Source organism: Argiope bruennichi, chromosome 8 (genome assembly GCF_947563725.1).
Source record: "Argiope bruennichi chromosome 8, qqArgBrue1.1, whole genome shotgun sequence".
Taxonomy (NCBI): domain Eukaryota; kingdom Metazoa; phylum Arthropoda; class Arachnida; order Araneae; family Araneidae; genus Argiope; species Argiope bruennichi.
The window spans coordinates 82558299-82630387 of NC_079158.1; the positions used below are offsets into that span (position 1 = coordinate 82558299).

Here is a 72089-nt window from a genome sequence, read left to right on the forward strand (position 1 = left end):
TGGTATCTAATACAGACAAATAATCAACACATTAGTTGATAGAATGAATCATCAACCAATTGAAAAACTTCAATAAAAATAATCAAATGGTTTAAAACATTATTTCAATTAAGGAAATTGATATAATGTTATTTAATTTTCGACATCTAAAGAATCATGTTAATACAATCGAAGAATCAACACATTAGTAAATATAGTGAAAATTAGATTTTTGCTTGGTACAACAGGCAACGTTTCTATACGCTTAAATTAAATGTTGCTTATTTAATTTTTTGGTATCTAATACAGACAAACAATCAACACATTAGTTGATAGAATGAATCATCAACCAATTGAAAAACTTCAATAAAAATAATCAAATGGTTTAAAACATTATTTCAATTAAGGAAATTGATATAATGTTATTTAATTTTCGACATCTAAAGAATCAAGTTAATACAATCGAAGAATCAACACATTAGTAAATATAGTGAAAATTAGATTTTTGCTTGGTACAACAGGCAACGTTTCTATACGCTTAAATTAAATGTTGCTTATTTAATTTTTTGGTATCTAATACAGACAAACAATCAACACATTAGTTGATAGAATGAATCATCAACCAATTGAAAAACTTCAATAAAAATAATCAAATGGTTTAAAACATTATTTCAATCAAGGAAATTGATATAATGTTATTTAATTTTCGACATCTAAAGAATCATGTTAATACAATTAAGCAAACAACAAAGTTAATTCACGTTGATAGAATCTATCTCCAATCAATTGGAAAACTTCAATACAAAGAATCAAATGGTTTAACTTATTATTACAATTAAGAAAATGAATTTGCGAAACATATTATAAAATTATGCTTAATTATTAGCGCAATCTAAAGTTTGGTGACATTTTGAGTAGCATAGCAATTGGCTTTTTTCGTCAAGCACACGTATTTGTGGTACATTTATATTTGTTGAAACATTTTTTGAAACCCTGTCTGGGAAGGAGTAGAGAAAGGAAATGAGAGAAATAAACTTTTGAACTTGAACGATACTCAAGCCGCTAATACCTAGTTAAAATGCGTAAAACAATTGATTCCTCACTTTAACGGAGCAAAGCAGTTAATCTGCACCTTAAGGGCTTTCGAGATATAAGGGTAATAAAATAAGGGCTACACCATTTTGAGAGCTTTCATCAATGAAATAGAAACTATTTTTTTAAAAATATACTTATTCACTGATTTTTAAATTATGTATTAAACTTAAAATAATATAATATTTCACTTGATATTTCATGTTTCGATGAAGTCAAAATGTGCTCGCGTCAATAATCAAATGATGTTTATAACATCCAACACTTTCTACATTTTTAATACAACGGCTGTTTTCATACCTTTCCAGTTTTCTATATATTTTTCCTATATCAATCCATTGAAAAGTGCATGTCTAGTTATTTTTTTTTACAAGCATTTTCATGAATAAGTGGAAATATTTATTTTTATATTTCTTTGAATGTATATGAATAATTAATTCATAATGAAAATTACCTCAATTTTTAATTTATCGAAACAATTTCGAATTCGTAAAGAAAATGCAGATAATCAAAGAGAGAAATCCAAGGAGAGAAAAAAGAAAACTGTAGAAAAATGTAATAATTTTCACTTTCAAATTTGTAATTGAAACTTAATTTCTTATAACACAAAGAAACAATTTTAAAAATGGACTTCTGGGGTAAATTTATAAACTAAAAATTTAGGGCAGTGGTTAATAACTATTATATAAGCGAAATTGGCTAGCTTTTTTTTTCTCGATATTTTGTAAAACAATAAATAGTTTTCCTTTAAGGTATATAGGGTGATTAATAAAAAACTTTTAAGCCTTTTAAAATGGCGAATACCCCTCAAAAAAGCTGCTCGTCTAGACAGGAAAATAATGTGTAACTATAGTAAAGTATCTATTCTAAATTTATTGAAACACTGTGTCTCTATTGGCAGACTAAGGAAGTTACAAAAAGTAATTCAAGAAATAAAGAAGATCAGCCAACCAAAAAAATAACGCTAAGAAAAGACTACGGTTACGATTACTAAAAAAGATAAAAAAAAGTTTACGATTTGAAAAATGTACGCTATATGCGATATATTTGAGATGAAAATTGTGAATTTCCTGTGGCTTGAAAAAGGATTCATACTAAAATTCATAGATCTACTCCTAACTTTGAAAAATGGATGTATTCGTAATTTATTAAAAATGTACTCTCAAAAATTTAATTATCTCTGAAAAACTACATGATAACAATGGAGAATACACTTTTTTAATTTTAGACGAACTATAATTTTTCAAGTCGTGAAAAGTGCATAATTGTATTTCCAAATGTCTCTTCCAATTTTACGAATAACTCCATGAAACATTTTCGAGATTTTTATTATGATATAGCATACTTCTTTATTTTATGAGCTATTTTTGTAACTTCCTTAATTTTCCAATAGGGGAATTGTAATTTGTTTTAATAAATTCCCCATAATCACTTTACTATGGGTACACATTACTTCCCTTCCTATACGCGATGATATTTTGAATTTAATGGGTTTAAAATATCTTTACCAGTACCTTGTATATCAATCGATAAATTGTTTTAATCTGGCAAGTTAAACGTATTTCTGAAGTATTTCGTTCTTAACCAACAAAAAAGTGCCAGAAAATATAAATTAAAAAAATATTTAATTATTTTCATTTATAAAATCTATGATTTTAAAATTATTTATTCCATTCAATTATCTCCAATTAAATGTTGGTGCAAAATTCTTCAACGATCTAAACAGTAAAAGCATCATGTATGAAGATTTCGTTGCATTGAAAAGACGCAAACTTCCTAGAAGACACCTACAATATTCTAAATTAAAAATTCCATTGAAAATTTATCTTCCTCGTCAGTAGCAAAATAAACTGTTTATCTATAAATTTGAGAAAAAATTGCTTATTTGTATCTATTTTATAGTTTATCTTTATATATTATGCTAGTTACTCTAGTCACTTCTCCTCATTAGCTAAATGTTTCCTGTCACAGCTAGTTGTTTAATCCTAAGCATTCACGACAACAGTAATACACTCCAGTTTAGGTATTTGCAGCTTCATGCTACAGCTCAGCAGTAAATTTCGGATAATCTGAGAGACAGACTTTAACACTAATTAGATCGGATTAACGAGACTCTTGTGTAAACACATTAGGATGGGTCTCGTAATTGCTAGTTCTTTTAGTTGTAGGATTGGAGATAGATTTTTTTTTTTGTAATTCGAAAATAAATGCGGCAGCATAATTTTTTCTGCGAAATTAATCACGGTTTGTAGTGTTTAAGCCTATATATTAATAAGATTTTCAATATCATTAATACATGATGTTGCATATTTGCATAGAAATGAAAACTTTGTTCTTTTATATAATTTGCCAACAAATTGTGGATTTCTTGTGGATACCTATGAAGGGGCTATAAAAATTATGATAAAATTTTTTGCATAAAATGCGTCTTACTTTTGATTGATTTGGAGCAGAATTTGTTATAAATCTAGGTTTTGGGCCGTAAGAGAGGTCCCAATTTCATTTATCCAGATCTCTGGTTTTGATTCTATTATATATAAACTAATCGCATTAGGTGACCCGTTTGCTCACCGGGAATATTGATTATATTGATTTTAGATAAATATAATTTCCTGTTCATCATTCCACCAAATTATCTGCCATTAAAGACATGTTGATTTAACTATCTTTCTTAATTTATTATGCACATAAACCTTTATAATGAAAATAGTCTCATAACATCGAAGACCTATTAAAAATTTAAATATCCGATTCATCAATATTCTAAATTTCGCGATATTGAAATTTCACTTTTTGTTTGTTTTTTATAAATAAAACAGATATTAAATGGAATCTTTATTCTTTAGCTTTCAACAATCATCACGCTATTAAACATTTGATGAAACAATTTTTGAGGTTTATATTTCAACTCAAAAATGCAATCTAATGTTGAAAAGTAAAAAAAAGTAATTTTAAAAATTTGCTAAATTTCAGGAACAACTTACAAGACTGTTAAATTAACATTATTAAAAAGACAATTTATTTTTTATTTTTGAAGCGATGTAAAATTATTTCTGTGCAATTATGTTTGAGGAAGGTATCGCAAAAAGGAGTCAAAGTTTCCTTAATTTTCAATTAATTAAAATATCTAATTAAAACTTCTAATATATAGTTTCACATTTTCACCGTCGTCCACATTGAGTCAATGGTGTAACACACACACACGCACACACGCACGCACACACACGCGCGCACACACACACACACACACACACACGCGCGCGCGCGCACGCACGCACACACACTTTTATTTTTATTATTAGTAAAGATTCATAGAATATTATTCATAATTCATAGAATTCATAAAACATGCTTCCCAACTCTGAATTCAAAATTTAAACAATAATCTTTAAATCAGATTTAAGGATTTCGCCGATATATTTTAGTTATGTATACTATTTATAAAATATACACATATTTCTGCTAATAAAAAAATTAAAATGTTTGTATCTGTGTATTGAATTTCTATGTTAGATCCGTTTGACCTAAAGCCACTAAATTTTGCAAAAAAAGTTTCCTTAATTTTCAACTATCTTATTTATCTAATCTTATCTTATTTATCTACCCTATTTAAATATCTTATTTTTAACTATCGAAATTTGGCTACCTTTAGGTGAGCATGTGCATCTGAGAGGGACTTTTCAGAATTTTAATTAAAATTTAAATGTTGAAATTTTTCCGCGATGACTTCCAAAAGTATTACAACACAAAAATGATTTTTATGTCATATTAAAATTTAAATCAATCATATATAATAGCATAAAAATTAAACAATAATATCATAACCATACAATTTTTATCACATCAATCATCATCAATAATACATCATATTAAAAAGCTCTGAAATGAAACAGTTTTTTTTTCATTTTTAAATAAGTATCCAGATTTTTATTGAATTATATTTAAATCAATAAGGAAAAGGAAGTTATTGGGAAATATAAGTATCCTGTATGAGTTTTTTTAAAATTATATTTATTAGATATGAATTTTCAAATTTTGAAAATAAACTAACATTAAAAAATGTTCAATAGTTGAAAAATTTTTCTGAATTCACTCAACCAAACAAGAACAAGAGCAACAACAAAAAACCCTCATTATTGAATTGTTTTGATGAACAACTGTTGACATTTAAAATAAATGAAACTGTGTTTAACGAATGAATAATTAAATTATTTCAAAAACAGATTATCATCAGTTAAATAACAATTATTTATCAACTTAACAAGTCACATATCATGGAACAAAGCATTTCCGACTTCAAAATCGGTTTCAAAAAATCCCCTAAGGTTGTTTTGAGCGGAAGTACAGTTAGAACCAATTCTTTAGTGACTACTACATTTAAGCAATGTGATTTTCTTTTAATGACTGGGAACAATTATTTTCATGTTTATTTTTTATTTTTTTCAACCTGATTCTCATTATAGTTTAAGAAAGTGAGATATTTTATTGTTCAATACAGCGATAAGATTTGAAAAAGGATACAAAGAATAATAATAATAATAATAATAAAACCCTTTTGCTTAAAGATTTGTATCAACCTTATTCTGTAAGATAAAACTGAAACTGAAATTTTTTTTATTTGAATATATGGTTTAATGTAAATATTAAACTATATGTACATTAATCTGTTATTGTGTTATATGTGTGTTTAAGGGGACAGTGGACTTTATCGGCCACTCTTGCAAATTATTTACTTAAGTTTAAGAAATTTTTTTCTCATATGTATTAATATATAAATATATCAGATATCTATTAATAATTCTTTAAAATAAAATATTTTATTTTTTAAAAAATTAAAAAATCTACAATTTATAAAAATTTTAAAATATTTCAAGCGATTTAATTTTTAATTTTTTCTATTATTTTGTTCTTTATTATGCTATAGAAATTTACTTAGAAAAAAACTGTGCATGATTTTGTAATTTCGATTAAATGTTAATTTTATAGAAATATTTTTATGAACATGCACTGGATTTTCATAAGAATTTTATGTTTTTCTGAACTGAAATTGACTTTTAAGAACTTAAAAAACCTTCAAGCATAAAATGAATACCCTGTTCCTTTTTAATGTTTAACCGAAATTTTTATTATCAATTTAATTTAATTTCCTCAAAAATTAAGAACTTGGACCGTTAAAGATATTTTAATATAATTAGAATATTAATTTGTGGAAAGTCATTAAAACGTACTTTTTTCTTTAGGCCCTTCAAATATTCATTTTATTGAATAATATATTTAATAGTACTATTTTAGTTGAATATAAATACATATTTTGGTGATGAAACAATGAAAAGAGATTTTCATATTTTTGTCCATTTTTACTTATTTTTACGTCCACTGACCCCTTAATGTGCGTATTGATATACGTTACATATCCATTGTATATATTCATACTCGTAATTATAAACAATATTAACGAGAAAGTTCACTATGGAAAATAAAAAAAAAATTTTTTTTTGATGAATATCGATTCAGCATTTATTACGTTCCGCGTTTTTGTTTATTTGGATCATTTGGAAATATTTCATGCTTATTGCACGTATTAGCGTGAGAAAGATAATAAAGACAAGAATAAAAAAAAAAATTCTAATTTAAATTTTGATACATTGAATTTTCTCACAGCTTTATGAAATCTACCGAACTGAATTTTTTGAAATCTACTAGATTTTTTTAAAATTATAATTTATTTTTTTACTGAGATGATGTCCAAAATTAATAATATATTTATAAAAGACCTGTTTTTTATTTTCTTGCTCATGAAGTAATGCACAAAGAAAGCATTGCAAACTTTAAAGAAATCCAATCGTAAAATTTCGAAGGTTAAGTTTTCAGATAAGTAACAAAATATTTTTAGAATTATATTTATTTGTTTGTTCTTTAAAGCTAAAAATTTGATGAAATGAATTATGAACACATTTATACTTTTTCTAAATCTGAACATTTCTTTACTGCACTTAATAGAGAGAGAGAAAAAAAGAAGAAGTGAAAAGAAAGAAAAAGAAACATTATTTACTTGTGCTTATTGATGTCCAAAATACATGACAATATTATATATGTGGTTGTCCATCTATGCATTATCAATCCAGTAAACTTTCCTGCAAATATTTGTGATTATAGCTTTTTTTTTTTAAAAAAAAGGAAAATCCTAGTAGGAAATACAGTATGGTAATCCTAAAAAAGAAAGTATAGAGTAGCCATATAATAACTTTCCTTATTTGAAGTCATTTGCAATCAAAAGTAATGAATAGAGCGTAAACGAATTTTATATGAAGAATGTAGAAGGTATGTATAGAGAAAAAAAATCACAAATTCCCTGATGATATATTTTGGATACAAGGAAATTCAGGACATTGGACATATCTCACTGTGTAAGATGATCCGAATGGTGATGAATAAAAAAAATATTTGTTATAACTTTTATTCTGTATACCTTTCATTTTTGTATGTGCTTTTTTATCATTCGAGTATTAATAGTATTTTTCATAATACATTTTCCATACATGCATTGTAATTACTCTTTCATTTTAGTTCCAGAAGTGTCAAAATCTCTCAAACCAGTTACTTCTTATTCCTGATTTTTTTTCGGAAATTCAACATTCCGTCTTTTCCACAGTCTATATATTAACCTTCCATTGGGCGCAACTAATCTGTGAGAAGAAGTCACATTAATTGAGTACTCATATATACTCAAATACTCATACTAAATATACTCAAATGTAAGTGAAAAGTTCTGTTTAATATGTTTTTTTAACATACATTCAAAAATTGCATTAATTGAGTACATTAATCTCTTAGATAAATTGCGCCCGATCGCGTTAGGATTTGCATTGCGTCCGACGGAAGGTTAAATTTGATTTCTTCTATTTATTAGTTTTAATTGGAAAAACTGCTTTCACATAGAAAAAGTTATTTTATGGCCATCCTGCATTTGAATTGATGTATTATATATTTTTTACTTAAAAAAAATTAAATTGTTTCAGTTTTTGCATTGAGTAAAAGTCCCTTTCTTCTCCCCTGGCTCCGTTAATGTACCTGTACCTCAAAACCTGGGGTAATTTTTTGTGCATAAAAACAGAAAGAAATCATCTTTTTCTTATAGGAGATTTGTTGCCAATTAATTTCGCCACTTAGAACTATAGATAATTATCCAGAATATTCTATAATTATTTGTTCAAATATAATTTAATATATTAAGTTAAAAATAATATGGTGTCGTTAAAATAATATGACCTTTTTGTGATAAGGTGTAGTTTTCTAAAGTTCTTTGATAATGAGTAATTACTCTTATCAATACTTATCATCTTCTGCGAATTTCAATACTATTAGCAGTATGCTATTAGTATTAAACTAACTTTGTTAAAATGTATGTTATCCAATTTTTAAATACATCTTATCCATTTCAAGCAATTTTGTTGAAATATTTCTTATCAAAATAAAAAAAAAAAAAGGTATCTTCAGTTTTGATTTTAAACATTTCGGAATTATGTATTTTTGTTTTTTAACTAAACATCTCTCATCCATACATATTTTACATATACTAGAAAATTTTAATGTTAGATATTGATATATAATTTTTAATAACTGATAAAAAAACTGTCGTTAGCAGTCATGAAATTTGAAATAATTTAAATTTTAGTAATGATTTTATTTATAATTTCTTATTATTAGCAAAACTCCATAACTATATGGAATTAATAAACATTTCAGAATTATATACTTTTGCTTTTTAACATTTACTTATATATCTCTCATACATTTATCCTACATATACCAGAACATTTTAATGTTAGAAATCGATGTTTAATTTTTAATAATTGATGAAATTTTAACGTTAGTAATTCATGAAATTTGTAATAATCTATATTTTAACAATGATTATATTTATAATTCCTTATTATTAGCAGAAATGCATAACTGTTTGGCGAGCGAGAGAGACAAATTTATTACAGCTTGATTCTCGGGGGTTGATGAGATGAGCGAGCAGAAGATGTTATCTCCTCGTAACTATACATTTTATTACACTGTTTCCGTTGAATTACACCATTAGAACTCAGATATATAAGATCTAAAAAACCCACCGTTTTGTGACCTGCATTAGTTCAAAGCATCTATGGCCCTTAGACACAAAGAATAAACATGCCATCGACAACCAAAATATATTTTCAATATCTGATTAAATATGATATTCTTTCCTGAAAGATACATAGAAAGAGACAGCAATCAATATTCACTTAAGTTTCATATGAAAAAGGAAAAAAAAAATGGTGGTCGATACACATTGGTACTAAAAAATACTACGTAATAGCCATAAAGACTTTCTCTGTGATTGTGTGGTCAGTATCTAAGTAATCAGTATTCACATCTAGGCCAAAACTTGCTTATACTTTGAGAACTCTGAAACTTTCTCCTTACTGTCATTAAAATGAAATTTTTGTCAGACTAGGTCACTCAGATCATCTTCTCAGCCTGATGGCATCGCAGAGAAAATTGGTCTACAGCACGATTACGGTTTCAAGGTCCCTGACACTGTCGCTGTCCAGCAGATGCCAGGCCCGATTATATGTGCCAGCCTGAGGCGATGGAACCAATCTTCAAGAAATGACAAGGAACAAGCGAAAGTCATCTCCCACTTTCCTGCAGAATGTTCAATAGAGCGTTAAGTGTTAACGCCCACGCTTTGGTAGTTTTGAGGGATTTTTGTTAACGGCACTTGCAGAACTAACTCAGAGCTTTCTAAGCATGAGTCGCGGTTCTCAACGCTCGCTTATGACCGGCGACCGAGGTAACGGTGGCCGAAGTGGCAGCATGAAATGTATTGTGACCGTTGGGATTATATTGCCGCTGCTGGCTGCCATAATTGGTGAGAGGAATATATTATTTTAAGAAATTATAAATCATATATTTGATGGTTTTTATTAAATGTTGCTGTTAAATAAATTTTTAAATTATTGTAATACTGAGTTATATTAAAATAATAATTATAATATTAAGTTTTAATGATTGATAATGTTTGAATTAACAATTTCATATTTCCAAATTTAACAATCCATTCACTGTATATTTCTGGATTTTTTTGGATAAAAATCATAGAAATATTTATAATTATTATTTTTATGCAATATTTAAAAATAAGTCAAAATATTGTTTGATATATACCACGTTGTCACAGGTGTCAACTATCAAACTTTAGCGAATTATTTAGATACAATTTCTAATCTATGCAAAATAATTAAAGATTTCAAAATTAATATTTGCAAACCAATAACAATAATAAATCTCTACAAATGAAAAAAAAATAGATATAAACATATGTTATTATATTTTTTAAGGATAAAACTTCAAAATAAATCAATAAATAAAATTTCTTATTATGTTCTGAAAAAATATTTTTCATCATTGTTGAAATAATAGTAATAATTTATAATAATTATAAAAAGCAAGTTAAAAACAAAAATAAGAATTAATATATGATTGAATTTAATAATTATTTAATAATTATAAAATTATTAAATACTTTTATAATCATTATATAATTTTATAATTGTTAAATAATTTTATAATTATTATATATTTTTATAATTATTAAATAATTCATTTTAATAATTAATGTTTATTAAATTTTTGTAAGCAGAGTTAAAGAAAAGGAGCTTACTTAATCGATTTTTGATTATTAAAATATTTGTTTATAATATAACAATTCATTTGAAATCTTGGAATTAATGATTTGATCTGCAATTTGCATCTCGTGATAAATTTTATTTAATATTAATTATTATTTATTATTTATTATTAATTTTATTTTTATTAATTTTATTTCTTAGATAATAAATGAGTATACTGATAAATCAATTTGTAACCAATAACCCATTGTTAAATAGAAATTAAAAAGAATAATTAAACGAATGTTTCATGCATCGTTTTTCGTTTAAATAACTGTTGTGGATATTCATGTCAGTTATTAATAATAGGATTATAAATTTAAATTTGTGAACTTAAATTATTAAAGAATAATCCTTTCATTTTCAAAAGCTTCTTTTTTTTCAATATACATACTATAAAATAAACATTATAAAAACTGGATATTAGAAAATTTTAAATTTTTTGAAGCCATAAAAATGGAGGAAGTATCATTATTTATATATAGTTAAGTGATTTTGATTATGCTTTCAATATATTGAACCGGAATCGTAGTTGATATCTATACTATAATTTGCGTAGATGGAAATTTAATTTTCTGTTAGGGACAATCATTTTCACAAATCGGTTAGTATATTTTTGTTAGTATATCGGTTTTAATATTTTTTTTTCTTTCTTTCTTGAGAAAAGAGGAAAAAAAAAAGATTTTCGCATTCTTTTTACTATTTTTTTAGATTTTTAATCAATGAAAACTGATGAAATTCGGTATCAATAATTTTTTTCTCTATAAAATCAGAAACTGTAATTTCTAACTCCACTGCAATTCCTAATGAAGTATTCAAAGCTATAAGAGCTTCTATTAATTATTTATATATGTATATATTTAAGCTTCATATTATACTGATTCATTAAAACAAAATAGATTTAATGTTTAAATAAATTTTTTTTTTGTACTTGAATTTTTGTTATGAGAGTAATTTTCAAAGAACCTATATTTGAATATAAAATAAGAAGTACTATATTAATTGTATTTTGGATATTCAGTTATAAAATTTGAAGATTAAGATAACTCAAAAAAGGATTGCATGTGATTTAAAGGATCGTCAAGATGGGTTAAATTTAGCTGTCTTCATTTAATATAAAATACAATATTGGAACGAGATTCATATTTGAAATATTGAAAGAAAAAAATTGACAGTAAATTGCTACAGTAATAAACTATGTTATTACTGTATTATACTACAGTAATAAACTGTGTTGTCTATCGAGTAAAATTACTTGATGGGTAACATCTTACCTATCAAGCGTAGTTACAAGGAACAGCCTAATTACAAGGAAATATATAATTCACTAATTGTGTTTCATTATTAATTCTTTATTTTCCACAATTGCCCAGAAGCAATGTCCTTTCAATATTTGTTATGTCAGATCTACAAATACTAGCATTTTATATGGGTATTGTAACCAAGTTTTCAAATATAAAATTTTGGGTGATAATTAAAATAAATTACTAAAAATTAATTAATTAATTAAAAAAATTAAGAAATATGCTAATATAGTATACATATCCTATTTATTTATTATGTGTACTCCAAAAAGTTTTTACTACAACTTTTCACCATTTACCGATTAATGAATTAAATTACATTCTTTAGTCTGTATTTTTAAAATTAATGGATTGATATGAAAAATTTTTAAGCTAAACATTTGGACATTTAAATTACTAATAAGTTTTTCTGGGATGTTTGTAGAGATCGCAGTGTTTGCGTGGTGCAATCTTAGATTCAAGGTCGGAAGGGCATATCCTTGGAATTTGATTCCACATAAGGCTCATACGAATGAATGAGCCTTAAGTGGAATCCTAATGTATACGAATGAACCTCATACGAATCTAGTACATGCTAAATCTGTCGAAGGAAAAGTGACCCACCTTTTGTATTGTGCGGAAGTTTAGAAAAGGGAATGCCAGTACCGTTGTCTTCTTCATTTTGGTTTAATATTATGAAGTCTTCCTAACACAACGTTCGTTCTGCTTGAGGATTTGACGTTAATGAAACTAAATTTAAAGAAAACCAAACAGAAATATTTGTAAAATGCATAGTTTAAACATGTTATTCACAACTGCACCAGCTAAATTTATAAAAGTTAGCTAAACTTTGAAGGAATTTTGGTTTCCTTGAAGCTTGGATTTTAGCAGGTTAATCCAACAAATACTGTCTTAATTCTTTTCAAATTAATCCGTTAATATTCGATGTACCCCAGTTTTATAAAACATAATTACAAGAATAATTTTTCACTTAATTGGAAGATAGTTTTTCTCCTATAATCAACCCTTAAATATTCACGGGTCAGTAAATTTGTTTAATGATTTAATGCCATTAATGAACTGTGATAAATTACATTCCATCCATTCCATAAGTTTAGTACTTATTATTTAATTTGCTGAAATTTAGAAAAATAGCCTTTACCGAAAAAAAAAATTAGTAAGTTTTTTAAATTACAAATTTTCACCTGTATTCTGATAAATGAAACTTAGTTCTAAATAAACATGAAAAGAAAAAAATCTGCTCTACTTTTTCATATATATATCGATTTATATGAGTTTTTAACTTCGATTTATCCCAGCTCGGTAGGCATAATTTATGTACAAAGAATAAACGGTAAAAAATACGTCAATCTTCATCGCGACATAAGTACAGAAAAGCAAAAGAATAAAAGAGACAGAAATTTTCCTTTCAATGTTTTTACATAGAGTTTTTGATGTGGATTTCTTTAATACGTGTGAAGATAGGGAAATTTTGGTATATTTGAAGGAATGTGATTATCATTAAGGATTTTTATCTCTCCATCACCTGCTGAATTTACAGTTTTCTAGAGCACGCGTAGCATTAATTAAAAAAAAAAGGAATTGGATCAGGAAATAAGAAAAATTTTAATATGAAGTTAATATGGGTTAAATTAAGATAATAAGAGAAAAATTTGGAAATTAATTGAAATTAAAATTAGATTAAGAGATATCATTATATACATATACATACATACATACATACAGACACAGACACACACACACACACACACACACATATATATATATATATATATATATATATATATATTGCATTTAGCACTTTCAGTATAATTTGTAAATGAATCTAACAACCAAACAAACTTTGAATTTTATCTTGTAAGTAAAAGAATGAAAATAAAATGAGTTAACGGATTCTTTTTGTTTTAAATGTTATTTTTTGTTATAAAAAACAAAAACAAAAAACAAACGCTATGTGTATAGTTATGCTTTCAAATGCTGCTTTTTCCTTTTTCTGAGACGCGATTTTTAAACCACAAAAATACATTCACTCATTATTATTTATTTCTGACTTGATCAATTTTAGACCTATCGAGGTGATCTATCAGATATCAAAAACTCAGTAAACAACGCTCTTTTAAAGTGGACGCTATAGAAATGCAATAAAACCCATCCTGACATTATCGATAATAATAAACAAGCATAATAAAAGCAAAATTTTCCTTGGCAGTCCCATTCGTAATTTATCACGGTCCGTTTCTGCCCGTAAGATGATGTGTTTTAATGATAGAAGAAATGCGAAGCGAAAGTCGATTGCTTCTTCATTCGGTTCTGCGAATTCGGTAAATGCAAGACAAGAGCAAGAGTTAATGACCGAAAAGACTGGAAGTGTCGTGTCCCACTTAAGACTTCTGCAGTGTTTCTTACGGAGGCGAGAATTGTAGAAAGCTGTATATTCTTAATGCTCGGTTAATTGTCTCACAAATAAGTACGGAGCAGATGAAAGTAGCATTGAACACCTTGTATTACTTTTTTTCCAGTTCGATCACTAGATCGCTGCATTGATCGCTACATTAATCTAAATTACTGCACCAAAAGTGATAGTTTTTCAGGCTAATATCTAAATAATTTCGAGAAAATGACTCAACATTAAGAAAGGTAATGTATAGAACAGAATTTAAAGAACAGTTTTAAAATATCAATTGTATTTTATTGATGATTTTGAGGATTAAATTAGTGTTTTAGGTAAGATTTATGATTAAACTTACATAAAGGAGAATGAAAGTTATAATATTTTTTAAAAATGAATCGATTAAATTTCAAATAATTTCACTGTCAAGCTTTGTAAGGAAGACAAAGGAAAAATAATTAATTCATTAAGATATAGAAATCCAAGTTAATTAAAATTCAAGGATATAAAATCTTGTAAAATATCGAAGTTAGCGGTTTGTGGTAATAAAATTTAGATATTATAGCCATTTTTAGCGAACGAAATATTATTTCTGGAGAAAAAAATTTAGCTTTTTGAAAAATAATATGTTGAATATCATTCAAGAATTTCGTAACGTTTTCTTTGTTATTAAATGAGATTGTTTGATTGACCCAATAACGGTAATGAATTATCTAGAGGAAAGACTCAATTTTTAAAAATCATTTATTGTATTTTAATTATTAATTTTTTGCATAAATCAAAATTATTTAATTAAGTTTGGAAAATGATTAGAATATTAATTAAGATTCATCTATATTATGCGGATCATATATGAATAACATTGTAGAGAGGAAAATGAGGTAATAAATATGATTTCTTTTCAAGGAGTGAATTTTCCTCGAATTATTTCATATTCCTGATTACTCTAAATTGGGCTAACTCGAGAGTAATGAACAATTTTTTAAAAACACTTTGCTCCTGATTACCATAATTTGGGCTAATTCAAGAATGATGGACAACTTTTTAAAAAACACATTGCTCCTGACTACCATAACTTGGACTGATTCTGGAATGATGCACAACTTTTTAAAAAAAACATATTACTTCTGATTACCATAATTTGGACTAATTCTAGAATGATGGGCAACTTTTTAAAAACACATTGCTCCTGACTACTATAACTTGGACTAATTCTGGAATGATCGGCAACTTTTTTAAAAACATATTGCTCCTGATTACCATGACTTGGGCTAATTCCAGAGTAATCGGCAACTTTCTAGGAAACACATTTTTTAAAAGTTCAGTTTGCTCTTATTAGTGTATAAACTTTGTATTTATAAGTTACGATTTGTAAAAATGTTTTAATGATTACGTATATTATGTTTATAATAAGGATGAAACAATGTCGATGTTCTACTACTGATTGTTGTGAACTTTTACTCATCAATCAGTATTAATGCTGCAAATAACAGATGAAATCTCATTTGGTGACACAGAAAGGAAAGTGGCATCTATTCGTTACTTCCCTAATGAGATTGAATAGCCATTTGCACTTTTTTCAAAGTATCTATTGCATGTAGTTCGGTAACTTTTAAACATAAACAGAACGAAATTAACGAGATAATTTGAAACATCATTTTACAACACTGTAATGAGTTTTTCCTTGTATTTGTTTTTTAATCAATTACAACCTAAAATTACATGAGGAATTGAAGCATAATCCAAATAAATTATGTAGCAGGAAAGCTGAAATCGTAAAAAAAATATTTAAAACGAATAATATTGGGACTGTATCTGAAAACCATTTTTTTTTTTTTGCATTTAGCTATTTTTAATGTTTTTTTGTAATTTTGACCATTTTTTTATCCTTTTCATTACTATAAAAAAATGAGAATCTTTTTGATTTTCTTCTCATTCCTTTCTGTCGAATGTTTGACATCGGAAAAACCTTACAAGATTTCACAGAAGTAATCCTTTGCGTTCTTTATTTATCAGTTTTAATTAAGAATGGAATTTTAAATGAATTATTAGTTGTAATCGAATATAGCATATTGAATATTCTGTATCCTCCTGCTACATTTAATCATGTAATTTATGAAGGCTATAATGTAAGTCCGTTGTATGGGATTTAGGAAAATAAAGAAAATAATATTAAAAAATTTGTGGAAAGGTATCTTTCTATTTTACATTCAAACTTAATGACATAAAAATATTTTAAATGGGTAAACAGATGTGACATAATCATGGCATAAGATTATTACATAAGAAAAGAGAATAGTTTTCTGTCTTGTCTGTATAAAATAGACAAAATTCTGAAATTGAAATGTGCGTGGAGTACATTTTTCGCAAAAATTGATTACTTTTGTTATCTGTTTTCAAAGAAACCTGCTTCCTAGACCTGTTTTTGGATTAAATTATTAATCCAAATGTATTGCATAATAGCTTAATAAAAAAGCTTAATAGCTTAAAAAGTAGCTGTAATAAGTAATAGCGTAATAAGAAAATGAGTTTAACATTCCGTCGGGCGCAATTCATCTAAGAGATTAATGTACTCAATTAATGCAATTTTTGAATGTACGTTAAAAAAAACATTTTAAAAAGAACTTTTCACTTACATTTGAGTATATGTAGGCTTTTAGATAACATTTTAATTTTTCTTTGCTGTTTTTATTGATAAATTTGAATAAATTATGAAATTGTTCCAAAACACTTTTTTCGTGACTTCATCTCACAGATTAGTTGCGCCCAATGGAAGGTTAAAAATGATGTTCTGAATCATACCTAAAAATTCTTCTAAGGAACCCCGTGCTGTACCTAAAACTAATTATTAATTCATTCTCAATTTATTAAATTTTGGAAAATTTTTAAAAAATTATTAAAAATACATGGAGTTTGAAAAAATCTTTTTTATTTTTTAAAAATAACCTTTTTTTAATAGAATTAATCTTTTCAAGATTTATTATTCTTTAATAACTTGATTATTTTAGAAAAATCACATTATACTCATACTTTTATTGAAAATATATAATCTAAATGATTAAATATTAAATGCATTTTTAGTATCAGAAGAAAATTAAGACTGCAAAATTATCTTATTTTAAAATACCATAAGTTTTAAAAAAATTGCAGTACTTATTTTGTTGGAAAAAATATCAGTTTAGTAGAAGAATGGACATTTCATTTACTTTTGATATCATACCTTCACAATTTCGTTAATGAAGCAGAAATTAATCTCCGTTTTTTTTTCTGCATAATAAAAAAATTCTTTGCTAATATTTTTCCTTTCATTCCTTCCTACAGAGAAATACAATAAATGCCAGCACAATGACGATGAGCAAAAAAATGCCGTTTTTTAAATGACAATTCCTATGTCAGGAAACAAACGTTCAATCAAAATTGGAAGAATCACAGAAGTAACAGACAATGGAATTGGAACAATTAGGTCAATGTTTGACGCTGCCATATGCATTTTAACGATGGATTTGTCTTTGCAAAGAAGGAAAATAAAATAATTAAAACAAACGCGGAAAATTGGCAAACACGGAAAATATGCAACTAGAAAGAAAAACTTGCGATAATAAAGATACCTTCCTTTCGTAAAAAACACTAATTTATACGTGTTTTTTTTCAAAAAATTTATTAAAAATGGTTTAAAATGAATTATCAATTAATATTATTATGTTATGAAGTCAATATTAAAATTCAAACTGACAAATATCTATAGTATAATTTGAATAATATTAAAAGAAATTATGGTATTAATATTTAGAATGGTCTTCATAATAGTTCTTTTCTTTCATAAGATATTTAACTCATTAACTTTTTTGGATGCTTTACATCTTTCTACTACATCTGTTATCTACATCTTTTCATTCCGGGAATATTCTTTGTTACTGATTCAGTTATGAATCTATAGAATTTTTAAGCAATTTGTTGATTGCATTAACATTTTAATTATCGGATTATAACAACTTTGAAGGATTTAATTTCAGCTCAGAAGCGTAAAAAACGATAATTCAGTGCCTTTTTGAAGCATGGGCACGATGATTAAAGGATTCATAATAATGATTAATTGATTTTTGACTCCTTATGGTAGTCAAAAATCAAGCCAAGTTCCGCCAAGCCTCTGGCCAAGTTCCGCCAGAGTTAATAATAATATATTTTGATAGAAACCATCTCTTTGTAAAACTGATTGTTTTTACCATCTGTTTTTTTTACCTCTTTATAACTTATTTTCTTCTATTTGAAATTCGTGTCAGGATTACCATGTCTGAAAGTAGTCTGAGTTTGAGGATTGTTAGATCATGGGTTCAAGTCTCCATTTCAATAGCTAAGCCTCATTTATTGATGTCACATTTGTTGTATTGGGTTAAACTAATTCAAGTTCTCGTTTTCTATTTGATGATAGATTTAATAAAATTATCCGAAATTTCCTACTTTGAGTTTTGGAATGGAACATAAACTGCATTGAATAAATAAACTAAAACTAAATGTATCACGTTTATTTTCTTTAACTAGTAGCAGTAGATAAAAACTAATTACTACGATGTGTATCATATCATTTCTTTGCAGCTTACGCATTTAATTATTTTTGAATTATGAAGTATTGTTAGTTTATTATCCAATGTGATATTCTTTAAACTACTTTTTTTAAAGAGTTTTCTACTTACATTAAAGCAAGTAGAAGTAACATAGTTTTTTTAAATTTTTTTTTGTGTATTTTATTAAGGTTTTAAAAAGTGAGAGAAACAATCTTTGTGTGTTTATCTTTAAACACAATCATAGGCAAATGTCCAGACAGACGTCATTTTGAAATTTAAAATAACTCTAAATTTATTTTTCACGGAACATGAAAAGGCATCATGAAATATCGTTTTATTTCATAGAAAGGCCTTTTTCATTTACCGCATAAGAATTCTTCCATTTATATATTCAGACTTTGATGTATAATAGAAAGGTATGTGTGTTAATTAACTATAAGTTGAAAATTCTGAAATAAGTTCAATTTACGAATGAAGATGAGTTTTATTTCCTTATTTGTGCCATATTAAAAATGTAGTTAAATTTCTACAAGTTATTCTAAAATATTTATGATCTCAAATGCATGGAATGAAATAGATTTATTAAATTTAATCTTGAAAGTTTACTTTGTTTTAAAGGTATTTGTATTCCATCTTTTGGTTTTGATTTTAAAATCTAAGAAGAAATATAAGAAAAAATATAGCTTTTTTTAATTTTAAAATTTTACTTTTACAAGTAAAACTTAACTTTAGTCGAGCTTAACTTAAAAGTTATCTTTTACTTATGCTAAGAATTGATTTACCCTACCTGAATCAAAGAACAACGTAAATCAATATAAAAGTAAGTGATTTTAAAAATTAATGTTTTAGTTTTTACAAATAGAATGAAAACATAAAAATTTAAAAGTCATATCCATTGAATGGTAGGAAACTGTTTACTACTAATATTGAGGAGAAATATACTTTACTTTTATTTAGTCATAGAAACATTTTTTATGCTATCTTAAAATAGCTTTCAACTAACTGGAATGATAAAAAAAGTTTTTTAAGCTATCTAATTGAAATGGAATGCAATTCCAGATATTGAATTTGAAACTAAAATAAGAGGTTTTACCTTTTATTTGACAGTCTGGAAGCATTTCAAGAAATATACGGAATAAATTTCTTTTGCATCTTATCACAAGATACTTTCTGCAATGAGAAACTATGCTTTTCTTAAATATTTTTTATTGTATTGAAAAATGCATTAATTTTTAATATCAGATACTGTATATGCGAAGCAGATGATTCGATTTCTTAAGTATATTAGTAATTTAGGAATTACTTCTCTTGCAAACGAAACACTTTCCTTTTATGTTGTATTACCTTAATGCCTTAAAGGATTTTCTTAGGCAAGACATCGACATTAAACTAAAGTTAAATAATTAGAAAGACATATGTACTATAATAACCAAATAAGAAAAATAGAATGTTTTAAATTTGCGGAATATATGGATGAACATTCATTTCAACGTGGGATTAGATTGATTTTATTTCAGGTGTAAATCAAAATGAACTACAATTAATATTTTGGATTAAATCTAGACAAAAAAAAATTGAAAGACTTCTTATAAAAAAATTGTTAATTTATAAATTATAAACGTATTTACAATGTCATATCAGCTGGAAGTTTTTAAAAATGATAATAGTATGCTATTGCACTTTTTCTTTTACTGATTTTTATGCCCTATTTTAAACACACATCAAAGTTTAATATTCAAGCTAATCAATTAAGAATGTAGAATCTTACTTTTTAAGTATTTTCATAAAAAAATAATAAGCTTGTCATAATATGTTTTTAAATTTAGGTTTGAAATAGAAGGGATATATCTATTCCATTTTTTTTTTTTTTTGCAAGTTTGACAGTCAAAGATTTGTAATGAACTTATTTGTTAATCAAAACATTTTCTAAGAATGAATAATATCTCTGGGATTAAAAACAATAATATGAATGGAATTTTGTAAGCTTGTACAATTTGGATGTTAGCAATTTGTATTTTAAATTTCATCAATTAAATTTTTAAAAATATTTTTAAAGATAATTCGATTTTTTATTTCATTCCGTTGCTGATGTGTTGGAGAGAGAAATTTTGTTCACTTGCGTATCCTCGATGGAAGTATATTATTTTAATATTTTCAGAGCTTACTTATTAATTAAATTAAATATTAATTCTTTGCCAGTAAATATAAATTATAGAAACGACAGATTTAAAAATTGAAAAATAGTAAATCGCTTTAAAATTCTACTTTCACATTAATAAAAAAGTGCTTAAAATTTTTTTAAAAAATTTATCTCCAATGAATCTCAAATATCCAGACGGTACATGAAAGGAAAAATAGTTTACTTTTAAAAGCAAATGAAATGATACACTATTATTAAAATAAAACACTATTTAGTAAAAATTTATAATTTACGATGTCTAAAATTACATACGTTATATTTTATTCGTTTTTTTAAGTGAATGAAAATAAATAATATATGAATAATGTAAATACTGAAGATAAAAAAAATACATGTAATTCAATTGCTTTTATTAGACAGTTTCTCATACTGTTTTTCAAGGAGTTTTAGTATTTTAGTATATTTAAGCGTTAAAAAAATTGATAAATATTTGCATTGAGTTTGCTCCTTTCTGGATCTTACTTAAAATGCCTTTCTATTTCATTTATTCTTGAAATTAATGGCTCTCTCCTTTCAAAAATTTAATGCAAATTTAAATGATTAATTTTAGAGTAAATAGAAATAAAAAAAAATAAAAAAGAAAGAAAGAAAAACTAAAATTCTGCAACTGTTTTTGTTTATCGTGAACAGGAAAAATTAAAGAGCTAAAAATTAATTCATAATATGAAATATATAAGGTTTGTATATTTTTAAAATGTTAAGTAAGTAAGTTCGTTTTTTTATGTCAACTCAATCAAAAAATTTGTTATGGGCAGATACTTTTACGATCACGATCAAGAATTTTCACAATTTCAAATAATATTATATGAATAAATAATAATTAAGTAAGTGGGATTTTTCTATCTTATATTAATTAGTAGTTATTTTTAATAAAATTTTATTTCAGAAAGCTTGAAAAAGAACTGCAAATCCCCTCACAGTTTTACTATTTATAAAAATTGTACCAAATGCATATAAATTACATTTTAAAAATGATTTCTTTCCTAAAAAATAGTCAAAATTTATCTTATAAGTTAATTGGATATTTTAAGGAAAAATTGTAGAAATAAATTTGTTATTTAGTACTGCACAGTAACTAATAATATAATATTTTAAATATTTAAAATACTCAGCAGTAGAACAGTATTTTTAACTCGTGCAATGATGTGGCTAAATTTGAAAGTAAAAAAAGGTGAAAATGTGAGTAAATCCTTTTTACAGTTGATAGAGTAGAAAAAAGGGATTTTTTTCTCTCCAGAATTAGATCGCCATAAAGAAAGAAAAACGTCTGGCTTTTATTTTCATTCTTACTTTTTTTTGTTGAAATTCTTCAGTTAATTTTCTTTCTCTTAATAGTTGCTTTTTTGTAAGAAATAAATTGGCTACTTAATGAAATATTTGGAAGGGAAAAAAAGGCAATTCTGCAGCAATAGTATATGAAATCTTCACTATTTTTCTGGAATATCCATCAATTATTTTAACCGATTTTAAATTATTTTAATTATTTAGAATGAATATAATATTTCGCTTTAAACGAGAAAGTCAAAAATAGAACAATTATTTTGTATAATATAAAAGAAATTGAAATAAACACGCAATTTATTTATTTTATGGATGAAACTGAATAAAGAAACCATGATCTGAACTTGAATTTGATATACAAATAAAATTATTTCATTTGTCTTTTACTTATGTAATGAAAATGTGATTAAAGTAGTATTCATATATTCTTTTATTAATTCATATTACTAAATCTATTTAAAAATAATTGCTAGAAATTCCAGTTTTCTGTATAATATCAAACAATTTTTCAGAATTATTGTAAGATATTTGAATATTTACCCGCAATTTACTTAATTATTTTAGGTGTAGCAGCTTGGACGCTTACTAATGAAAAACTACATTCAAGATCTCAGCCAACATCTGTACATCTTGTAAGTATATAAAACAATTAGAATGTTAAGATTCATTTAGAAATTTATTTTGTAAATACGAGTGCCCATTAATTTTTGTAAAAGGATAGCGCATGGTTAAAACATTGTGAAGAAATGATATTTGTAGAATTCTACTTCATAAAAATTACTAAATTAAATATCTTGGAATTTAAAGTTTACTGACATTAAAGTATACTTATGCCCATCGCTTTTAGAATATATCGGGAAAATTGTAAATGGTATTAAAATTGATATCAACATTTTGATAGGAAAAAAGTTTCAGTATTTCGTTATTTTAATCGCATAGTTGGATAATACAGCAAGTAAAACCACTTGCAGAATATTTATATTTTGATCTAAAATCAAGAGAAGTACCTCAAAGGAATTGGATGACTTTTAACGTAGCTAACAATATTTATGCTTTCCAAACAAAAGCATTACTGAAATAAAAAATCTTCAATATAAACTATCCCAAAAGTTTTTACGTCATTCATATTTTAAAGACCGGAAAGTCAATATATTTCCAGTTTATGCTTTTCATAGTCAGATAAATAATATATGATATTTGCGCTGCTATAAAAGGGCATAAATACACATGAGACTGTCAGTAAAAAGAGTGCTTTACAAAATTAAATAAATGTAAGTCAGAGACTTCGAAATGTCAAATATCAGGGCAATGACATTGAAATAAAGCGTTTCACTATTTTTCCAAACATTAATGGTTCGAATAGCCTATACGGAAAATGGTAAAACATTTGAAACCTCAAGCATCTCGTGTTATGCTTTCACATTTTATAGACAATTAATTTTCTTTTTTAACAATTTAGTCAAAAAAAAGTGTTATTTCATCCTAATTTCACGCACGCACTTCTTAGGGTGAAAAAAAGAAAATGCCCATTTCTCAGCGAAGCATGAAAAAGTAAAATTGGAAGACACCATCAATAGTTTTACTGTCAAACCAGAAAAACATTTTTTTTAAGTTGTGCTTTGAGTTTGCTTACAATATAGATGTTACTGTCATTTTCTGTTGACCCAGTTTCATCTAAATAAACAACACAAGAATGCATCGATTTTAATGCGAATATTTCTTACTCTTTCTTTAAAAAAATATAAGTAACGGGACACACGCAGTAACAAAATGCTGATCAAAACAATAAAGACATTTTGTTTATCATTTAAGAAATAATTTTTTTTTAAAGTGAAGAAAGTCTTGATCATTTGGGTTAACTCTGTTTATTTTCCCTTTCCGAATGTTCCCAATATCAGCAGATTGTTTTTTATTTCGATATAGCTGTTGATATCTATATCACTTTATGAAAGATCAAGAAAAACTGAAGTCAGCAGTTTTATCGATTAATTAATGGGAAACTGGTGCAAGATACTTAAAAAATAAATTTTCACAAATAGTAAAAGTTTGATAAAAATTGAAAGATAAACAATTTTTTTATTGTTAGTTAAAACGGCCTGGACCAAAAGGTAATTACTATTGGTAAATATCAGATAAATAATTATTTAAAAAGGGAAAATAATTACAATCGGAGATTTTCAAGACATTTTGCATCAGATTAGGAATCTGTATGAGGTGGGAGAAATTATTTTATACATTTTAGGACTCTTGGTATATTAAATTAAAAAAGTGATATATTAAATTTTTTTGAACTTAAATAATTATTTTCTTCTTTTTAATTTTATGTGTGTGTGAAATTTGCAATTTATATAAATTATCTTCCCAATGAGCTAACAACTTGAAATGGCATAAATAACATGATTGAATGTTATGTTGGCTGGATTTGAATTAATTCTACATTCTAATTATATCAAAAATATAGTTATAGAAGTACTTGACCACCAAATTTTCTGAAACAACATAGTTATGGAAGAATAAATCGAAAACTGGATTTCTTAATTTGTTTAAAGTATCAAAAGCAAGCGCATAGGTTATTGGAATTTAACATTTTCAATATATCATAGTTACTGTTGTGTATTGCATCTACAACTTTTTATTATAAATAAAAAGTATACAGAAATGAAATTGATATAATCAAAATGGAAATTTTTTGAGCTTTATGATAATATAAAAACCACTTTCGTTAAATAATGATTTTGGAACATATGATCATCATATGTTAAGACATAGCGATTATCGATCTGGCGAAGGTTAAATCTTTTCAGTTATTTTTCTTTAATCTTCTTCGTTCTTAGATCTTCTGAATTCAGGCACCTCGAATACTGGAGATATATGAGTTTCTCTTTCAAAGACAAGAAAACTAATTACAGCTGAGAAAAAAAAAAAAAAACCCACAGTGGAACCCCTTGTTCTTACAAAAAAAGACCCTATTTAGCTGAGAGCTATTAGAGACAATTTTAGAATGAGGATAAAAAAATAATTCATAAAATGAAGGAAGTGCGTAGAGTTACGTGTATTGCACTTAGTAACTATTTTTATTTTACATTTACAGCCAATCATTGCAATAATATGAAGTGTATATGCAGAGGTCGAAGAAAAGCAATACTATTAGGTCAATGTTAAGTTATTTCAAAATCAAAAATAGATTGCAACTATAATGTCGAGAACGCTGCGAGACAGTTTAGTGACACAATGGTGATGAGGTCTGGTAGCTTGCTTTGGTCAAATTTTTTTTTAAGGTAACTTTTTCATCAATTGTTTCAAAAATTCATGTTACCAATGTTCGCTAATCAATAATGACATTAAAAATAATTATTGAAACAAAATTGTTAAAACTAAACTAATTCAATATTTAAAAAATAAAACTAAATTTGATAAAAGACAATATTTTTTTGAGTTTAAGATCTTAAAATATTTATCATAACATATTATTACATTTTTCCGTCATTTATTCCCCGTAAATCAAATTTGGAGATATTTGAAAATCGAACTACAAAATGATATTCTCTCTTTAAAAGAGTACTTTTAATTAAAAGCATTCTTCAATAAAATCTATTTTAATTTTATGTGAGTTTCCTGTTTCTCTATACAATTCCCGAATAAATTCATTAAGCTTAAAATCGTAAAATCAGTACCCAAACGAGAGTTTGACACACATCACTTTCATTACACGAACTGGAACTTTTGAAAACACATGTCTCATATCATTTAATCCCATAATTTATTTTTGCTTTATTTCCAATGCAAAACAAATCGACTGACATTCAGATTGCTTCCTGTCTGAATTTCCGCCAAGTACCGTCGCCGAATGTCTTTCTTCTTCCTCTATTATTTCAGCCAACTTATTCGCCACCTGAGAAAATGCCTCGTTGAAACATATTAAATGAAGACTAAGCTAGCGTAAATTAATTTATTTGGCGAATTTTAATTAAAATGGCGGTGGACTTTGCATCCGAATAGATATTTCTGGCACCTCTAGCAGAGAAATGGTTCACTTGAGGTTTGCTTCACTAGGTTTAATGAATTTGTGGAGAAAAGAGCACATTTTTGTTTGTCTTCTGGAAGCCTTAATTGAGATATTTCATGCAAACAATGACGCTTTGATTTAGAAAGGGGAATTTTAAATTAATATTAGATTTAACCGTCGCTATTTGTTTGACGTTAAAACTCTACTAATTTGTAATTGAGAGGAAAATACTGTAATATAAAAACAGTAATACTTTAATTAAAATTTTATAACTGCAATTGCGAAATTGTTCAAAAGTTCTCTCATCGTCTTTTAACCATATACAGATATTTGTATCGGCTAGATAATACAAACTCTTTAAATAGATTCTTATAATAGTTTCAAGTTTTAAATTTTTAGGGGACTTATTTTAGACAATAGTAGCATAATTTAATCTTTATTAAAATGTATTTTTGCAAATTCGAACAAGATTCGAAACCTACGTAGTGAGTATTGGATACATCTGTACCTTTGTGTAATAATAACATTTGCAAAATGTATCGAATCGTGCGAGTAGCTGTCTGAAGTGATGGTACTATTCATATCATTAAACTAATTTTCTGAAAGAGGCAGCAAGGGATATAAATGACATTTGGCATACGATGTTGCTGTCAAAACTGTGAATCAGTATAAAATTTTGTGTTCAATCATTCAAAAGTAAGAGATCCAGAAACATATTCAAATCTCTTCACGCTTAACATGAAGTATACTGTAACACATACATTTAACTTTTGAGGGCAACGCGTTCCAGCTGATTACAATGTCTGGTTAAGTCTTTTGTAAAACACTACTAATTCTTCACAAAAACTATCATTTGATAATTATTAATGACAAATATGATTAAATCAAGAAGAATGAATTTTTTTTTGGGAAAATGCTAACCGAGATGTAACTAAGCTTAGTATCTCAATTTATTTGTATTTCAAGACGAGGTCAAGAAACTATCTTTTTGACAGTTGTATTACTAGGTTAATGAATTAGTGGAGCGGTGTGAATTGGAGCAATTTTTTTATTACTTTAATCAGTTAAAAATAAGATTAATCAATCAAGAAAATAAGATAAACCAGTTTGTTGATTTAAGTAAAAGAAAGTGAAATTATCAAAAAGTGGATGTTTATTTCATTTTTATTCTCTATGTTTATAAAAGATAGAAAAATATTCGTCGGAGAAAAGGAAAATATTGTAACTTTACATGCTACAATAATCAGATAGGATAACATCTTTCCATTTTCAAGATTCCTTTTATTATTTACCAAATAGTATAATAAGTGTATTTATTATAATTAATTTACAGAACATATTCAATAAAAACCTATATGATTTTACAGAAAGTACTTGGTATCAACTAGGAATGAAAAATGAATATAATTTTGCAAATAAATAACTAACCTACTTTTCCAGATACTTTTATTTTAATTCTCTTTAGTGTAATAAAAATATTATACAAAAATATGCTTACTAAATATATTAATCAAAATAATAAAATGAATAAACTTCAGTAAGTGTATGCTACAGTGAGCAAAATATTTATCGATATTCCATAACATAATCGAATTATTCTTTAAATAAAACATGTTTTGATAAAAAGCAAGTATTTCGTATTTACGTTTTTAAAAGCGATTGCTGAAAATATCACAAAAACAATTCGCAATTTTGCTAAAATAGAAGATACAGAAAAATAATCTTTAAGTAGTATATTTTGAGTGATTGGAAATATATCAGAAACACAATTTTATTGTTTTCCTAACTCTCACAATATTTCATTTTAAGTTCATTCAAAGTTTACACCAATTACCACGTGTTTTAGGAATAACGTTTCAAAAACAAAAAATTTAAGAATTACGTAAAACATTTTATGATTAGAAGTTTTTATTTTTTAGTATTGTCTCGTACCTGTCTAATGTAACTGAAGAAAAATGTCAAACATATGTCAAAAAGGACAATGACATAAATTTCGCATCGTCAATCAAATGAAACAAGAATAGTTTTTCTTGATTGATTTTTGTATAAATAGCTCTAAGTGATGCACAGAAAACAGTGAGAAATTTCCCCTTAGAATAAACTAATATTCTGAATAATATTTCTTAATCAAATGTCAAATTAACCTAGAAGGAAATCATCATGTAATTGAAGTCAATAATGACATGTGCACAAAAACTGTCAGAGAATGACATTTTAGCAAATGAAGTATATAAAAAATAATTTGCTAAATAAAATTTATCGATAGAATTAGTTTATTTAATGGTTTTACTAAAATGAAACCAAATTATTATGATATTCATCTGCTTTGCTGCGATGCACAAAATAAGTAAACATCATGGAATCGTAACTTGTTTTTCATTTCAACTGCAGGTGTGAATATAAGCGTTTAAAAACAATCCAGGCCATTTGGAGCAAAGATAAATAATATCGTTTTCTTTTCTTTTTTTTGTTAAATGTAGACCTAGTGAAAGCACGGAAAACTTAGCTTATCACTTTGCTTATTCTGAACACTTGTTGCAACTTTATGCTTTATTTAATCGTTTGTGAGCAACGAACCGTGAAGGAGCCCATAGAGAATGGCACTTGACTAGGAAACGAAACCGAGTTTTCTTTTTTATCGTTTGGTTTCATTTTTTATTGTTCTGTTCCACAGCAGATAATTTTTTTTATCAGTCCATTAAAATAAGAGGGTAACAAGTGGGCACAGATCTCTAAGGAAGTGTTAAAAAACTGTATTTAGGAAGGTATAGACAATAGACATAGTAATATGTTCTACCTGACTGATTGCGCCATCGTCACTTTCAGTTAATGAATAAATCTAAATATTATGGAAAGATGGAGAAGCCTGAAATAATTAATTTATCTTAACGCCACTAATAACGCAAATCAATACAGTTTTGTCAGTAATTTAATTCATTTGGGTTCAAGTTTGATTAATTAGATGTTCGAGCATAGAAAGTCTCAACTCATCGCCGTTCCGCTAGAATTAATTTGTTTATGTTCATTGTTATTTTCATTAGAATTATCGTCTGATCCATTCGACATATATTTTGAGTTATAGTTCAAATTCAGATCTATTGTGTTCTAAAACTCTTTGATACCTCAAAAAGACTTTTTATTTTTTATACAATTATCTGTATTTAGTTAGAGTATTACTGAAATTGTAATTAGTTTTGTTGTACGCTTTTTTCAACTTTTATACTGTAATAAATTTTATAAATAAATTGCAGTATAAATATTGTAATAAATAAAAAAAGTATTTTTTAAGCAAGTATTTCGTTTAAATTTGACTTTAGTTAAATTAATTGATTATCCTTTTTCATGAAATTATGAGCATAGTATCTGCTAATGAATGATCTGACAGCACAGTGACCAAAATGGCACTGAATTTAGATGTGAAATGCTCTGAAGCAGACCTAAGACAAAACTCCGCTTCTTTCTATATTTTTAATTTGAGATTAGCTTCAAAAACAACAAGCAAAAAAAAAGCGCGGTTTCATTTTATTAAATAATCATCTTTATTAAATAACCATCTATTAAATAATCATCCTTATTAATAATTTATTAAATAATAAATAATGTTTTCACTTTTTTAAATAATCATTGTTGGATCATATATTTAATCACTGATATAATATTTTTTCAATCAGAATAAATTTGGTAACATTTTCTGATTGAAAATTAGATACTAATTACTCATTAAATAATATTGCTTTTATCACACCTGCAATTTATTAAACATGAAGATCTTGTTATTTACCTAAAACAAGAATATTACACAATTTATAAAGCTGTTTGATTTAATTTCAATTTCAATTCTGATTTCTTTTATCGAAATCGATGTATTTTAAAACACATCATCATTACTTTTCTCTGTCTAAATGCATTTATAAAATTGAATGAGATTATCTTATTCTCCATAGTATCTTCATGTTAAACATGAATAAAAATGTATTTGAAACTTTATTCAAAGTTCCAACAAATCCTTCTTCAAATTTTTTTCATGTTGCTGAAAAAAAATGAGAAAATTAATTTAAAATGCTTTATAAATAAATTTTTTTATGAATGTAATAAAAAGGAAATTTTGAAACAAAATAGTGATAGTAAAATTTTGATAAGCATGAGGAAATAAATATAAAAATAAAAAATAGGCATCCAATTGATTTTAGTTTATCTACAAAATGAAACTTTAGAAAAAGTGTTCATTATGAAGAATATTAAAATGAAGTATTGAAAATAAAGGTAAAATTTGAATTGGAATACAATATTTAAAGATTTTATTTGAATTACGAATGTATTGAACGAATTATTATTGAGCATTTTATTTGAAATTTATTGAAACAAATATTTAAATTTTTACAGTTAAATTAAAAAAAAACTCAGATTAAAGTTTCATTTACGATCTAATGAAGTGAAGGACTCACTTCATTACTAAGCAATAAATAACCTATTTATAATGAACATTTCTCTTTGTATAAGAAGAATATATTGATTTCTACAGGTTTTCTAATAGTTAATTTTTAAACTCTTAAAGATAAGTATATTCTTCCCACGGATAGGAGAAAAAGGCTATAAGTGAAGAAAAATATTATATTTTGTGTTGTTTGCATTAATAAATGTACTGCTGAAAAAATTGTCTTCGAAATTTTTACATGTTTTGTACCATATTAAAATGTTTATCTTTACTTTATTTGATAGATTGAAAAATTATCTTTGGTATGCATGCATTTAAAGAAAATATTTTACTTTATTTGATAAAATGTGATGAGTTATGGATTAGCAATTTTTTTTAACTTTTTAATTCCTGATTTGAGGAAGTACCAGCCGTTGTTACACATACTTTCCTCGAGATTGGTCACTGAAATGGTGTAACGACGTCTAAAATATGGATATTCAAACTTTCTTAACTATTTTTTTCTTAATTTACACAATCCATTCTAATCAATTAAAATTCAACCATATTCTAGTCACCCATTGTTGGGATAACCCAGTACGATATACCAGGATCAAAGGTCGAATCTCTGCATACTAATAGAATTTTTAATTTTAATTTATCCATTACTTTCATTTTTTTCTGTCTCACTCTGAAAGATACCCTATATAAAGTTCCTCGCTCCCAACGTTTTAGTTAAACAAACAAGGATTGGTTTTTACTATTTGATCCTCTTATTTTCTTTAACATTCTTTAAAGTTTATGCAAGTGTTTTTTGCAGATTACACAAGTTGATTAAACATGACACTTGATAAAGCATTTTTTTTACATGTACGTATTTTCGCAACATAATTAAAATTTCGCAACATAAGTAATAATTAAAATATTTTATGTATATAAATATCAATATCTTAAGCTTACATTAACTGCTATATAAGATTCATATTTAGAAGATTCTCAATAATTTTTATTTGGAAAGGGGGAGCGCAGCTCAGATGTCGTCCTAGTCATCTGACCGCGGTTCAAAATTACGAGGTCCGTTCCAAAAAATAGCCCTAGTTTTGCTTTAAAATGGATGGTTAATCTAACTGAACTCAAGAATTTTTATAATTATTCAAGATAACGATCAAAGAATCAAAAATAATTGAAAGCGCTTCGATAGTCGTTTTATTTTAAGAAATAGTTAAAATGCCTCTTTATCAGAATGGAAATCAAACAATCACCCTAATATGACTTTAATTAGTAGATCATCTAATGCATCAAATAGTTTTTTTTAATGAAGTTTGAAATCTAAGATTAATGAATTCATAACAGATGGGCATATTGTTCCTTTAAAAATATTATTATTGTTTATCAGTTGTATAGTTATTAGGTTTAATTAATTATTTTTAGGCAAATCTAGACTCCCTACTCATCAAATGGAATAAATTAAGAAGCCTCATTACATCTGTCAGGTTCAGATTCCCTTTATGAACGTTCTGTGATATCTTAATCTGCCTGGTATTTCATATGATAATGCAAAGCAATATCATTTCCATTCTGTCAATAGCTTTTATGGTAGTTTAAATAATAAATCTGCGAAAATTTTCGCAACCTATAGTCTTTTAGCCAGAATCAAAGGCACTTTATTGTGAAAGCTATTGAAGTGGATTAATTCTTGGGAGATTCCGAGAATTGTTTAATTTATGTGGAAGGAAAGCGGGTTGACCGAGACATCCTCTAGAATATGGAAGTAAAGTGTTTAGGACTAAGGAAGTGAGATTTATAAGTTATGCTGGAATCATTGATACACAAAGCGAGCTTTTATCTTATCAAAGAATTCAGAAATTCAATGCTTTACAAGAAAAATAGATTATGAGTTTTTTTTTTATCGTTAAGTAAATTAAAATATTTATTTTATTCAAGCTTTTGTAAGGACGCTTGTTCGGAGTAGTAGATCAAAATAAACACCAAATAAAAGAAGTTTTAAGAAGTTGTATTTATGTTAGTCTTTGTATGGTTGGGTGCCGCAATCCAAAACTAGATTGTGTCCATTTTGTCTTTTGAAATTTTCAATTGGCCTTAAAGAATTTCAGTTTTAATTCTAACACCAAAAATAGTATTCAAGAAATCAAATTTCTTTGACCAGTAGGTGTTCAGCACATATTCACATATTTAGTCGCTATAATATAAAATCCATTTCGGCCGCTTTATTCTCTAAAATTCTCAATTAATTCTACAGAATTGTTATTTAATCCCTAAGAATATTAACTAAATAATGAAAGTAATTAATTTGAATTATATTGTCATGTTGATGACTTGATATTGTGATAGATGCGAAATTTATTAGAAGCATAACAATAATTTAAAAAATAAAATAGAAAAAATAAATGTACATCCATAACAATGTAACTAAAATAACGATAACCATATATCCTTTTAATGAATAAAATTCTTCAAAATATTCTGAACTAAGTTCCTTATTCCAATTTTAGCTAGCCTATTTTGAAGCAAATTTAGACACACAGAAATTATTGAAGTTGTCGAGGAAATATTTATCTATGACTTTTCTATTTTGGGCAACCAAAAATATAGCGCCCTTTATTATCCAAATACGTGTTCATTACCAGTGTCCAGAGTTATAAAGAAATCCTAGTTTATCATAATTTTTTATAACTAGAGTTTTACGGAGATTGTGTTATTTGCAAATAATATGATCAAAACATTTCATGCGCCTAATGTGCATTTTGATATATTTTTAATTTATATTAAAATAGTTCAACTATGAAAATCCATAAAAATATAATCTATTTTAAAAATTTGATAAATTCTTGAATAACCATTTTGACATGCAGAGAGAGAGAGAGAGAGAGAGAGAGAGAGAGAGAGAGAATGAAGAAAAAAGAAACATCAAAGAGGTTTGCGACGTTTTTGATTCTGATGTTTGTTTTCTGCAAAAGTGCGGAATAAATGTTTTAAAAATGTTTTATCCTTTTAATTTGAGCTTTACTAATACAGTACAATATATCTGTACTGGATATTTAAAGTAATTCAAGTTTTTTTTAATTGCAATCGTCAATTCCTAATGCATCAGCCAGATGGAATTCCCGTTTGAGTCGCATTATATTCATTAAATATTTGACTTTCATTTAGACATATTTAATAGTCACCAGAACTAGTTAATACGCTATAAAACTTTAGAGACTCAAATGTCCAATCGTTGATTTGACCTGGAAGCTTGTAAGGATTAACAGGGCAGACATGGTTTCGTCTGAAAATTACGATTTGAAGCTTAAGATTATGGCTTAGAGGTTAAGGTAAGATTTAGAGCTTTAAGTATATTTAAGATCCCGTAAACAGTTTCAAAATGAGATGCATATCTAAAGCTTGCATTAATCAGTCTTCCGTCAAGATTTAATCATCTCTACCTATAATTAGTTATAAATGTTTATATTCAGCAAAATTTATCAAAATACTACTTTATAATTTACGATTAATTTCATTTCGATATTAGATGTAACTGATATTATGAAAATCAATGTAATAATCTGTCGAAAATAAGTAAGGCTTTTGATAAATTCTGTTTGTCTACCAGTTGCTCTTCAGTTTACAAATTTATTTTCAAAATTGTTTTTTAAAATAAATTTAAAAATAATTTTTATTTAAACTCTTTTATAGGAAACAATACATGAACTATAACAATACTTTTATTTTATATCTGAAAGGTAATTATAATCTAAGTAAACATAATCTGTAAGTATTTTTCTGTTGATGTATACAGATATGAAATTCACTAAGCAATAAAATAATTCTTTAACTTATAGAAGAATTCAGAACCATCTAATCCATTATATAATAGTTTAAGAAACTTAACAAATACATTGAAAATTTAAATAAATTTTACACATATTTTGTGATTAACTACTTTTGACCAGAAATTGCCTAAGAATAATTATTTAAAGATAATTTTTAATTAAAATATTTTGTAGAAAACCATGTATGAACTATAATAATACTTTTATTTCATATCTGAAAGGAAATTATATTTTAAGCTACGCTAATCTGTGGGTGTTTTGCTGTTGATGTATATAAATAGGAAATAATGCTAAACAATAAAAATATTCTTTAACTTATAGAAGAATTCAGAACCCTCTAATCCATTATATAATATATTTTAAGAAACTGCTCGCATATGTAACAAATGCATTGAGATTTCTTTTAAAATTTTAAACCTACTTTGGGATTAACTTTTGACTATAAAATGCCTAAGAATAATTATTTAAAGATAATATTTAATTAAACTATTTTGCAGGAAACCATGCGTGAACTATAATAATACTTTTATTTTATATCTGAATGGTAATTATATTTTTAGCTATCATAATCTGTCAGTGTGTGCTGTTGATGTATATAAATATAAAATACACGGAACAATAAAATTATATTTTAAATTACAGAAGAATTCAGAACATCTAATCCTTTATTTAATATATTTTAAGAAACCTGTACGTATATGTAACAAATACATTGACATTTAAAAAAAAAATTAAACATACTTTGTGATTAACTACCTTTGATTATAAAATGCCTAAGAAGAATTCGAAACTCTAATTTTTCTTTAAATGAAATTTTAAAAAACCTTTTTGCTTCTTTCACAGAGAAAGTACCATTTTTTTAAATTTTGGTAACAGAAGCAAGATATAATGCAATTTCTTTCTATAAATAAGGACTGTTTTTTAAAACACATAAATAAATTATATAATATTTTAAGAAACCTGCACGTATATGTAACAATATTTTACATTGAAAACCCTTAAAAAATTTTAACATATCTTTGGCTACAAAATGCCTAAGAAGAATTCAAAACTCTAATCTTTCTGTAACTGAAATCTTAAAAGCTTTTCCCATCCTGCTCATTTACAGAGAAAGTAAACATTTTTGCTTTGGCAAAGGTTCTACTAACAGCGACAAGATTTAATGCAGTTTTTACTTTCTTTAAATAAAACCTGCCTTTTAAAAAATCGCAAGTAAATGCACCTTAAAATAAAAAATTCTTGTTACCGAAATAATTTTTAAAATATCGGTAAGTCTAGTTAATCAGAATGATGATAAGCGTAATAAAAGGTAGGAAAAAAAACATTTTTTAATGCAAACAAATCGTTCTCCTAGGTTCGATCACTCGGAAGTTAATACCCCACTTAAATCAAGCTGAAAGATATGTAATCCTTTCCAGTCCTGCTGTTACATTACAGCACATTTTTCTCCGTTGAACGGTGAAAAAATTTGTAGCCGAAAAAACCCGTCACAGCAAGTTTATATAAATCCCCATCCATCACATAACCTGTCAGAATAGTATCATGGCTATATATCAAATAGGGATTCTTACTAGTGTTCGATGGGGAAATATAAGAGGGAATTTCTTTCTTTTTTTACATTTATGAAGTGTAACTGACATCGAAGGAGATTATACTTCTGTGAATCAAATGTTTGGTGTAATGAAGTGATTGTGAAGTTCTTATGAAAAATAAAAACAGGAAGTTCTTGAGGATGATTTTGACATTTCATTTCTAAACTTCGCTGAAATGTTTCGCAGTGGATTGTTTAAGAGCAGGGAGTTTATTTACTGACATAAATGCTGTTTTCCTAAATTACATCTATCATTTTCAGAAGATAAAGATAAAATATTAATGCATCATAAAAGGATTATTGGATATAAATAAAAACATTTCTTTTTTTATTTTAAAGTAAAATTTTTAATAAATTTTCTTAATTTAATAAATTGTAACTGGGTATATTTTTGTTACAAAAAGAAAAGAAAGTCATTTTTTATAGGAAATGGCTTTCAAAATTTTTATTTATTTCAGTACTTTTTTATGTCGTATATAAATTACAACCATTAATGAGCTGCATAATTTTCAGGGTATAATAAAATCTCAATAGAATAAAATTCATACCTAAGATTTAATCGAATCTTTTGTACTCTTGCAAATTTTATCAGCAAAAGATTTAAAATTTTTGCGATCTAAGGCAAAAATTCAGTTTTTAAATTTCCCTTATTATTTAATACTTTTCTTTATTTATGATAACAATTTTTTATTTTGATAATTTATTGTTTTTACAATAGAGTTCTTCGAAATAGTTCTTACTAAGCAATCTAATTTCCTTCATTTAAATAGATCTGCTGTACTGCTAAAAGAATTCAAAATATGTTACATTTTGCAGAGAGAAAACCAAATTTTCAGTATCAAGTGACAATATATATATATATATTTCTCATATGTTTGTTCATTTTTTTTGTCATCATTGGAATTAAATTTATAAAAGTATTACTTAGAAATTGAAATTTTTTAAAAGCTTTCTTCTAAATGCATTAACTGATTATGTTTGGAATGAATTTAAAAAAAAAAAAAAACTTTCGAAAACTGATATATTTTTGAATATTTGCATAAGAAAGATTGAAAAAACATCTTTGAATTCAAAGTATACTAGTTAAGTATCAAAAGTTTAAAAAAAATCGGAACAAAGGACATTTTTTTTGGATAAAAAAGGTAGAAAGCAAAAATCTTCTAGTTTAGAGGTTTATCAAATGATTTGCTTAAAATTTTGCAGATAGCTTAAAGAATATATTATCTAGTTCCTGAACTAAAAAAACAAGCTGTATTTTTATCTATTCTTTAAATATTGGCGTTCGACTAATAAATAACGCGAAATTTCCAATTTTTTTTCACATTGTGAAACATTAAAACCACCATAAAATATTCCTAAATGAATAGATTACTTATTCTCTAGTTCAGGAACTGCAGAACATATTATACCAAATTTGAATAAAGAATATGCATTAATTTATGAAGTTTTTCATAAGAATCTATCATATTCTATATTTGAGAAAATAGAATCTTAACGATGCAAAACAGCATTCAAACATATGTAAATCAAATATAAAAATGAGTGTAACTTCCCAAACAATAGATTTAAAAACAAAATTCTAACAGTATTATAAAGATATCTGTTCAAATATTAAGAATATTAAATTTAAAAAAATCCATAGTTTTGCAAAAAATTGTTTCGACATAGTCACTTACCTTAAATTGCAAATGTGTTAGCTTGATGTAAAATGGCTTCAAAAGCATAAATTACTGATTAAACTAAATGTTTTGTTGAGCATTCATAATTCAGTTGCTTATAACACTAGTTTATTATCATTATTTTATTAGAAAACCGACATGATTAAAAGCAGATGCACAATATGATAATTGATTGTATTGCTTTGTTGCTTACTGTACAGATATGATTCAGACGTGAAGTTAGAAGACAAAATTAAGGTTTAAATATAAGCGCTCTTTTATTGAAAAAAATTCGGATATTGTATAACAAACATTTCCCGCGGAACAAAATTGAGCAATTCATGCCAATCATTCACAGTATAATTTCATGGATCAGAATAATGATTTCCTGAAATATTTGAATACGTCTGGTTGCTTGTCTGAAGAATGCTTGAAGTTTGGAAAATACCGACATGTCTCTAAAGGTATTTTTATAAATTACTATAATGAACCTCAAATAATTCCAAGAATCTTATTGAACAAAAGTTCGATAGAAAGTTAAAGCTGACTAGACTTCCCAAAATAAATAGACTGAGAAAGATTTGAATTCCATCGAAAGATACGTATCATTCGAAAAAATAAATTATAGCATTGCATAGATTCAACAAATGTGTAGAATTTCCATGAATTTTTCTTTTGGTAAAGTAATTAATTTCGTAATACTTCGAAACATAATAGTCTGATTTATATATAATAAATTCACCCCTAAAAATATGGGAAAAAGTATTACAAATTCTTTTTCAGACAATTTAAGCAAAGATCACGTTTCTCCAAATTATATTACATATATGTCTAAATTATGTTTCTTGAATATTATGAAAGAAATTAACGCAATTTCCTTTTTTCATTTCAAATGTTTTGAATTTAATTCTAATAAATTTTACGCTTTAGCTATTCTACCACTTTTTTTTTCATTCAAGATGCACAACAAATTTTGAAATTAAATTGGCGCAGCGTTTTGTTGTGAGCTACATTAGTATTTGTTGATAGCATTGAAAATTTCAATTTACATTCAGTTTTTAAAATTTGTTTTTGTTCACTGTTAGATATTTGCTAAATGCTATATTTTAAAGAAGTCTCCATGGGAATTAAAAGATTCAAAGAAGAAACAATTTACATACCGTGATAGTCATGTGAAGAAAGCAAACGTAAAAGCCTTTTTACTAAGTACTCTTGTTTTGGGACCTGACATTATATTTTTCTTTTTTGTAAAATGAACCATAAATTCCTAATTCAAATCAAATAATTGTTCTTTTTTTGTATTTGCCATAAGCACGATTTAATACCACTAAAAATTTGATTTAGTATATTAATGATGCTCGTTGACTATTAAGAATTTATAAAATTTTGTATAAAGAATGTTTTTTTTCAACTTATGGCTAATAATTTATTCAATATTTAATGCGTATATTTGGTATAAATATTCATTTTTAATTCATGATGACTAATGAAAAATCGTTTTCAAATTAACTATTAAATAAAGCTTACTTACTAATTCAATAATTATTTTAATATTTAAATATAGAAGGGTAAAAAAGAAATCCTAAACAAGCACATTGATTCACCATATCTTAAAAAACCCAGGACTGTAACCATTCTTGTAATATAAACCATAACTGACTATGATGACGTCAGTGACAGCACCTGCTTGCTCAATGACTCAGTTCAGGTCAGGCGAGGGCATGTGCTGCATTATTTCATCCATGTTTTTATATATATATATATATATATATATATATATATATATATATATATATATATATATTAAAATTTTTCTGAAATTTTATATGTAAATTGTCTGTGTATAACGTAACCTGCAAATAAGTAACTGTTACACTAATTCAGATATTTTACTAATCCCTTTAACGACCTGACAGGACCATAAAAACTTCTTCCAAAATATTAACAATATAGAAGTTGGTAATAAATCTAAACCTGAAAGAAATAAAAATAGTTTCATCAAACCAAAGAATAATTATTTTTGACTTTGGATTTATGAGACAATATTAATACGAAAAAAAAAATCTTTAGCGTATCTCAAAAAGAAATAGATCAAATTCTTTTAACTTGTAAAATCCAGTTAATTTAAAAATCAACGTTTTTTTCTCTATATAGAGGGTGTGTGATATAATAAAACACGTATGTATAATGAGGAAATTTAAGTCAAAATCTGGCCATAAATCTTGATAAGGGAACACAATTTAAATGCTTGTCGACAAGAAATATTTATAGGCATAGCATTAATTAAATGCTCCAACGACAAGAAATATTTATAGATTAATTTATTTGCAGCTGTTTCCGCTTTCGAACAGAAGACTTTGTCGATTTTACACTTTTTGCCCCATAAAATAGTTAATGAAAGATTCTTTAAAAGTGTGATGAAGAATTTTCTTTTAGAAAGTAATTTTAAATAAAATTTAATCATGTTCTTGTTTTTCGCTGTGGTTAATAATTATCTGCCGTTGTCACTTAATAAGCAAACTTTAATTTTAGCGACCTTGGAAAAATAAAAAACTACTACGATAATTTCTTTTTAATGTTATAACATTTTATCATTGTAGATTTATATATGTACTTTTTTGAATTTCTTTTTCTTGTGAAAGATTGCTGAATTATTAATATTTCTTTTCTACGCTGAAATTGTATCAAACGCTTATTAAAAAATTAAATTTCTTAAGGAACCATCTATTACCAAAACTGTTGTTTTAAAATATAATTCTCCATTATAAATATAAAGGTTATTTATTATGGAGATAGTGTTATTTTAATGTGAAGATTTACTGTTCGGCATGGTTTTTTAAATTGTTCAGTATTTTCAAAAATTAAATAATACATTTAAAAAAAATTAAAATAAATGCTTTTTTACGGTTTGAAAAAATTATATGAAGGAGAGCATGAGCAAATCAGACAGGAAATCATAATTAATGTTAGTCGTTATTAATATTAACATTTGTATATAAATGAAAACATCCTACGTTGCAAGAAGTAGATAAATGGATTATTTAAATGGACTATTTAATTTATTATTTGAATTATTCACTTGAATGGATAATTAATTTTATTGAATTGATATTTAATTAATGGAGCTGCCTTTTTAATTGACAGTGTATAGGTAGAAGGAATTTTAATTGATTAACTGATTTAACTTTTCATCATTTCTGAGATATTCAAATTACCTTCAAAATGGAATTTTTGAATACATAAATACTTAATCTGTGTTTTAGAGGTTATAATGACCAATAGAATGCAGATTACATAATCAGATCAGAGAGTTGCGAAAAATTTATTATAGCTTGGAATGTAAATTATAAATAAATAATTATGAGCAAAAAGAGTTACATTTTTATTTTATTATAATGTGCAAACTAAAAAGATAATAGTACATATTCAGAATTCCTTTGAGATCTACAGTCATAACATATTTAAAAAAATGCAAATAACATTTTCTTAGCAATTTAAAAATAAGAATTTTGTAACATATTATGAATAAAGTAAAAATGTATGATTTATATTTATTGGATTCTTTGCAAAAGAAAATTGTATGACATTTTAAAAATGTTTATCCTGTACAGAAATCTATGAATTAGAAAAATATTCTGTCTAATTGTTCCTGCGGGAATATTTTAAATATGCATTCGAAATTTATTTTTTGTTAAGAAAAAAATATGATGCTGATGCTTCACTTTCTAAAGTCATTCATAACTTGAAGCACAGAAGTAATGGATAGAAAGTTATAAAAAATAAAGCTAATTTCCAATTTTTCACTGGTTTTAATATTTTATAATTTCTGCAAATTGCAGAAATTCTTTTATTCATTTTATAATTTATATCTATGGTAGGTAAAAAGATATGAATTCAAAATGTCAAAATCATGAGTTAGATTTCTTGACGATTGCAATATTTTCTCTTTGTATTCTTCATATACGAGAGAATAAAAATTAATATATTGTCTCCTTTCATATATCTATCATCAATAATTCATGCATAATCTAGTGCTAACGCACATTATATTTTCATTGAGTTATATTCTGAGGATCACCTTCGAAATTTTTTCTTGAAACTTTGTAAACTATTGCAAAAATAATTTTGTGCGCCTTTGTCCAAAACGAATCCTTCCGTTATATCTCATCACAGCATGTTAAATTGATGAAATTTTACTAATTGAGATAAGAAAACGTAATCAAAATTTGATTTAACCCTTTAAAGGGCCATTTTTTTTCTAGTCATATTATGTTAAAATATTTTAGAATAAATTAGAAATAAATTAGAATAAGGAAAGGGATTCATTTAGCTTATTTGATAAATTTAATTTCATTTATTAATTAATTTGGTTAATTAATAATTAAGTACAAATCAAGACACATCATTTTGTGTAAGATAACGAACTGAAGCATCTAAGTTTCTGTCTTTCTAAAAAAAATTTGTCAGAACTTATGCCAATCTACATAATTTCATACAAAGATTGATAAATTTGGTGGGAAGCATACTTCCCATGGACCTAGAAATGGTTAATGAAAAAGAAATCCATAAAATGCCGGTGATTTTTCCAATTACACAACTACAAACAAAAACTTTCTTTTAATCTTGCATTTTTTAGCCCATTTTATTAAAATGAATCACATTTTTACTTTACAATAATACCTTTTAATCTTATAAGAAGGAAGGCCGTGACAAAATTCTGAATGCTTACTTTTTCCTGTGTAGCACTAAAACGCATTGAGAATGATAAATAAGGCGATATTGCTTGGAACTATCTAGAAGTGGCGAACCGGAACGACTTGTTGTATGCATTCAATGGTCAATTTTACAGTCGTTAACTTTATGATGAGGAGAGTAAAAGTGACCTCTTTTGATGTTACGAGTAACCAAGATTCTTACAAATAATTTTCTTCTTTTTGCATCTTAGAATTGTTTCTTTCTTCATTACGTATATAAATCTTTGTTAGTTCTTCCGCTTCACTTTAGCATACCATTAAACTATACAAATTTATAATTCTTCAATTCGGCAAACTTAAACTTTTAAAACACTGAATGCAGTTATTAGAATAACAAGAAATAAGAAAAATATTAAAATATAAAGTTTACTTCAGTCAAATTCTCTATAAATTTCTTTGGCGTAATCACTGAAAAAATTTAAAAAATTTAAATATCGTTTTGATTCATTAGTAATGATCATTAAGAAAAATTAATATAGTTATAAATCAGATGCAATTCTTCAACAATGAATATCAGTTTTTGAATTCTCATAAAAAATCTTTGAAAATTTTTCAAAAAAAAAAAAAGATTTTTTTTTATCATAATGATAAATAAATTTCTATCTATTATTTTTTTTTTTACTGCGCTTGGTAAAAATTGATGGTGCAATATTTTTTAAATTACAAAATTGTAGAATTTCAACAAAGTAAATTGATTATTTTCGAACATAGTCATGGACCTTTATCAAATATTATAATTAGAAGAATTTATTAAAAACCCTTCTTTTCTGTTGTAATTTCTGTACTCTAAGAATCTTTCTTACTGGCTCTACATCGGACATCATTTTGGGTAGATAGGTGAAGCCTATGAAGGATAAATTAATAAATAATTTTTATAATACATGCCTTGGTTTGCGATATCTCATACAATAAATTAAAATAGTAATTGCCAATTGAAACCTTGATTTAACAGGCATTGTTTAAACTATATTGATGTCAGATATTTTTCAAAATAAAACAAAATAATATGGAGTTATTTAATTTAACAATAGGTAGTTTGATTTAAAGTACGATTTCCACGATTATGTGCATATGTTTAAATCCCAGCTTCAAAATTTTCACTGTTTGGAAATAATTATTTCAAAACCGCAATAGTAAATTATTATCTCAATGTATACTTTTAAACGCATTTAGATTTCTCACATTTTTTGTATTTGAGCTCGTACTTTCTATTAACTATTATTATATAGATACTATTAATAAATAAATGATTATTTGTAGACGTTTGTTCACGTTAATTAATTATTTTATATAATACAATAATCTCAATTTTCATTAATTTATGATATATCATAAAGCAAAAATAGTAAATCAGTAATATAAACGTTTAGTTAAACTTTTGATGATTTTAATGAAATTATTTCTGGTCCTTTTAATAACCACGCATGCAATAAAATACGATAACCGTAGACAAAAAGTTAGAAACTTTTCTTCCATTAAATAAGAATATTAAATATTCGGGAAAAATTTATAAAACATAATTATGGTTTCCTACTACGTTCATTAAAAACTATTTTTAAAAAAGCTTTATTTCTCGAATAAACAAACAGTTTAAAAAATGAAATATTCATTAAATCTAAAGCAAGGATCTTTTAGAAGAAAAAACTAGGAACAGCAGTAATAAATAGTTTAAATTTATTAATGTTTAGAAGTTTTTTTTATGCTTGAGATTGAAATAATTTTAATGCATATTGAGAACTCTATTTATACTAAAAAACTACAGTTGTACAGAATCTCTTAAAACAAGAAATGTTTTGTAAAACAATTAGAGCGTAAAGGGCAATGAAATAATTATGGGATAAATAATGTATTTTGATTTTGACTAAAAAGAAAATAAAATCTCGCTTTATACCATTCACCATTTTTTATACCCATGAAAAATCATAAACGAAAAGATTTGTGTGCGTCATTTGGATTTGTTTAATATGGAATGAAGACAATCAATTCGTAAAAAGAGAAGTTTCTAGTGAAATTAAATGTAAAAGTTAAAAAAAAATATAAGCAAATAAAAGAAAATTCGTTAAATCGATGCTATCATAACGAATTATAAAAAAGAATCTCTCAAAAGATTGCGAAAAGCAATGGGAATTTCTTTCTTGTGTTAATGCTCGATTATCTGATTAATCTGTTTAAAACCTCGCTGATAATAAGGTTAATGCACCATTACTCATTGAGATCAAGTTCTTTGACTTACAGATGATTTTAAAATTGAAAAGTAGGACTTTATTCTTTTAAATTCCAGTATACATACGGATTTTTGCTTTAATTAAAATGAAAAGATGTGAATCGTTTAGAAAGCGATATTACAAGCAAGTACAGAAATGGAATGAAAAAGATTACAAAGAAGATCTATGTAATATGAACGATGCATACTAAGCCTGTTGTTGTAGTTTAACCTTCAACACTTTGATTGGTAGTAGGAATATGGAAAGTAGAGTCACTGTCTTCTAATAAATCATAGTTGAAATTTAGTTTGCCGCTTTATAATGTTTTCTGTCTACCTTTGAAGACAAATTTCCTTTGTTGAAATATGATCAATATTCACCAGATTTATATATAAAAAAATGGAAAATGAAGGGGAAAAGAATAATATTTCAATTTCTTTATTCAGAAATTTCAATATAATTATACTTTTTTTAAAAAAAGCAAGGCATTTTTAGCAGAAACAAGTAGTTTTTGATTTTTTAAAAATATCTTTCTATGATTTCTGATGCAGATTAAAGTAATTAAAGCCTTTTCTATTTGTTTTATATTCCTTATTTAACATGATTCAAAAATTATTTTTTACGAAAATTTTGAAATTAAAATTTACTTCGAGTTTTGAAGTTTATAAATATAAGAACAATTTATTTACGCAAAAACTTTCAATATAATATTTGTACATACTTTGAAAATATGTTAAGTAACTCTGATTTATAAAATATTTGCATTTTGACTAAAATGTAAATATTAAATGATAATTTTCTATATGTACCATAAAAATATAGTTCCATAATGTTTTAAATTCATTATAAAGGGTTTTTATTACTAATGAATGGCCATTATGATGTTTCTTTTGATGATGTTAATGTTTTTTTTCTATATTTTTATATCTAGTTCATTTTAGTAAAAATTGTGAATTGGTTCAGTCTGGTATTTTATACTTCATATATAAAAACCGTAGTCACCCTTCGCTGTTACCATGAACGAATATTCCAGTTGAGTTTATGATGGAGAGGTCCGCGAAAAATCTTATGTCAAGAGAACACCACAATCACTTTTACAGACCTACTGCTCTGCTGGGCTCGCATGCATTGCTCTTTTCGAGGTCGCTGCCAGGTGGAAATTAGTAGAACCCCTCAATATTCTATATGATGCCCAAATACTTATTAAGGTTTGTGTTTGACCTCAGGGTGATATTGTTAATATGTCCTACTTCAATCCTTAGAGGTTGAATATTGTCCCATTTACCTATCGAAGAGCTTCCACTCGGATTCAGACCTAGACCCCCCCCCCCCTCAAAAAACAACAACAACAACAAAAAACAAACAAACAGGCATTCCCATAGTGGTGAAAAAGATATCAAAATATCCATCTGCAACGTAGATCAAAATTTAGACCAGCGCATTTTGGAGCTTTCACAGTTAGATGTTAGCAGGTCCAAAGAGAAGGTGGTGCAACATATGAGCTCGGATTTTAAATAACACTTTTCTGTCCTCTAAAGGGAGAACAACTGACCCAAAATGTAGAGGTTTTCCTCTTTGTCATTTCAAGCCATGTGAAGGCTATGCTTTCCAGAGGTGAATAGAGGTTCAAAGAATAAATATTACGCATACCACCACCTCAGAGAGTTATTGTCTTTCTCCCAGAATAACACCCCGCTATCATACGATATACAGAGATGGCCACCTTGAAATTATGATCATATTTATTTCATAACGTTATTTTTAACAGGGTGGACACTCTTCTTATCGCTCTGCTGACCACATATTCGAAGAACGTAATGACGACATCGAATTCGGTCAAAAATTACCTATTGGTGCTGCTGTCAACAAGGATGTCATAGGATCGCCTCTGGAAGAAGAACGAGACATTCTTCCTCCAAGTCCAGAGGAACAACCTAACAGAGATCCCCTTTACGTAGTACATTATGTGCCACAAGGAAAAGATGCAGCGCCAGAAACACCAAAACCACCGAAACAAGACGGCTCAGACGTGTTGTCAAAGATTCTGTCAGCTGGCAAAGGAACAGGTAAAAATGATGCATATTTGATTCTTTTTGAATATTTCAGGCACTATTTGTTGAGGAAGTAATTTTGCATATTATATAAATAATTCATAAATTTGAATTACGTGATAAATTGTTAATACAGTGCGTGCAAAGAATGTACATAAATGTGCCTAACAAAGGAATTGATCATTGAAGTGCTCAAATACACAAATGAAGAATTCTGTAAAACGCTTCAATTATATAAATTTCGGTAAATAAATATTTAGTACTTAAGAAACTCCAAATCATTTTTGATGTTATTTTTGAAAAGTTAACTTTTGTGAAAGTCAGCCTAGAAGTTTATTTTACATGAAATCGCAATTTAACACTTTCAACACAATGATATCATTTAAAACTTCAATTAAGGTTGCAAACCAGTTATGTTTTTCTTCTTTAAATTATTTTATAATAAAGATGGTCCCTAAAATTTTGTAGAAATGAAAACAGTATTCATCAAGCTAGTTAAAATTTTACTTAAAACATATTTTTTGATTAAGGGAAAAATAGAATATCAACCACGTTTAATAAGTTATATATATCCTGCTGATTTAGAAGATAGATTTTATTCAGCAACTATCAATTGTTAGAAACATTCTATGCTAAAAATATTTATTTTTCAATGTTCTGGATACTTAATATTTAATATTGAGATAAAGCACATTTTTTTTAAATCTTCATATCAAGTCAAGATATGAAAGATTCATTTGATTTAATGGATAATTCCACTTAATTTAATATTTATATAAAAAACATCTAGATTCAATTTTCGAAAAATCTCTATTAAGAGTATATAACAGAAACAGTAAATTATGGAGTTTAAGGAAAGAAGTATTAATGTATTTATTGTTTGATTTCATCATTTGTTACATGAAGGAATTTCGGGAACGGAATTAGAAGCTTCTGACTTTAACTCGAAAGCATGAATACTGATATGAAACAAATTACATTAATATATTTCTTCAATGAAAATAAATCTTCTCTTTTATGCTCTATTATTATTGATCAAGAATACTATGAATATTTTTTTGCAAAGTAGATAACAGAAATCTGTAATTTTAATTCAAATGTAATGAAAAGAAATCACACAAAATAGAGTTAATTTTGGAAAAATAAGTCTCCCACCCCCACCCCGAATTTTTTGTATCAATTTTACTCTCAAGATACTTTAGAAATTGATTTTAAGTGTCGTAATTAGGGTTGCGTGTATTTGTTATGAATCCAATAATTGAAACGTTTTAGAAAAATAATTTATTTACAATTTAACTAAAGAAATTAAACATTTGATTTTTTACTATTTCGTGCGTCAATACCCAGATGATGAGAGGCGCGGCAATTACATCACACACAGCCTCAACGGAGCCTGTAGTTTCAGATATTTGATATGATTCATATGTTTTATGATATGTATATATGATTTATGAGAGGTATATATGGTTTATGATAGGCATTCACCACATAAGTATATCATGACATTAATATTGTGAATATATTAATCATATAAGAATTTTGTTAGTATAAGGTAGTTAGATTAAGTGCAATTTTTATAGTGGGGACTTAAAATATTCATATGATTAGGAATGGTTCAAATACTCTAAAATAGTTCATGATCGCTAATTGCTATATATTTTGAGAGAAACTGTAACTGCTATAAATTATAAAATTTTAATGGAAAAAATAGATGTGATTAAATGAAAAATTGAGAATAAATAAACTACCAAAAGGAATTAGTTTTTCCAAATTAGAGAATTGAATTTGAAACATACTTTTTATATTTGAAATTTTATATCTTTACAAAAAAGTAAAAAGAAAGCCTGAATCCAAAGCAGCGATGTTACCATTTAAATTAATTATTTCTTTTAATTCTTTTAAAATGAATACTGTTTATTTGACAAAATCTTGATTGTTTGATTGCAGGATGAACTATCCTCTTTTCAAAAGATTCGCTACTCTTCCGATTTCGAGCAAGTTAAATTTAGTTTTAAGATAAATACTTTCAAATAAATGTTTTGTAAAATTTTGAAGAAATTTTTGTAAATCAATTTTGGATCTCGGCTTAGGATTGTTATGAACAGCTGAGAAATTCTATTTAAATATTTTATAAAGCAATTTTAAAATGGGTAGCCACTTTTACTAACAGAATTAAATCACAAATAACATAATAATATAAACATTGCTATTAAAAATATTTGCGATTATTTTTTGCGATTGCTTTTGTTTTTGACAATTTCAATACCCTTTTTAAAAAAGGGTAATTGAAATTGCTGTATTTATTTACTTAATGTAAAGGATTTATAAATACTCTGCAAAGTCTATTAAGATATAACCCTCTTGACTTTTTTTTCTTTCAGGTAAGGGAACGCCACAATTTGTCGTCTTCGCACCTTCACCAGAAGAAGAAGATGCCGAAGATGAAGACGATAGTGCACGAGTTGCCAGAAAAAGAGTAAAGAAGAAGAAGAAAGCCAGAAAAGATGTTGTCGAATATGATGATGATGAATATGTTGAAAATAGTCAACTAAAACCGAAGGTATTTTTAAAATTTTTCCATAATATTTTTTAAAAGAAATTGAAATAAGTGCTGTTGTCGAATATGATGATGATGAATATGTTGAAAATAGTCAACTAAAACCGAAGGTATTTTTAAAATTTTTCCATAATATTTTTTAAAAGAAATTGAAATAAGTGCTGTTGTAGAAGCCTTTATCAGTAACGCAAGAAGTATTTAATGCTAATTATTTAAACTCTACATTTCAATGAATCAGTACAATACAAGATTTTGGAATTAAGAAAATGATAAAAATTAACTCGAAAATAGAGTTCCAAATAGTAAAGGTTTAACTACCATTAAAAATGGTAATATTTACCATTTGGAACTCTATTTCTCTATTTTACTACCATTAAAAATGGCAACATTTACCATTTGGAACTCTATTTTCGAATTAATTTTTATCATTTTATTAATTTTAAAATCTTGTATTATACTCATTCATTGAAATTTAGAGTTTAAATAATTAGCATCAAATAATTCTTGCGTTATTTATGTGCAATGGTCAATTTTTTTGTAATGGAAATCAATCATCTCACTTTTTATTTTTTTATTGAAGTTAAGGCGAGCAAGTCTCATTTCGAAAATATGAAAATGCATTGCAAAATAATTTTTGTTTGAATTTACGATAATTATTAAAATTGAAAATGAGTAGTTGAAATTTTAATTTTAATGCGTATAAATACAATAAAAAAAATCAAAATAATTTCATTTGATGTGGGATTTTCCCCTTTTTTTATACTTCTTGAAAACACATTAAACTCATTGGTAACAACAATGTTGCAATGAAGTTTTGCCTATTATTAAAATTGCTCTCAATTATTTCAATTTAGTATTCTTTTATTGCAGTAGATCATGATCTATCTATAACTAATGTACACAATAATACATTAGTTATTATTTCCTTTTGTACCAAATAAAATATTTTTCTTATTCAAAATTTTTGATTTAGTCGAATCCAAATACTTTTTTTTTTAAATTTTATACTACTAAGCATAAATTGATGTTTACTCCTTTATAAAGATAAGATTAATGATTTGATGAACTGTTTATTTTATCTGATGATATTAAACGCCTTCTGAAATGTATAAAATATTTTTGGACAGAGGAAATATGCGTGAATTTATGTAGTAACATAACATAATTATTCTTAACTTGGTTTCCGTAATTTAAATCTCAGACATTTCCCTTCAAAATTTGCCCCATTGCCACAGATTACAACATGCAACACTTTGCCATAACTTTCAACAACAGCAGGCAAAATTTTTACTGCCACAAACTTTGCTACACAAAATAACAGGGATTTTTAATTCACAGATTATAAAATCTTGTCTTATATTAGCATTTGATTATTAATATGAGTATTATTATTACATATGCATTCAATCAAATCAAAATTCCTTTGGCATACCAGTGAATTTTAATAGGCATCTGCCTAATTATAAACGCCAAAAAAAAAAAAAAAATGACAACCTTAATTTCAATTTGTGGTTGTTCACTAATTACTAGCTATAATAAAATAGTCATAAGATAATCAGCGATAATAGTGGTAAAATGTTATTTGAATTTTATTAGGTATTTTGCAAATACTGAAAAAGCAAATAAACAAAAAATCCATAGAATTTGAAATTAGCATTTTTTTTTTTATTCATAAACCTTTTCGTAAAACTGAATGGATACTGACTTTCCCTCGATTAACGGGCATTTGTTAAAGTATTAAGTGTACTGATGATATAAGGACACATTAAATAATTTTTTATATTAATTAACTTATCCTAAAATTTCGAAACTATTAAAAAAGATTCCCTGAATGATACATCTCAGTAACTATAACATAAATAACCAAGACATGGAAATCTGAAAATATTATAGACTTTCATTTTCAATATTTTAAAATAAAAATACATTTTTATAGTTGAACCATATAGAAATTTCAAGATGAAGATCATAAAATTCATCTATAAATTAAAAAAAAAACACAATCTAAGAATTCGACCATTTTACATTTTAGGTTGCAGCTCCAAGGCCAAGACATGGAGATTTTGAATCTTCAGAGTACCAAAATAATCATCACCAACCACATCACTTCAGTCATCAACCTCATTACTACAACAACCATAATCAACAACAGCATATGCCTTGCTGTGCTCAGCCTATGATGACCACTGCAGCACCAGGCTTAACTATACAGATGGGACAAGGTTTACCTATGAGTCCATTGGGAATGTTGAGGCAGCTACTCAGACCTAAAGTTGACCTTCGCAAGAAATTATTCTTTGGCATCCAGCTCGAAAATGGAATGGGATTTGGAGGGGAGCAACCAGCTGCTCCTGCTCAGCCAGCCCAAGGGGGTGGCGGTATGATGCCAGCTGGTGGCGGCATGGGCCAACATCAAGGTCAAGGACAACATCAAGGGATGGGTGGGGGAATGTATCGTTTCGGTTAAGTGATAAGCATCTCAATAACTGCACTTTTGTCAAGTGATGTCTCATTAAGAAAATCTCATCGATTAGGAAGTTTTAAATATGAGCATAGCTCTATTTTGATGAAGAGAGCGTTCCTCTTTAAATCAATTGTTTCAGTTTTCATAGAAGTGGAATTGGGAAGGGTAGGTTTATTTGTTAAACGATTCAACTGAGAAGTAAACCTCTTATTATCATAATCATTGGGGTTTCATATTTGCATTTTAAATCAATAAAAAGAACATTCTTAATTTCAGTTATTAGTTAGTAATTGAGTTTTTGCATGATAAAGCCTTTTGAAATCGAAGGCATCAGCCAACTTATCATTTATATTTTATTACATATTTATAAGTAAATAGAAAAGTATATAAATATTATGATGATTTAAATTATTCTTTGACAATTTAGATTTAATGTCTGAAAAAATCCCTGTAAAACGATTAGCAAAAATATACAGCATTATTAATAAATAAATGAGTTATTTTTATAATTTTAAGTATATTTTTGAGAATCAATGCTAAGAACAATTAAAATTCTATTCTTATCCAGGTTCATGATTTCCATTTAAAAAGTGTTCAGTAAAACAACTTTTTCGATTTTTTAAAAATTATAAGAAAATTTTTCATCTTGTTAATAATTTGACGACACGGTGGTACTTTAGAGTTTTGCATTTTCTCGAGCTTTTTTAACTGATTTTGAATTCTGCATTGGTTGCAATTAAATTATGAAACTGGGAGAATTATTATGGAATTTATTGAATATTAACTTAACTTCTTTTATTCTTGACTACTTCAAATTATTCGATTTTTTTGTATGCTTTGCAAATGTTTTGACTTAAATCAATAAGCAGCAATAAAAGTCAAAAAGCAGCAAAATAAAAAAAAAAATTAATATCACAATTTTTTTATTACAATTAGCTTAATATAATTTTTCGTATCAAAATGGGTTGTTTTAGAAGTTTACTTACCTATTTAAAATTTCATTAATGAATTTTATATCTTTATATATAAACTGGATTTTATATCTATGGATCCAAATCTACTTATATCCATTATATCCAAATATGGATTTTATATCCATTAATCCCTGCCCATTTTTATCCATTATATCCTTCAATATGGTTTTTACATCCTAGGAATAATTTTGAAAAATTAAGGAAGAAAGCTAATGTATTTTATTTGCTTTAATCATTTTAAATTTCACATTCATATGAAGAATGGATTCATAAGTAATTTTTTTCTGAACAAAGATTGTGATATAAATATTTATCTAGTCGTTCAGTGCATACAAAAATAAATGATCAAATCCTTCAATAAGGGGAAAAATTATCTTGCTAAAAGTTAAATTGGAATGAATTTATTTATGTAAAGGGACTTAGTTTACAAAATGACTTGTTTTGTTTTAAAATGCAAAGAAATCCATCAGTTCGTATAGTTTAAAAAAGATTTATGCTATCATTCATTATTATGATGAACAAACCACATCTGCTTTAATATTTTTCAGTCAATTCTATATCTTTCGCTTTATTTGTAATTTGTTTGGTTGCTTTGGTTTAACATGGGAAATTTAGGATTTTAAACTTACTTAAATGCTGGATGTTAGAATCTCATTTTACTCACTGGTTGAACACAAACACACATTTTTCATATCATATCATACAAAAACGTTTTTTAATGATATTATTTAGTATTTAAAGATTTTTTTTTTATTAAAGTTGCTTGCTATGAAGGTTATGGAAACTTTCGAGAATGCCAAAGAATGCCTTTTTATGTTTTTTATATTTTATATGTTTATCAGAAATAAAGTATATTTATTTACCCCAAAGTGTGTTATTTATTTTCTAGAGTATTTAATAATAAATAAAATGATAATTTCAGATATCTGTGTCGGTTAATATTTGTATCAATTATAAAAACAGTTTATTATTTGAATATCTGACAGACATGCTTTATGCCAAAAGAGTATGTGTAATGTAGGAATACATAATCAATTATTCCCAAGGAATGTAAGAAAAATATCATTATGGCATATAATGTTACATAATATTCTTCGAATTCTTGAAAATGATTTTTAATCTAATATATAAAAATGAAATTTTGTTTGTTATAGTACAGTTATCATAGTAGTCATAGTTTGTCATAGTACAGTTATTATATTTAATGTATAAAAACAAATGTTTGTTTGTTCGTAATTTATGCTATCCCTCACTTTTCATTCGATTGCGATACAACTTTGTCAACTTATTGTTTGCACTTGCGGAAGGTTATAGGTATAGTACAGTTATTATATCTAATAAATGAAAAAGAATGTTTGTTCGTATTTAATGCTCAGCAGTATCATTCATTCATCCGATTTCTATAAAAGTTTGCCAACTTATATCTTGCACTTGCGCGAAGGTGATAAGCATAGTATACTTACTAAATCTAAAGTAAAAAAAAAAAAATAGAATAAATATTATTTATACTTTTAATTTATATATCGTTCAATTTCAACGAATGTATTAATTGTCGACAAGAAAATAAATATAATTCATTCTATCATTCCTAATTAAACAAAATAGCTATTTCAAATTTGAAACGATATTTCCAAAATTATTTCTTCTGAGGTAGCAACGCACCTTGCACCAGCTAATAAATAAATGCACTAATTTCAAAAAATAATTTCAAAAGTACTTAAGTCTTATATTATGCAATATTTTAGATAATTCGTCTAGGAGCTCTAACTCTTCTGCTTTATAAAAAAAATTAAAAATCTTATTTAAAGTTTAGCTATTTAATTTAAATTACACAAATTAAAATAGTATTACAGTACATTGATTTAAAAATTACTTCTGTGTGAGAGAAATGTAATAAATAAAATATTCCATTTATTAATTAATGTTCAAAATCGAAAACAAATTTCGAAAGACCACTCCTCGAAACATTTTCGCATACTTCCCTCTACAGACCTTTTCTCAGTTCCCCTACATAAAATGCCATGCAAAAATACTTTGCATTGGCGGAAAATAGTTACAAAATACAAATCGTTGGCCTGAATCCAGTATTTTTACTGAATCTGTTTATGAATATGTGTTCTGGAAGCCTTTATTTCCACTCGATTGAATACCAAGATTTGACACAGAACTAAAGTTATAATCACAAAATCACTTATCGAATTTCATTGGCTTAAATTATAACCTTTAAAAGCATGCGAAAGTACAAACTGGCAGAAAGTCAATCTTCAACTGATTTGGTTTCAAAATTTATAAGAATACATATTTTAGATATTAAATCTATTAACCAAATTACACTTATGTAACTTTTTTCGTTTGGTAGTTATCGTATTACCTCGCATTTGAACAGCCAGATAGACATATTTCCTCTGAATGAAATTTGTTCAAAATTAGAAAGAAATCCATAAATTCATTCCAAAGTCCATATACTAGATTTCATCTATCTAGCTTAAAGCAGTCTTAAAATATTGTATTCACAAATAGACGAAAAGTTAAAAAAAATGTGTTTATTTGGATTTAGGGAGATTTGAAATATGGGATATTCATCAAAATTTCAAATTTGAATCTTTTAACGATTACAATATTTTTTTTTTTTTTTTTTGTACTTCGCATATAAAATTAAAATGCTGAAATTGCACATGCGCTTCATTTCATGAGCAAAATTTTATGCAGAAATTAGTAAATGCTAGAAGTAAATGGTTTTTAAAGATATTTATTGTTCTCAATAATAAATCATTCAAAAGTTATTAATATATTTTAGTAATTACTTCTAAATAATAACAATTTAAAAATAATGAATTTTGACACAGATTGTTGTTTGGATATATAATAGAATATCTGAGACTCCATTTTGTTTTAGTAATCCGTATAAACAAAACTTAGATTGAATTTAAAATGTTACTTTATATTTTAAAATGAATTTCAAAGCAAAATATGGTAATTAGTTTGAAAGAAGTATGGATTGATTTAATTTTGCCTTCAGAATATCTCATTTTTCAAACATTTAAAAGATATGAATATTCATAATTATTTTAAAATTAACGTTTCCTATGAAATTCACGCAAATTAAACAATAAGCTTCAGAGATTTTTAATTTATTTGACGTTGATTATTTCAATTTTGTTCCTTTCAATTATTAAGGCAAATTCTTTCAAAAATTAGTTATAATGATCCTATTAGTAATCAAATGATCTTATCTCAAATTAAGTCAAAGTGTTAATTACTTTAAGAATATTTTGGTGTGAATAAATAATTACCCAGATTTCCGTTTTAAGAGTGTTTCGTTAACGAGTTTCAATTTTTGAAAAGCATCAAAAATAATGTCGGATATCTAATTTATTCAACAGTGGAGATGTCTGAATGTTGCTTGAAATGTAAGTAATTTTAATTTATTTCTTCGTATTGATAAATTAAATCCTTAAATTGAAGGATTTTAAGTAGAAAAGTGTAATTACAAAGAGAAAATTAGACAATTGATGAACAGACTTTGCTTGTAATTAACATACCTTAACAAGCATTCATTTTGTTGTTGAAGATAATTGTGATAGTTTAAAATTGGTTTTGTTTGCAGTGTCTGATTAGCAAAGTCAGAATAAATTGGATTTTAAAAATAAATAAATTTGTGACCTAAATAAAGTCATCATTAGTTATTTAAAACTGCAGAAAATTCAAATAAAGACTTGTTTAATTACATTGAGATTCAATTATATTTGCATCCAAAGATATTCTGAATATATACTTGGTATTCCAAAGATTTGTTTTTATAGAATGGAGAGAATAATCTTCAACCATATCTTTTTGAGTTTTAAAATTATAATTGAAATTATTTTGTATTTGATACCTTTGGAGTATGCATGAATGAGAAGTCGCCTGTTAAGTAAGAGGGTTCTCGCTTTCACAAAAGATAAAACAACGCTCATGCAGTCCTATTGGCCAAATCTCTATGTCTGATCATGCTTTCTATAAGTAGTTGGTGCATAGGCTCGTGATGGCTATTTTGTGATTTTGGAATCTTTATTATTAGCAGCTTCAGGTCTACTCAGGTATGCCACACCGCTTGCTTTTTATTATATAAACTCTGTTTGGGAGTAACATAAGAACTGGAACGGGTTTCTAAATTTTGAACCTTGGTCAGAAGACGAGGACAGCACCTGAATTGGAATTCTCCTGCCCAAATTTCTGCACTATACTAACGGAATGATGATCAGATTTAATGTGAACCATTTCCACTTAACTGGAGGATCTTCAGACGGGAAGGGTTTCAGAGTCAGTTTAAGAGGCCACGACTTTATCAGCAGGCTACCGCACTTTGCAACCTGGAATGCTAGGGAGAGTTTATTTCTTATGAATTATTTTTAATATAAAGCTGAAATATGCTATATAGATGCAGAAGAGAGTGTCATTCTTGTTGAAATTGTTTTGATTTTCCAAAGTAATTTAAGTAAGTATAACTTTGTATGACAGGTAATTTTTTGTTGAATGGAAATTTATCGCACCGGGTATTTTAAAATTGTTTATTCGAACGCTTATTGTAAGTAAAAAACCTGACGGAACCATAAACATATAGAAATCTGAAACCTAAAGCATCCCAAGAAGTCGACAGGCTCTACGAGAATAAGTAGAGATTTCATTATTTATCAATGGGATGAGCAATTTTTTATAGGTCATAGTATTATATACATTTCTCTCATAGCATGAAAAGAATCAACATATGAACTCATTACATGGAAACTAATTCTAAGTAGGATTGAGAAAAAGTGCATAAGTTGGAGTCTGATTTCGCATTTAAATAATGCGAATATTAATTGTTAGGGTTGTGAAAACTGTTGTTTGGATAAGGAAAGTTGTTTTCAAATATATCATTACAAAATAAGTACAAAAAAAAGCAAAAAAAAAAAAAAAAGATTTACACAAAGTAAGTTCGATTCTACCAAGTTTCATAAAATCTACTAAACTCATTTGACAAATAAAATATCTTTTTTTCTTACTAAATTTTTTTTTCATGTAAAATTATATAAATTTTATTCCTTACCTTTTAGTCAAAATACGTTTCTAAATAGAGTCTACTGTCTCTATAATTTTTAACCCTTTTTCAACCGATCTTCTATTAAACTTATAATTGCCATTTATTCTACGGCTGACACGCCATCTTCTGTAATCGTGATATGCCGATGCATCTTTGTGCAAAAATATTCGTAAAATACAGTGATTTGTAAATTGCAAATCACTATGAGCATTTGATTTGGCTAAATCAAAATATTACTGGCATTGTTATTGCCAACTTCCAATGAATGAAATTAACAACTTCTCTTTTACCAGGGATTTGGTCTATTTCTGCGATCGTTTCTGTCTCATAAAAAAATAGGAAAATTTTCCTATACGAAGTTATACAAAGAGAAAGAAGTGTAATTGTCGAAAAATTCGAATTCGAGATTCTGATGAATCTTCACTTTTCATACCTCTATAAGTTCGAAAAATACATTTTTGAAATTATACTTGTCTGTTTGTTGACATGATAAATCAAAAACGATTTTAATTTGATAAATGAAACTTGATATATGGATTCAACACGAAATTTATAGATTTATCACAAATTTTGAACGAAATCCATTCAGAGAAATTTTGTCTGTCTAGCTATCCGATTGCAACCGAACACAATGACCAGAAGAAAAGAAAGAGCTAAACAGATAAGTTAAGCATCTAAAATGTCTATTTTAAATGCCTAAATCTACATTTTAGATGCTCAGATAAAAATTTGCAATGAAATCCGCCGAGGTCTTTACTGCCTGTCTTTCAGTATTATTGCATGCAAACCGTCACACGATTACTCAGATGTGGATGTAAGCGTGATGCTCAATGACTAAAATTAATGATAAGTGATCTTATCATATTGCAATTGTAGTTCTATTCCCAATTTTGATTTCATTTGGACAGAAAAAAGCCACCAAAATACATATTTGTGTTACGTCAAAATACGTTTGTGAAATTCAATCCCCCCCAAAATAGCACGCTAGATTCAATGAAAGCATTACATTCATGCCAAAGATCAATATTTCGCAATTCTTTTTCACAAATTTCGTGCAATTAATACCCAAGTACCCCTTTTTCTACAAAGCTCTCAACTTTCAAGTGTGAGTCTCTGAAACTAAAACTCTTAATTTTCGTGGCGTTTACGGCCTTGCTCAAGGTCCCACAATTTTATGAAAGGGTAGGGAAGGGAAAGACATTTTTATCAAAGAGTATGCAAGAAAGTTTTCGACTGTCCACTTCCATTAATTATTTATATTATTTCTTTTTCTTATTTCCGAGTTTTGCATTTGATATATGTTCTCAAATGTAAAGTATTCGAAACGGATAAGAGGAAAAACAAATCCTAAACTTTTTATTCGTATAAGTCGACCTATGCTTACAGAGATTTACAGAGATGCCACGTTAGTGTCGCGGAACAGTCAGTTGTATATCTGATGCAGTGCAGAGTTCACCACATAGATTAAAGGATCACACCACTTTAAACGCAGAACTTTCAAGCAAGTCTTGAGACATCAGTAAATGTGTTCCTCAAATAATCCAAGAATATATTATTCCAATTAATATAACCGTATAATATTTGTGCTAATACTTATGAAACACCCTGCAAAAACAACAACAACAATAAAAAAACCCGTTTGAAAGAAGTATTTTAAAAAATGGCAATAATAATAATAATGCAACCAATTCTTTTAGAGGGTGTAGAATAATTAGTTGCTTATTCGGCTGTTCATAAGTATTATAAATGTGAAAAAATTAAGCAAGAAGATAATGCAAATACTTTTTTGAATATTAGGATGAACTTGCAAAAAGCAATTACAAGAACTCAGCTACATGAAAAACTAGTTGTTTAATAAATTGCTCAATAGAAAACTAAGAAAACTCAAAAATATAAAATTCTTTATGTAAATTTAAAAATATAAATTTGCCATGTGGGTATACAAAAAAGAATATAGCATATTTTTTGATATGTTATTTTTTTAAAATATGGTTGCGATTCTTAGAAAACCTGGAATCGGAAACTGGATTTTGTAAGGTATCTGAGCTTAAAAATATGAAAAAATACGTTCCAAAAATTTTCTTGCGAATTAAATTTTAGAAGTCTTTATATATCTTAAAAATATTTTCTGTTATAATTTCTAATGAAAAAGGGAAAAGGTGTCTATTCTGACTAAACTTTTATGAATGCAATACCAAAATCGACAAACCAAGAATCACTAACTTTGGAGCAGATAATTTTGAGCGAGTAGCTGAAAGGGAGCATATAAATGCAAATTTCTGCGAGTTTTATCATTTAAAGAAAACTTTATTATTTTTGTCAATTACTTTCGATGAAATTAATTTCATTAAAATTATTTTTATACCATTCTAAAACGAAAAAAAAAAAAAACATAATTGACACGATGATATTTGTTTGAAGGTCCCACAAAACTTAATGAAATTGAAATAAATTGAAAACGTCTTTTTCATTTATCGGCTAAAAAAAAAAAAAAAAAAAAAAAAAAAAAAATTAAAAAAAAAAATGCTGTAACGGAACAGTCTTTAAAGAATATTGTTCAAATGCAAATCATCAGAAGATCATCAGAGCTGAATGAAAATTTTTGGTAGATTGGAGTTTGAATGAAAGAGGAGATTTCCATTAACACGTGCATCTTTCCACTAATAGTGCTCTCGAAAAATTTATTTTTGTCGATAATACTTCTATCTTTTACATGATTATTCTTTAATAACCTGTGAAAGTATCATTAAACAAAATAAATTTCTATACCTTTAATAATAGAATATTTTTTCCTCATTAATTTTCATCTGAACGCTGCGTATTTTGCTCAATATTATAGAATTTCTAAATTTTAAAAATACAATCGAATCAATCAATATAAATAATACCTTATACCTCAGGAAATAGAATACTACAAAAATAAAATAAATAAATATCTTTTAAAATGTTATTTAATGATATTTTATTCTTTTAATTTATCGATTATTAATAATGCTACAAATCCTAATTTTTGAACTCCTCTTTCTAATGAGTAACTGAATTACAAAAATTTTTCACATATTTACATAAAATTAAAATAAAGCATTTTTTACATTTTCTACTAAATTTATTTTGTATTTTTAAATGCTCAGATGTCTTCCATCTTATATCAAGAAAAAGTAAAATTTTTAATAAAACATAGAAAATTAACATTAAAATATTAAATATTAAATAATATTATCGTCTTAATATTTATTACATTTTTCTTTTTAAATGAAGATTAATAAACTATGGAATAAATAAATTTATAGTTACAAAAAGAATAATTATTCATTTCGACACTTTTGCAGGCATTTTTATGATTTATCTGATTGCAAAAAAAAAAAATTAATCATGAAGATATTAATAGATTAATTCATGAAATAAAAAAATAAACAAAAATATTTATTATATTATTATAATTATAATATTATAATAATTATTATAAATAAAAATTGATAATAAACTAAAAACATGTGCAACATGATCAATTAAATGCAAACGATAAAAGTATTTAATTAAAAGCAATTATCGTATTTTTAATTAAACAAACTTCTGTCTACTGTAACTTATTTTAAATTGCAACCAAAGTTTTTTGCGAACTTTCTTTGTCTTCACTTGTTAAGCGTATTTCGCTGAAACATTGCAATTCAAAGAAAGGATATATTCTTCATGTTGCTTCCTTTATGCTAAATAGGAACAACAAGTCCTTTTTAAAAGAAAACATCCATTTGGAAAATATGAGAGTCTATAAAAAATGCTTCTGTTTCAGAGAATTAACAAATTATTCTAGAAGGGAACGACACGAACTTTTGTTTTCGGTTTCACGTCAATGAATCTCGATTAGAACTGATTAGATACTATCGGTTTTAGTTTTTCATACAAATCTATTTACATTTCAAACTTTTCCTTAAAATGATACCAACCCATATAAACATACCTTTAATTGCATGGATAGGTTTCAATCTAACAAATTTACATCTCTCTCTTTTAAACAAAAAGTGAATTTACGGATTATTTAATGAACAAAAGAATGAAATGAACCACATCAAGAAGATTGACGCAGAAAAGTCCAAAGGGGTATAACTTTTTCAAATTACACTATTATAAAATGTTTAAGTCACAAGCTGGTGAAATAAATCTTTAAGTAATGTAACCTGCAAGCTTAACGTTTGACCTTTAACGAAATATTTGAAAGGAAGGTGTAGTAACCTGAGTGACGAAAGATTTTTTTAAAAATTTTAGTAATATCCCATTTTAAAGCATCACTAGGACCTTTTTGGACGGACCACTCCCCTCTCCAAACTTCCACACCATACCAGCGGAAGGAGGCTTGGTCCCGACAGATTTAATCCGCTTACAAGATGGATCCTGATCCAGGATCCCAGATCCTCTTACAGGATGGAATCGACAACCCGGTTCTATGGTGGGATCTTGGATGGCGAACTCAAGGAAGCTGTGAAGGATTAGGTCTCGTCACAGCCACAGGAATTCTGTAAACAAGGAATCCTTCGACTCGTTAATCAATGGGATCGTTGTGCTCAGATCTATGGTGTATACCTTGAATAAAGTCTTCATTTATACCCACAGTGACGTTTCGTGCCTTTTCATTTGAACACCCCTTGTAGTTAAAAATGATGTATTTAGTAAAAAAAAGTACTTGAAAAAATATTTAGCAGAAAGAAAAGCTTTAAAAGATCTCTTTCTGTGCTCTAAAAATAGTAATCATTAAGTAATGAATAAAATAATTTAAAACAGCCCTAGAAATGTTTTCAACAGAGTTTTGAGGCTCTCTTTAGGAAAAAAGTAGAACGTTGAAACGAAAGAAATTAAATGATAAGAGATACTTGTTTGGAAACTGAAATAAACATAATAACTTATAATGATGTGATTTTTACTTATTACTTTTACATGTCGTAAAAGAAATAATATTATTTTTGAAAAGATGAAAATAATTCAAAGATGAAGTGGTAACATACTTGTTAAAAACTTTCCACTTTACAAACAAAGTCCAAAAGGGAGAACAATTTATTTTAATAATCCATCCTTCAGAATAGGCTTCAACAAACTTTTAAGGAGCTTCAATAAGTCTCACAAATTATTACATAAAATAAATACTATATTTCTAAGTTCTTGCTCTATAAACTCTGTAATAATTGCCATCTATTTCTTTTGAGTTAGCTGTATTTTGTTTTACATTTTACTTGCAGTTACATTTTGATTTCATTATTTAAAGCTTGCATGAGCCGGCGACCTGGCCTCGACGTAGCGTGTCTTCTCCCGAATCGGGGCGCCGCTGGTTCGAGTGCGGATTCCGGCATGGTTGTTCTTTACCCTGTGTTCTATATGTGGGGTGTGTGAATGAGCTCCCATGTAAGAAGGGGGTTGTGCAAGCGATTGTGTGTGCTACGATATATGGGTGAGTGAATGAAATGTACGAATGAAGTCAGCCCCGTAAAAAGGGCTGTGACGCATGAGTAGTTAAAACTGACTCTTAGCCCTAGACGCCGCTACTGAAAACAAGAGACGCTTTCTGGGCTAAAAATCGCTGAGTCCTTCAACGGGCTTGTCTATGACAAGTGTCATAAGAAATAACACAACAACAACAGCAAGTTTATGTGAAACTTTTAAGACCAAAGCTAATTTTGTTCCCTGAATTTTATCTTGTTAACAATTTAACGGTTGTTGTAAAAATTGTTCTTATTTTTTTCCGAATTCATCTGTAATTTTAAACCAATTTAATCACAAAGTTTTGATCATATTCAAGTCGAACAACTTAGAAATATTTTCGAAAGTTTTTCCATTGCTTTTAGATTTATTTGGCAAAAGCAGTTTATTTTATTTTGGATAATATTTTGTTGGAAAGGTTACTTCAATTTGGAAATTATTACGTAAAATATTTTATGGTTGAAAATAGTCATAATAGTTTGTGGCTTGAATAAAAAAATCGTATTAGATAATTTTTAAATTAAAAAAAAACCTGTTTTGAAAAGAAATAATTTTTGTAAATTTTCACTATTTCTTTTTAAAAAAAAAATATTTTTATTTTCTCAAATGCATAGTTTTAGCTAACCGGAGATATTGAATTAAGTGTTAATTTAAATTCGATTTTTCTTAATTTAAAGAAGTATTTTTTGAAAAACAGTTAACATCTGACAATGAAACACTTTATCCATTGAAAAGATTAATTTCTTGCATTTGTAATATAATTTTTCTTTAAAAAAATTAAATCAAAGAATGTGATTGCAATTTTTTTGTTTTATTGGAAAAATTTCTAGAAATATTTTAAAAAATAAATAAATGCTAAGCTATTTGTTTTTTATAAAAAACATAATATCTATAAACCTTTTATTAAAATTAAAACTTAATTTGCACTGCTGATATGAACTTGCATAAAAACTTGCAGCAGTTAAATATGGTTCATATTTATGTCATACTCCAATTTTATGATAAAAAAATATCATACATTTCATTTTATTTAAATATCTTTTTGTTTGAAATTCTTAGACTGTTTATCGTTTAAAATTTCGAGGAAAGTGATTAAGTAGAAGATAGCTTCAGGTAAATGAAGACGAGCTTTCCATAAGAATGATTTCAAGTGGTTGAATTAATACTTCAACTTATTTCTGAAAAGATATATATGTTATTTCAGTGTTAAATTTATATTCTAGTTATATTCAAACTTCTAGAAAATTCGAAAAGAATTGATAATATTTATCCTTTTTACCATTTACTACTCTTTTAGCTAGAGAACTTTTCCAACTTAGATGGAAAGATAATCGAAACGTTTTGCTTCAGCAGCTGTAACAGTGATTATCTTTTTTTAAATCTATTATATTTCCTTGTTTTGGTAATTTTTTAAAATTATTTTAATTTTTTGATAAATATATTCAATTTATTCTTTTCAAGGATTTTTATAAAATAGTTTTCAATAGTTTTAGAACATTGAGTTCTTTATTAGAATGATTTGAAATTGTTGAATTAATACATCTCACATTTTTCTAAAAAAGATATACGTGCTTCTGGGTTTAAATTTATATTCATGTTCCTCAAACTTACAGAAAAATTCGAAAAAAAAAAAATGGTAATTTTTATCCTTGTTGCCATTTACTACTCTTTAAACTAAGAGTCCTTTTCCAACTTAGATGGAAAGGTAATCGAAACTTTTTGCTGAAGCAGCTATAACAGTGATTATCTTTTCTTAAATCTATTATATTTCCTTGTTTTTTTGACATTTAAAAAATATTTTAATTTTTTGATACACATATTCAAATTAATGCTTTCAATAACATTTTAAAAATATATCTATTATAAAAAAAATTGTTAAGAACGTTCTTTAAATATAATTTGTTTCTTATGGATTCCTTTTTAAATTTCAGTTTGAATTTTTGATTATATCTATGAACTTCTGAATCTATCTATTCTATCAATATATATATTTAGATTTTGAACATTATTGCTCTACCTGACCTGAATATTGATTTTTGCTTCCAAAAGTCCAACTTTTTCTTCTTTAGTAGTTGCAAAGATTTTAAAAAGATAAATGATGTCATAAATTCAATTTTACTTATTTTAATATATTCCTATTTATTTTCTTAAAATTTAAGTAGCTTGTAATGTATCAAAATTCAGAGGAATGTTTTTTAAACGAAAAATTCATATTATTCCTTTAAAATTATACATTGTTTATGCCGTAATTATTATGAATGTTAATCATTATCAGTATCAAAATAGTTAATGCAAGCTTTTGTTATATATTAAAAGCGTACTTTTGCCTAATTAAACATGAAAGTTTAGTCAAATTAGGCAGAATAAATATCAAAATTAAGCTTCTTTTATTAACAGCCTTGCCTGATACCCTTAAGAGAATTTTTCATTTTTATTATCTATATTTTTATTTTCTTTTTCAAGTAGGCTTTTCTTACAATTTGTGAACATTAATTGGAAACATTTTTTTTTTGCTACTTCTTAGGTTTTTTTTCATTTGTGTAATAAGCAGAAAAAAAAATATTTAAGCATATAATAACTTTATACTTATAATTAGTTTCCTTATAACAAAAACAAGTTTAACTAAAGGGATACTCTTTTCATCTAGCCTTTATTCTTTATTTTTTTTTTTTTTTGAATCTAGCTGCTTTTTGAAAGAAAGTTTTTTGGTGAAAGCGAGAAATTTAAATTAATATCTTACTTTCTTTTATCTGTTGAACAGAAATTAAGGAGATAATGGATAAAAAAATATAGTAAAATTTTTTCTTAAATTTTCTATTTTTTACTTGATGATTACCAGGATGTATTAATCTGAAAATTGTATTTTAAGGTATCACGAAGATTTTCAAGCTTTCGGAAAAAAGTCAAAATATGTCCGTGGCTTCAAACAATTTGACAGATTAATCTTGATGTTTTATTAGTTCGCTAAAAGAATTATCTCAGTTTTAAAGAAATCTTCTGTCTGAATGAATTGACGATAACTACTACTAAGTTTCTTTTTTCAAAATTGCTTGAGACAGATACATGCAGAATTAATCATGCAGGATTAAAGGAAAAAGTATCTTAGGACAAACTGCATCCATGTATTACTTAATATCTGAGAAGACAATTGACGTATCATAATTGTGTATTTAACAACCAGAAAGCAAATCAGGATATTTGCTTTTGTTATTACATGTTTTGGTGTTGCTATTAAGAAAAAATAAAAGCCACTTTATAGTAAATAAATTTGCTGTAATCAATACTTTGATTATTATATTTGCAGTTGAAGTTTTCGTGCTTGATGTGAGGTTGAATTAAATTTTTGAAATATATTAAATATATTAAGTATATGAAAGTATATTAAGCTTTACTGTAAAATTAAGCTTTTCCTACCTTTTTTTTTCGCAAAATATGAAATAGCCTATGATTAACTTTTTAACAGAACATTTATTTAATGAAATAATTTCTTACCAATTTTTAATATTTGAGGCTGAAATTACTTTTCTTTATCGGCATATTTTTAAACAAAATCGGAATTCTTGACATATTATTCTAAATCATCAACTATTTTTTATTTATAAACATATAGTTATTATATAAATTTAAATTCAATAATCATTGTGATGAATTTGTAATTTTACTTCATAGATAAATCTGTCGATTATGAAAAACAAATATATGTGAAATATTTTAAATTCACTTAAATCTGGCATATCTTTTTGGACATATAAAAAAAATTTCTTAAAAATTTTTTAGGATAAAAAATTTTTTAAGAATATAACACGTGCATAAGCATGCATTTTCTAGTAAGTTTTCGGTAATCTAGGTAAAAATAGTGATTTTTTAAAATACGTAACAGTTTTAAATTTACCAAAAATTCTTAAAGAATTTACGTTCTTCTTGATATTTAATCTTAAAAAAAGAAATAATAAAGAATAAATAATTAGTTAATCCAAATTCTCCAAAAAGTAATTATTAAAATTTCCTTTCGAATCTGGTCGTTTATGATGACACCTTATTTTTCGACTGATTCTACTCAGCATGATTTTTCCTTCAGCTGATAATTTTTCAAATTCGCTCGATTTTTATTATTACTGGCGACATCTGGTGATAATTGTTAGTACTATATATTATATATAAAAAATATCATGTAATCCGAGTGCTTGTTCTCTAAATTCACTGCTTAACTATTTTGAAAATATCTTATAAATGATTAAAAAATATTTAAGAATTTAAAAATATTTTTAATTGATTAAGGTATGTCCAATATTAAATGAAATGATAAAAAAAAGAATCCTCTTCCACAATTTTTTGAAGTGTTGCTCAAAAGCATTATTATGTTTGTAATTTTGATTCAACTTACTCTTAAACTAACTTACATAGAGACATTTTGTTTATGTAAATAAAACCAAACTATCTACATTTTTGTTGTCCAGATCAAAATAGTTAAAGATGGTTTTGTTTTTTAGATTTTGTCCAAAAGTACAAAGAAGCAAAAGAAAGTTCATATTAATGGTGTCATAATGATTAATTTAACAATTGATTTTTTAATTAATTAGCAACATATTTCTATTACGCATGTGCAAAAGAAAGGAACAAACAACATGTGAAGCCTAGGATTTTTTATATCGTACTTTAAATTTTCCAAGACTTAGGGAATAGAGAAAATTAAATAAGATTTCTGTTATCGCATTGATGTTGAATTATTGACTTGAACTGTTTCGATGTTTCCTGTCATTTAAAAATTATCTCTTAACTTCCGCACTTGTTTTTAATGATCTAGAAAAATTGTAACTCACTTCTGGAAACGATTAATTCCATAATTCATATTTAAGCTGTCACTCACAGTGTTTAGTTGAATTTTGGGTTATTCTTGAAAACTTTTCAAAGGCGTTTTAAACACAAAACACCTTTCTAAGATTTTAAAAAATATATTGAGAGTCTGTCTAATTTTTTTATAAGTTTGAAGATCTTAAATTCCTTTGTCGAGATAGATTTTTTTTCATTTTTCATACAAATTAATTTGCAAACAAGTAAAGGAAAGAAAATGTTTTAATGAGATTTTTGTGATAAATGATTAAATATTGAACATTTTATTTGTAGTAGAAAGGGATCACACATCATGTCCCTCCAAAAGACTGAAAAAAAAACACACACATTTATGTTGTTTTTTTATTATTATTAACCCTTTGCAGTCGGATGGTGCCTCTCAGGCACCATTCAAGACGGTGCATCATTTTGACTTTTTATTTATTTATTTTTCAATTTTGATCATCAAAAAATACCTACAGAATGGTAAAAAGATTTAAATTAATTTTTCGAGGAAATTCAACTTAAAACAATTATATATATATATATATATATATATATATATATATATATATATATATATATATATATATATATATATATATATATATATATATATATATATATTTAGGTACAATAAACAAACCTTTGTATTAGATGAATAATTTTGCATAGAATTACTTTTCCGAGTGCAACGGGTTAAATTTGCTTCTTTAAAGACTAGGGAGAAAAGACAAGAAGAGTTAATACTGTGATTGACAGAAAAAGATCACATCATATGTTCCAAACATATTAACTGATGAAAAAATATTTATATATATATTTTTTATTATAACCTTCCCATTAAAGGGATTTTCTATTTTATGTTTTCACCTTTCATAAATGTAAACATTAATTACTATACAAATCTTGAAATCACTTGTAGTTTTATATTTTTTGTAATGCTAAGAATGAAATATTCACTTGGTTACCCAGTTATTGTTTGGAATGTTAATGTAAATTTAATTCATAGAATTTATTGTTTAGATTTATTTTATTTCCATTGACAGTGTAGTTTTTTCATTTCATATTTTAAAAGACTATATATTGGTATAACTAAATAAAACAACGACATGCCAAACTGATGCCAAACTGACAAAGCCAAAGGTAATGAATTATTTTAGTGAATTTTATCTGGCTTTCTATGAAAATGCACCATGACAGTGAAGCAGGAAATTTTATGGAAAAACTAAGCATTCTGTTAAAAAAAATTAAATAATAAAAAAATAAAATAAAAAATAAATAAAAATAGAGTGAGACATTTTTCTGGGGTAAGGAACTGGCTTGAATGATTGGTGATTTTAATATGTTATTACAGTCTTCTTCATTTATGCGGCAATAGAAATGAAATAAGTTTATCCTGACTTCACTTCTAAGCTAGCTTCTAGAGCTAATTTTCGTTGTAAAATGTCCTAATTTACAAATAACTTTTTAAAATTTTTGATGTAACTTAAATCTTTACACATAAATTCGGTAGGATAGCTGAAAATGTTTCGCTTTAAAAAACCCCTAAATAACTCATTGAAAAATTTAAATAAATTTCCATTAAAAAATTAAATAGATACATTTCTTATGCAATGTGTATAATCAATTTATAAATTGTATAATTTATTTAGAACAGTCGCTTTCAGAGACCAGCTGGTTCGATGGAAATAATGGTAGTTAAAATTTTCAATTAAATATTTTATCCATCAGTAGGTACTCAACATTTTAATAAAACTTATCTTAACAGTAATTGTCTTGACAGTGCTTTTAATATAACGGTTTTAAAATTCAAATTTTTGAAAGTTCCATAATTTATACTATTTTGGAAGCCTTATTATGCATTCCACTTATTTTCTATTAGTTCCTCTGAAATTCGCAAAAATTAATATACCTTGCTATTTTTGGCTTTTCAGAATCCAATATAATTTCTAACCAAAAACAGTAAAAAATTTGGCATTTTTCTTCATGTTAATAATAATTTAAATATCAATTTAAATCTTTTACAGATTCTTCTTAGAATTAAGTAAATACTGGGTGATCCAAAAGTCAGTAGACGTTTTAAAACAGTATAATTATGAAACTTTTTTTTACAATAAAACGATGCGATTTGCACAGAAATGCTCAAAAACATGGATGATTCTTATTTATAATGAAAAAATTTAATTTATATTATTTACATTTTTTTAATAAAGGGTGGCACTGAAGTATAATTCATGGATTATAAAAGTATAATACAGTTCATTTTGATCAATAAAAGTGTTTCAGTATTACAATGTTTCCCACCAGTGAGAATTACAGCCGTCAGGCGATTGAAGACATCTGCAGAGCATGAAAAATAATTTCACATGGTATACTTGACCCATGGGGGCGTATAGAGGCTTTTAACTGGGTCAAAGATGTTGACCAATCTCTATACGCACGTAAATTCAAACAGTCCACTTCCAGAATTCACAAGGTGTAAGATCTGGAGGCCTTGGGGGACATTCGGCAAACATAAGTTAACGACATGGTTGTCCCCAAATGCTGACTTCAGAAGTGTCCTGACAGGAGTAGCTATGGGTGAAGCCACCCCATCCTGCAAAAATGTTATTGAATGGAGTGATTGCCTCTTTTACAAATAAGGAGTGACTATTTTTTTAATAGCAATTCATAATGTTACCTATTACAGAACCTGATCGGAAATGTGTCACCATTCAGTTCTTCAAAGAAAAAGGTCCAAACATTTATGATGCAGTAAAACGTCATTACACTGCCACCTTTATGTCGTGGAGCAGTTTTTGAACGATACTGTGTGGATTTTCAATTGTCCGTATTGGCAAGTATGATAAGGCAGTTATGTGTGTAAACACTTACACTTAGGCTAAAGTGTGCCTCTTGTATCCACAAAATATTTAAAATCCAATCTGGATCCTCTTCCATTTACACAAGAACCTAGTTACCAAAATATTGACGTTTTGTGAAGTTAGTTGATTTAATCTCTTGCACAAATTGTATTTTATTCGGTTACCTTTTCAGAAGAATCCATAGAGATCACCACACATTCCCATAAGAAATTCCACTTCGTAGTGTATATTGCAAGTTTCCTGCATTTATTATGTGCTGCAGATGTTTGTCTGTCTACAGCTTATTCCACAAACATGCATTATTTCAATAGACGTTCAGGGCCTCCCGATTCTTTTACGATCTTCCAATGAGATCGTTTCCTCAAATTTTTTTTTTATCATAGGAAATTTATTTTATTTATATTTTTTTATCATTATTTTTTTCCAGTCTCCTGTCAGAATCATCGGCCCTTTTCTTTTTTTCATACTCTGTATTGTATGATATGGATGTGAAGCTAAATTTGCGGATTCTTCACTTTTGTAAAACAGTTTTACTGATATATCTTTAGCACGTAAAAGTAACATGTCTAAAAACAGAAGTTAAATTTTATCGAAATTCGTTTTAAATCCAGTATTAGAAAATTACTTTATGTAGGAACGTTTCTTAAAGCGACATCAAAATAGCATCCTTAGAGTCAAGATAATGAGCAATTGGCTCACCTCCTTATTTCACGCATTATAAGATTGTCTTCAACAGGGAACATTATCGCCATCTTTTGATCAAACATGTAACTAACATAAAATAATTTTTTTCCATAATAAACAAAAATCACTCGTGCTCCTGAAAGGTTTTGAGCAAACTATCGTTTTATTA

The 72089-nt window shown here is 26.5% G+C and overlaps 2 protein-coding genes across 2 annotated transcripts; both read left to right on the forward strand.

The window, feature by feature from the left end:
• The first annotated feature begins 9838 nt into the window (after nucleotides 1-9838).
• Nucleotides 9839-49624, forward strand: LOC129980677 (uncharacterized). The gene is made up of 5 exons (XM_056091058.1): nucleotides 9839-9970; nucleotides 23070-23137; nucleotides 46734-47031; nucleotides 49398-49576; nucleotides 49613-49624. Exons 1-5 carry the CDS (start codon nucleotides 9850-9852, stop codon nucleotides 49622-49624), a joined length of 678 nt encoding a protein of 225 aa, XP_055947033.1. The 5' UTR covers nucleotides 9839-9849.
• Nucleotides 49625-49634: 10 nt separating this feature from the next.
• On the forward strand, nucleotides 49635-52414 carry LOC129981853 (uncharacterized). The gene is made up of 2 exons (XM_056092887.1): nucleotides 49635-49683; nucleotides 51606-52414. The coding sequence occupies exon 2, from the start codon at nucleotides 51729-51731 to the stop codon at nucleotides 52038-52040; it is 312 nt and encodes a 103-aa protein (XP_055948862.1). The 5' UTR covers nucleotides 49635-49683; nucleotides 51606-51728; the 3' UTR covers nucleotides 52041-52414.
• Nucleotides 52415-72089: the final 19675 nt, after the last annotated feature.

What these genes read in the sequence shown, in the direction of transcription:
- LOC129980677 (XM_056091058.1), top strand. Translation starts at nt 9,850, where the DNA reads ATGAGTCGCGGTTCTCAACGCTCGCTTATGACCGGCGACCGAGGTAAC. An exon ending in GCTGCTGGCTGCCATAATTG is followed by an intron (nt 9,971 to 23,069) that starts GTGAGAGGAATA and finishes TAATTATTTTAG; the next exon opens with GTGTAGCAGCTTGGACGCTT. An exon ending in AGCCAACATCTGTACATCTT is followed by an intron (nt 23,138 to 46,733) that starts GTAAGTATATAA and finishes TATTTTTAACAG; the next exon opens with GGTGGACACTCTTCTTATCG.
- LOC129981853 (XM_056092887.1), top strand. Translation starts at nt 51,729, where the DNA reads ATGCCTTGCTGTGCTCAGCCTATGATGACCACTGCAGCACCAGGCTTA.